Genomic DNA, 72,089 nt, shown 5'->3' with positions numbered 1-72,089 from the left:
GGCCTACACCAGAGCCACAGCAACAAGGGATCCGAGCCGCATCTGCAACCTACACCACAGTTCACAGCAACAACGGATCCTTAATCCACTGAACAAGTCCAGGGACCTAAACCACAACCTCATGGTTCCTAGTCGGATTTGTTAACCACTGAGTCACAACAGGAACTCCTCACCACTACTCTTCAACATAGTTTTGGAAGTCCTAGCCACAGCATTCAGAGAGGTAAAAGAAATAAAAGGAATCCAAATTGGAAAGGAAGAAGTAAAACTATCACCATTTGCAGATGACATGATACTATACCTAGAAAATCCAAAAGGCTCTACCAGAAAACTGTTAGAGCTCATCCATGAATTTGGCAAAGTCGCAGGATACAAAATTAATACACAGAAATCGATGGCATTTCTATACACTAACAATGAAAGGGCAGAAAGAGAAATTAGGGAACAATCCCATTTGTCACCACATCCAAAAGAATAAAATACCTAGGAGTAAACCTACCTAAAGAGACAAAAGACCTGTACTCTGAAAACTATAAGATGCTGATGAAAGAAATCAAAGATGACACAAATAGATGGAAAGATATACCATGCTTGTGGATTGGAAGAGTTAATATTATCACAATGACTATACTACCTAAGGCAATCTACAGATTCAATGCAATCCCTGTCAAATTACCAAGGACCTTTTTCACAGAACTCAAACAAAATATTTTAAAGCTTGTTTGGAAGCACAGAAGACCCAGAATAGCCAAAGACATCCTGAAAAAGCAAAATGGAGCTTGAGAAATCAGGCTCCCATGCTTCAGATGATACTACAAAGCAACAGTCATCAAAACTATATGGTACTGGCACAAAGACAGAAATATAGATCAGTGGAACAGGATAGAAAGCCCAGAATTAAACCCATGCACCTACAGCCAACTAATCTATGACAAAGGAGGCAAGAATATACTATGGAGAAAAGACAGCTCTGTCAATAAGTGGTGCTGGGAAAACTGGACAGCCACATGGAAAAGAATGAAATGAGAACACTTCCGAACACCATACACAAAAATAAATTCAAAATGGATTAAAGACCTATGTATAAGATCAGACACTATAAAACTCTTAGAGGAAAACATAGGCCAAACACTCTCCGACATAAACGACAGCAACATCTTCTCAGATCCACCTCTTAGAGTGATGACGGTAAAAACAAAAATAAACAAATGGGACCTGATCAAATTGAAAAGTTTCTGCACAGCAAAGGAAACCCCAAACAAAACGAAAAGATAACCCACAGAATGGGAGAAAATCTTTGCAAGTGAATTCACTGACAAGGGATTCATCTCCAAAATTTATAAACACCTTCTGCAGCTCCATACCAAAAAAACAAACAACCCATCCAAAAATGGGCAGAAAATCTAAACAGACAGTTCTCCAAAGAACACATACAGATGGCCAAAAAACACATGAAAGGATGTTCAACATCACTCATTATTAGAGAGATGCAACTCAAAACCACTCTGAAAAAGCAGAATACACATTCTTCTCAAATGCTCATGGAACATTCTCAAGAATCGACCACATATTGGGACATAAAGCGAATCTCAATAAATTTAGGAGCATAGAAATTATCTCAAGTATCTTCTCTGACCACAATGCCATGAAATTAGAAATCAACCATGGGAAAAGCAAAGAGAAAAAACCTACTACATGGAGACTAAACAACATGCTACTAAAAAACCAATGGGTCAATGAGGAAATCAAGAAGGAAATTAAAAACTACCTTGAAACAAATGATAATGAAGACACAACCTCTCAAAATATATGGGATGCTGCGAAAGCAGTGCTCAGAGGGAAATTCATAGCAATACAGGCCTTTCTCAAAAAAGAAGAAAGATCCCAAATGGACAACTTAACCCTCCACCTAAATGACTTAGAAAAAGAAGAACAAGAAAGACCCAAAGTCAGCAGAAGGAAGGAAATTATAAAGATCAAAGAGGAAATCAATAAAATAGAGACTCAAAAAACAATAGAGAAAATTAATAAAACCAAGAGCTGGTTCTTTGAAAAGGTCAACAAAATTGATAAACCCATGGCCAGACTCACTAAGAAGAGGAGAGAAAGAACCCAAATAACCAAAATTAGAAATGAAAAAGGAGAAATCACAACAGATACAGCAGAAATACAAAAAACCATAAGAGAATACTATGAACAACTATACGGCAACAAGTTTGACAATCTGGAAGAAATGGACAATTTTCTAGAATCTACAGCCTGCCAAAACTGAATCAAGCAGAAACAGACCAACTGAACAGACCGATCACTAGAAATGAAATTGAAGAGGTCATAAAATCACTCCCTACAAATAAAAGTCCAGGACCAGATGGCTTCACAGGTGAATTCTATCAAACATATAAAGAGGAATTGGTGCCCATCCTCCTTAAACTCTTTCAAAAGGTTGAAGAAGAAGGAATACTCCCAAAGACATTCTATGAGGCCACCCTCACCCTCATTCCAAAACCAGACAGAGATACCACCAAAAAAGAAAACTATCGCCCAATATCATTGATGAATATAGATGCAAAAATTCTCAACAAAATCTTAGCCAACCGAATCCAACAACATATCAAAAAAATTATACACCATGACCAGGTTGGGTTCATCCCAGGTTCACAAGGATGGTTCAACATACGCAAATCAATCAGCATCATACACCACATTAACAAAAAAAAAAGTCAAAAATCATATGATCATCTCAATAGACGCAGAAAAAGCATTTGACAAAGTTCAACATCCATTCATGATCGAGACCCTCGCCAAACTGGGTATAGAGGGAACATTCCTGAATAGAATCAAAGCCATTTATGATAAACCCACAGCAGATATAATCCTCAATGGGGAAAAACTGAAAGCCTTCTCACTCAAATCTGGAACAAGACAGGGATGCCCACTCTCACCACTGCTCTTCAACATCGTTTTGGAAGTCTTAGCCACAGCAATTAGACAAACAAAAGAAATCAAAGGCATCCATATAGGAAGAGAAGAGATCAAACTGTCACTGTATGCAGATGACATGATTCTATACCTAGAAAACCCTAAGGACTCAACCCCAAAACTCCTTGAACTGATTAATAAATTCAGCAAAGTGGCAGGATATAAGATTAACATTCAGAAGTCAGTTGCATTTCTGTATACCAGCAATGAAACATTAGAAGAGGAATACAAAAATACGATACCTTTTCAAATTGTACCACACAAAATCAATTACCTCGGAATACACCTGACCAAAGAGGTAAAGGACCTCTATGCCGAGAACTATAAAACCTTAATCAAAGAAATCAAAGAAGATGTAAAGAAATGGAAAGACAGTCCATGTTCATGGATTGGAAAAATCAATATTGTGAAAATGGCCATCCTACCCAAAGCAATCTACAGATTCAATGCAATCCCTATCAAATTACCCAGGACATTTTTCACAGAACTAGAACAAACAATCCAAACATTTATATGGAACAACAAAAGACCCAGAATCGCCAAAGCAATCTTGAGAAACAAAAACCAAGCAGGAGGCACAACTCTCCCAGGCTTCAAGAAATACTACAAAGCCACAGTCATCAAAAGAGTGTGGTACTGGTATCAAAACAGACAGACAGACCAATGGAGCAGAATAGAGAATCCGGAAATAAACCCTGACACCTATGGTCAATTAATCTTTGACAAGGGAGGCAAGAACATCAAATGGGAAAAGGAAAGTCTATTCAGCAAGCATTGCTGCGAAACCTGGACAGCTGCATGCAAAGCAACGAAACTAGAACAAACCCTCACACCATGCACAAAAATAAACTCCAAATGGCTGAAAGACTTAAATAGACGACAGGACACCATCAAACTCCTAGAAGAAAACATAGGCAAAACACTCTCTGACATCAACATCATGAATATTTTCTCCGGGCAGTCTCCCAAAGCCATAGAAATTAGAGCAAAAATAAACCCATGGGACCTCATCAAACTGAAAAGCTTTTGCACAGCAAAGGAAACCAAAAAGAAAACAAAAAGACAACTTTCAGAATGGGAGAAAATAGTTTCAAATGATGCAACTGACAAGGGCTTAATCTCTAGAATATATAAGCAACTTATACAACTCAACAGCAAAAGAACCAATCAATCAATGGAAAAATGGGCAAAAGACCTGAATAGACATTTCTCCAAAGAAGATATACAGATGGCCATCAAACACATGAAAAAATGCTCAACATCGCTGATTATAAGAGAAATGCAAATCAAAACTACCATGAGATACCACCTCACACCAGTCAGAATGGCCATCATTAATAAATCCACAAATAACAAGTGCTGGAGGGGCTGTGGAGAAAAGGGAACCCTCCTGCACTGCTGGTGGGAATGTAAACTGGTACAGCCACTATGGAGGACAGTTTGGAGATACCTTAGAAATCTATACATAGACCTTCCATATGACCCTGCAATCCCACTCTTGGGCATCTATCCGGACAAAGCTCTACTTAAAAGAGACACATGCACCCGCATGTTCATTGCAGCACTATTCACAATAGCCAGGACATGGAAACAATCCAAATGTCCATCGACAGAGGATTGGATTCGGAAGAGGTGGTATATATACACAATGGAATACTCCTCAGCCATAAAAAAGGATGACATAATGCCATTTGCAGCAACATGGATGGAACTAGAGAATCTCATCCTGAGTGAAATGAGCCAGAAAGACAAAGACAAATACCATATGATATCACTTATAACTGGAATCTAATATCCAGCACAAATGAACATCTCCTCAGAAAAGAAAATCATGGACTTGGAGAAGAGACTTGTGGTTGCCTGATGGAGGGGGAGGGAGTGGGAGGGATCGGGAGCTTGGGCTTATCAGACACAACCTAGAATAGATTTACAAGGAGATCCCGCTGAATAGCAATGAGAACTATGTCTAGATACTCATGTTGCAACAGAAGAAATGGTGGGGGAAAAACTGTAATTGTAATGTATACATGTAAGGATAACCTGACCCCCTTGCTGTACAGTGGGAAAATAAAATAAAAAAAAAAAAAACCACTCTGAGGTACCACCTTACACCAGCCAGAATGGCCATCATCCAAGAGTCTACAAACAATAAGTGCTGGAGAGGGTGTGGAGAAAAAGGAACCCTCTTACACTGTTGGTGGGATTGTAAATTGGTGCAACCACTGTGGAAAGCAGTATGGAGATGCCTCAGAAAACTCAACATAGAACTACCATTTGACCCAGCAATCCCACTCCTGGGCATCTACCCAGAGAAAACCATGACTCGCAAAGACACATGTACTCCAATGTTCATTGAAGCACTATTTACAATAGCCAAGACATGGAAACAACCTACATGTCCATCGACAGAGGAGTGGGTCCGGAAGATGTGGTACATATACACAATGGAATATTACTCAGCCATCAAAAAGAACGAAATACCAGCATTTTTAGCAACATGGATGGACCTAGAAACTATCATGCTAAGTGAAGTCAGGCATACAATGAGACGCCAACATCAAATGCTTTCACTTACATGTGGAATCTGAAAAAAGGACAGACTGAACTTCTTTACAGAACAGATGCTGACTCAGAGACATTGAAAAACTTATGGTCTCCAGAGGAGACAGTTTGGGGGGTGGGGGGATGTGCTTGGGCTGTGGGACAGAAATCTTGTGAAATCACATTGTTATGACCACTATGCAACTACAGATGTCATAAACTCATTTGAGTAATAAAAAAAAAAGAAACATGATTCCTTGAGACCAAGGCCCTTTCTGGTCCCTCTGGCACCAGGCACCCACACCTGCCACTTTCAAGACTGCCAGGCCAGGGATGGGGGAATGCCAAGGTCAGGAAGAATGCCCACAGCCCTCATGCCGAGCATGAGCTGCCTTTTTATTGATTAAGCATTCATTCTGTTCCTTTAAAAAATCTTTGACTATTTTCCCAGTTTTTCTTTTTTCTTTTTATGGCCACACTTGTGGCATTTGGGAGTTCCCAGGATAGTGGCCAAATTGGAGTTACACCTGCCAGCCTACACCACAGTCACAGCAATGCCAGATCAGAGCCACTTCTGCAACCTACACTGAAGCTCAAGGCAATGCCAGATCCTTGACTCACTGAGCTAGGGCAGGGATCGAACCCGAGTGCTCATGGATACTAGTCAAGTTCATTACCACTGAGCCACAATATGAACTGCCAATAAAGTTATTTATGATAATCTATTTTGAGTTTATATTTTTGTATGGTGTTAGGAAGTGTTCTAATTTCATTCTTTTACATGTGGCTGTCCAGTTTTAGCAACATGGATGGACCTAGAAATTGTCATGTTAAGTGAAGTCAGCCATACAATGAGACACCAACATCAAATGCTTTCACTGACATGTGGAATCTGAAAAAAGGACAGACTGAACTTCTTTGCAGAACAGATGCTGACTCACAGACATTGAAAAACTTATGGACTCTGGAGGAGACAGATTGGGGGGCTGGGATATGTGCTTGGGTTGTGGGATGTAAATCCTGTGAAATTGGATTGTGATGATCATTATACAGCTACAGATGTGATAAATTCATTGAGTAATAAATGAAGTTCATCAACAAAAAAATTAAAAATTAAAAAACTAAAAATAAAACAACTAAAAAAAAGAAAAGAAATGAAGGAAACCTTAGAAAAGAGCAATGAAACTAAGTGCTGGTTCTTTGAAACGATCAACAAAATTGCTAAACCTTTAGCCAGCCCCATCAAGAAAAAAAGAGGGAGGACTCAGATCAGTAAAATTAGATATGAAAAAGGAGAAATTAAAACAAACATCACAGAAATACAAAGGATAATAAGAGACTACTACAAGCAACTATATGCCAATATAGCAGGGAACCTAGAAGAAATGGACAAATTCTTAGAAAAGCACAATCTTCCAAGACTAAACCACGATAAAATAGAAAAGATGAATGGACCAATCACAAGTACTGAAATTGAAACTATGATTTAAAAACTTCCAACAGATGAATGTCCAGCACCAGATGGCTTCACAGGCAAATTCTATCAAAGGTTTAGAGAAGAGTTAACACATATCCTTCTGAAACTATTCCAAAAAAAAATTACGGAGGAAGGAATACTACCAAACTTATTCTATGAGGCCACCATCATCCTGATTCCAAAATCAGACAAAGATGCAAGAAAGAAAGAAAGAAAGAAAAAGAAAGAAAGAAAGAAAGAAAGAAAGAAAGAAAGAAAGAAAGAAAGAAAGAAAGAAAGAAAGAAAGAAAGAAAGAAAGAAAGAAAGGGAAAGGAAAGGAAAGGAAAGGAAAGGAAAGGAAAGGAAAGGAAAGGAAAGGAAAGGAAAGGAAAGGAAAGGAAAGGAAGAAAGAAAGAAAGAAAGAAAGAAAGAAAGAAAGAAAGAAAGAAAGAAAGAAAGAAAGAAAGAAAGAAAGAAAGAAAGAAAAAGAAAGAAAGAAAGAAAGAAAGAAAGAAAAAGAAAATTACAGGCCAGTATTACCGATGAACATAGATGCAGAAATCCTCAACAAAATACTTGAAAACCAAATCCAAGAATACATTAAAAAGATTGTACATCATGATCAAGTGGGATTTATCCCAGGGATTCAAGGATTCAATAACTTCAAATTGATTAGTGTGATACACTACAATAACAATCTGAAGAATAAAACTATATGATCCTCTCAATAGATGCGGAAAATGTCTTGACAAAATCCAACACCCATATCTGATAATAAAAAAAATTGCTTAAGAAAATGGGCATAGAGCAAGCCTACTTCAACATAATAAAGCTCATACACGACAAGCCCACAATTAACATCATTCTCAATGGTGAAAAGCTGAAAGACTTCTCATTGAGATCAGGAATAAGACAAGGATGTCCACCCTCGCCACTCTTATTCAACATATATTTGGAAGTCCTAGCCATGGCAATCAGAGAAGAAAAAGAAATAAGAATAATCCAAATTGGAAAGGAAGAAGCAAAACTATCACTGTTTTCAGATGACATGATACTATACCTAGAGAATCCTAAAGACGCTAACAGAAAACTGTTAGAACTCATCCATGAATTTGTCAAAGTGGCAGGAGACAAAATTAATACAAAGAAACGACCACATTTCTATATACTAACAAAGAAACAGCAGAAAGAGAAATTAGGGAAACAACCCCACTGAGCATTGCATCCAAAAGAATAAATTACTTAGTAATAAACCTACCTAAAGAGACAAAAGACCTATACTCTGAAAACAGTAAGATGCTGATGAAAGAAATCAAAAATGCCACAAACAGATGAAAAGACATACCACGCTCTTGGATTGGAAGAATCAATATTATCAAAATGACTATACTGCCAAAGGCAATCTGCAGATTCAATGAAATCCCTATCAAATTACCAAGGACATTTTTCACAGAACTAGAACAAAAAAAAATTTTTTTTTTTTTTTTTTGCGTTTTTGCTTTTTCTAACACTGCACCCGTGGTATATGGAGGTTCCCAGGCTAGGGATCTAATCAGAGCTGTAGCCGCCCACCTACACCAGAGCCATAGCAATGCCAGATCCAAGCCACGTCTGCAACCTACACCACAGCTCATGGCAACACCAGATCCTTAACCTACTGAGCGAGGCCAGGGATTGAACCCGTGACCTCATGGTTCCTAGTCAGATTCACTAACCACTGAGCCACGAAGAAAACTCCTAGAACAAAATATTTTAAAGTTTGTTTGGAAGCAAAAAAGACCCAAAATAGCCAAAGCCATCCTGAGAAAGAAAAATGGAGCTAGAGGAATCAGGCTACCTGACTTCAGACGATATCACAAAGCTACAGTCATCAAAACCGTATGGTACTGGCAAAAAAAAAAAAAAGAGAGAGAGAGAGAGAGAGAAATATAGATCAGTGGACCAGGATATAGAGCCAAGAATTAAATCCAGGCATCTACAGTCAACTAATCTATGACAAAGAAGGCAAGAATATACAAAGAAGAAGAGACAGTCCCTTCAATAACTGGTACTGGGAAAACTGGACAGCCACATGGAAAAGAATGAAATTAGAACACTTCTTAACACCATTAACAAAAATAAACTCAAAATGGATTAAAGACCTAAATATAAGACCAGATACTATAAAACTCTTAGAGGAAAACACTCTGACATAAACCACAACAATAATATCTTCTCAGACCCACCACCTAGAGTAATGACAATAAAAACAAAAATAAACAAATGGGACTTAATTAAACTTAAAAGTTTCTGCACAGCAAAGGAAACCCTAAACAAAATGAAAAGACAGCCCAGAGAATGGGAGAAAATACTTGCAAATAAAGGGACTGATAAGGGATTAATCTCCAAACTTTATGAACATCTCTTGCAGCTCAATACCAAAAAAACAAACAACCCCATCAAAAAATGGGCAGAAGATCTAAACAGACAATTCTCCAAAGACATACAGATGGCCAAAAAACACATGAAAATATGTTCAGCAACATTAATTATTAGAGAAATGCAAATCAAAACCTGCCAGAATGGCTATTATCAAAATGTCTATAAACAATAAATGTTGGATAGGGTGTGGAAAAAAGGGAACCCTTTTACACTGATGGTGGGAATGTAAATTGGTGCAACCACTGTGGAAAACAGTATGGAGATTCCTCAGAAAACTAAAAATAGAATTACCACTTGATCCAGCAATCCCTCTCCTGGGCATCTATCCAGAAAAAACCATGGCTTGAAAAGATACATATACCCCAATGTTCATTGCAGCACTATATACAATAGCCTAGACATGGAAACAACCTAAATGCCCATCAACAGAGGAGTGGATAAAGAAGATGTGATACATACAAACAATGGAATATTACTCAGCCATTAAAAGAAAAGAAAATCGCATTTGCAGCAACATGGATGAATCTAGAAACTATTATGCTAAGTGAAGTTAGACAGTGAGACACCAAATCATATGATATCACTTACATGTCTAATCAAAAAAAAAGGACACAATGGGGAGTTCCCAACATGGCACAACAGAAAAGAATCTATCATCCATGAGGACGAAGGTTTAATCCCTGGCTTTCTCAGTGGATTAAGGATCTGGTGTTGCAGTGAACTGTGGTGTAGGTCACAGACATAGCTCGAATCTAGCATTGTTGTGACTGTGGCTGTGGCTGGCAGCTGTAGCTCCAATCGGACCCCTAGCCTGGAAACTTCCATATGTCCCCAGTGCAGCCCTAAAAAGACAAAAAAAAAAGGGAAGAACAAAATAGAGTTCTGGAGTTCCTGTTGTGGTGCAGCAGAAACAAATATGATGAGTATCCATGAGGATGTGGGTTTGAGCCCTGGCCTCACTCAGTGGGTTAAGGAAATAGAGTTCAAAAATAAAAATAAACCAGTGGGACCTAGTCAAACTTGCAAGTTTTTGCACAATAAAGGAAACCATAAAAAAAAAGACAACCTACGAATGGGAGAAAAGTTTCAAAGGATATAACCGACAAGCACGTGATCTCTAAAATATACAAACAACTCATACAACTCAACAGCAAAAAAACAAACTAATTGAAAAATGGGCAAAAGACCTGAATAGACATTACTCCAAAAAAGATATATAGATGGCCAAAAGTCACAAGAAAAAATGGTCAACATTATTAGAGAAATGCAAATCAAAACTACAATGAGGTACCACTTCACACCGGTCAGAATGGCCATTATTAGTAAGGCTAAAAATAACAAATGCTGGAGAAGGTGTGGAGAAAAGGCAGCACCTTCCTTCACTGTTGGTGGAAAACAGTTTGGAGGTACCTTAGAAAACTTAATACAGAACTAACATATTATCTAGTAATCCCACTCCTGTGCATATATCTGGACAAAACTTTCCTTGAAAAAGATATATGCACCCCTATGGTCATTGCAGCACTATTCACGATAGCCAATACATGGAAATAACCCAAATGTCCATTGATAGATGAATGGATTAAGAAGATGTGGTACATATACACAATTCAATACAACTCCGCCATAAAAAAGAATAATGCCATTTGCAGCAATACAGATGGAACTAGTGACCCTCATTAAAGTGAAGTAAGTCAGAAAGAGAAAGACCAAGACCATATGATATCATTTATATCTGGAATCTAAAAATATTGCACAAATGAACCTTTCTACAGAACAGAAACAAATTCATGGACTTGGAGAACAGACTTGTGGTTGCCAAGAGGTGGGGGGAGGGAGTGAGATAGACTGGGAGTTTAAGGTTAGTCGATGCAAACTATTGCATTGGGACTGGATAAGCAATGAAATCCTGCTGTGTGGCACGGGGAACTATATTTAGTCACCTGTGATGGAACACGCAGAGGAAAGAGGGTGACATTTTATTCATACCCTTGAGTTTTGTACCATGTGTTCGTATTGCCTTTTCAGAAATACATATAAAAGTACTACTGAAAATAAAAGATGAGATATGTTTTCTACTTATCCACACTTAGTAAAGTATATTTTCCTTTAAAAAAATTATGAATTCCCCAAGACGTGTAGAACCTTTTTTTTCATTTCCTTCTTACCTATCCTAACACTCAGAACAGGACACTGCTTCCAAATATATCTGCATATTGAACAAAACCTACCAGTTCATGGAGGCAATGATCATTTCTAACTCTGTCGTCTTGCTACCTTCCACACATCTGTGCTAGGTGAGAAGTGGTGTAAGTGGTGAAATTTTTTTTTTGTCTTTTTGCCTTTTCTAGGGCTACACCCACAGCACATGGAGGTTCCCAGGCTAGTGGTCTAATTGGAGCTATAGCCGCCAGCCTACTCCAGAGCCACAGCAATGCCAGATTCGAGCCATGTCTTCGACCTACACCACAGCTCACAGCAACGCCAGATCCTTAACCCACTGAGCAAGGCCAGGGACCGAACCCTGGACCTCATGGTTCCTCGCCAGATTCGTTAACCACTGAGCCACAACGGGAACTCCCAAGTGGTGATAAATATAATTTGAGGTGATATATATTTTGTCCTTCTTTTCCTTCTACTTTGGTAAAGCTTTTCTATTTCAAATATTTCTTTTGTTTCTTATTTCTTGACTAACCTCCTTCCTAAGATCATTCATCTTTTTATACATTTTTTTGCTTTTTTTTTCGGGCTACAGGAGCATGGAAGTTCCCAGGCTAGGGGTCGAATTGGAGCTATAGGTACAGCAACACAGAATCCAAGGTACATCTGCAACTTCCACCACAGCTCACAGCAACATCAGATCCCTGACCCACTGAGCGAGGCCAGGGATCTAAACCATATCCTCATGGATACTGGTCGGATTCATTTCCACTGGGCCACAATGGGAACTCCTCATCTTTTTATATTGATTAGAGTTTATTAAGACAGACTGAGACCTGAGTAATTATTTAAATTCATTTTAGTCCATCATTGGCTGTGACATTTCACTTATTATAAAATCATTCTAATTCTCTATTAGTTTTAAAAATATAATTTCAAAATTCACCAAAAAACTGGAAATCCATTGTTTCTTTCATATTCAATTTGCTTTGACAGAAATTCTTTACTTGGTTTGTCAATTAGGTCTCGAGAGAACAGATTGACTCCAGGAATGAAATAATTGGCCAGTTGTTCTGTCTTGAGGCACTGCAGAAAATATGCCACACAGTTATCAAAGCAGCACTCAAGGTTCTTGAGGTGCCACTGATTGTCATGAGGGTCCTGGGTACAGACGTGAAAGAAGGCAGTTTTCACGTGATAAGAACAGAACTTAGCCAGTTCCCTTCGGTTTCCAAACTTTTTTTTCAGTTGTTCTAAAAGGTATTTCATTAGTTTTAAACACTCTTTCCTGTTGAATAAAAAAGAAAATCATTTATTTTTACTTATTTATAACTTATTTCATTCCACAAAGAACTTTAGGTATCTTACAGAAAAAAAAAAAAAACATAAAGATATAACCAACAATACAGATAATACATACAAAATACAAAAAATAACATATATATAAATAATATGATTATACAGTCGTTCTAAAACCAAATTAATTTTTCAAATACATGCTTTAAATTTCAAAAACATATTTTTCCCTTCCCTCTTCCCCATTCCTAGCTTAAATATTTTATTCTATCAGGATTAATTCAACCATATGAAACTGGGAGATATTTATATTATTCATCCAGTTATTTAATACCTAGAAAAATCTTTAGTTTTCATAAAATGAATTTATTTTGACTATATCATCCAGTTATTTAGTAGTTGACAAAATGTTATGTTTATGAAATTATTAAGTATGGTCGACAATATATTTTTCTTAATGCTTACTTCAAAGCTGCATATGACTCCTTAAAGAACTCCCTGCACACACTGGGCATTCTTGCTTTAACTTTTTAAATTTTGTGACCCTTATTCCAGAGAACTTTAGAAACTCAAATGAATGATTCCTTTTCAAGTTCAGTTCTTATGGTATATATGCTACTAAGAAAAATAATTGCCCATCTCACTGTTGTTTCAAGTTTGGCTAGTCAGTCCTGGCCTTCAACACAGCCAAACTATCTCAAAGCAAGCACCACTGTGCAATAAGAGCAGTCCTTTGCTGTCCTCGCATTATGCGACACTAATATTCATTGCCTAGAAGCTACCACAGTACTAAGACAATTGTCGTGGGTTAGTCATGACTAGAGTTCACACCCCTCACTCTGTCCTTCTTTCTTGCATCCATATAACCCAGACTCAGGACTATGCTCTCTGGCACTGCCTTCCAACAAGACTCCTGCCCTGGTTCCTCAGACTTGGCTTCCTTGGTCTCATGCCTACACTATTATACTCCAGGCCAATCTAGCCATGTGCCCACTGACTCCAGGACTCAACCCAGCAATGATCATCTTCAGGCTTGACCTATGGAGCCAACAAATAATTAAGCATTCCAGGAGTTCCCATAGTGGCTCAGCAGTAACCAGCCTGACTCATATCCATGAGGACGCAGGTTCAATCCCTGGCCTTGCTCAGTGGGTTAAGGATCTGGTGTTGCCATGAGCTGTGGTGTACGTCACAGACACAGCTCAGATCCCACATTGCCATGGCTGTGGTATAGGCCGGCAGCTACAGCTCCAATTCAACCCCTAGCCTGGGAACCTCCATATGCCACAGGCGAGGCCCTAAAAAGACAAATGATAATAATAATTAAGCATTCCACTGATAATCTGTCATTTCAAAAAGTAGGGAACTTACCTGCAACATTTCACTCCATCAATTTCACAGCATGTTTTAGACTGTCCATGATTTTTCAAAATGTCCTTTTCAATGTGAGAGAAGGAAAGCCTCCATGTTTCTTCTTAATTTCCAAAAGAAAAACAGAGAAGCACTTAACCAAAAACGTTCATATATAAACAGCACAATATTTAAGTGATCTCCTTCATTAAAATAACATTCTGAAAAGTTTCTAGGGAGAGACAGACCAAAAGTAAACAGATAAATAATGTGATTACATACTTGAAAAACAACTGATGCAAATAAGCAAACAATGGGCTGAGTTAGAAAAAAATTAGGGAGCAGAAGTCAGAGTTTAATAGAGTTAGCCATGGTATTATATACTCCTAAATTCAGTTTGTTAATGTTTTCTTTTAATAATAATTTGAATCAATTAATTGAAACTTTTTGTTTATTCTTTTATACTATCCTTGCATGTTTTGGTATTAATGTAAAATGAACCAGGGAATACAACCTTTTTTTATATGCCTTTTTATGTAAGACTAGAATGATTTCCTTATTCTCCACAAGTTTTACCATGGCTAGCTCTTTTAATATTTGACTATCCTATCACCTACCTGGATTTAATACCAGGAATGCACAACTGGTTTATAATTTTAAAAATCAACCAATATAATTTGTCACATTAACAGATCAGAGAAGAAACATTTGATCATCTCAATAGAAGCAGAAAATGTAGCTAATAAAACTTAACATTCATTCATCATTAAAAGAAAACACCTCTTAGTAATTTAAATGGGAATGGAAATTTGATCTGATGAAAGGTAGGCTATAAAAAAAACCTAGCAACATGATAACCTAAGGTAAAAAGATGACGTTTTTCCTTTGAAATCAGGAAGGCAGGCTGTCTGCTATCCCCATTTCTGTTCAACATGCACTGGCTATCCTGGGCAGCACAGTAAGAGAAGAAAAAAATAGGGCTATAACATTGGAAAGAGAGAAACAAAGCTCTCATTATTGACAGATAATATAACTGTACATGCAGAAAATACAAAAGAGGCTGGGTGACAGATGTGTGTGAGTTCAATATATTCCACTTTTCCATCGGTTTAAATTTTTTCATAATAAAAAGTTATAGGAGTTTCTGCTATGGTGCAGCAGAAATGAATCCGACTAGTATCCATGAGGATGTGGGTTCAATCCCTGGCGTCACTCAGTGGGTTAAAGATCTGGTGTTGTTGTGAGCTGTATTAATGTTGTAGATATGGCTCAGATTCCATGTTGCTGAGACTGTGGTGCAGGCCAGCAGCCACAGCTCCAATTTGACCCCTATGCCATGGGCGAGGCCCTAAATAAAGCCCAAAAAATGAATAATAATAAAAAATAATTTAGAAGATCAAGGGATCTCAGGAAATAATTCAGACTATGAAAAGGGACTGTAACTGTATTATGAATGTAGAACACAACCTTCCTGAAGGGGGTGGGGACAAAAGGTGCCGAGCTCAGTTACTCTGGGGTCTGGGGTCTGTAAAACCGAAGGCAAAAGGAACTGTACATACACACTGTGCTCAGAGGGGAATGGTTTACAATTCTGAAGCATCCACACCTGTGGACTGAATCCAACAAGGAATAGGTGGGTGGCAGACAGCAGGAGCCAGGCTTCTCACTGATGGAGAGAGAGGGTACAGACAGCAAGAGAAGGACCCATGTGGTAATGGACTATGGTTGGAGGCATCAGGATGAACTCAAGTAGCACTGAATACAAACACAGGTGGGTACAGATATAAATACCAATCCAGTCGGTATATATTCTGTAGTTAGTATACATAAATAGATCCTTGATCCTCCAGCTGAGAGTCCCTCAGAGGCAAAGCACATACAGCACCCAGATCTTGGTTTCTAGTGTACTCTCCAGTAAAAGGATCCATGGCTCCTTGGAAAAATGGCTGGTTCTAGGACTGAAGCAGGAAATATACAAGATGAGCCTTAGAGCATCTTGGAGTGCCAGAAAATGACTTAGTGCTTAAAACCAAAAAAATATCCCACAATTATGGGACAAATATCAAAAGAGCACAGAAACCAACTGAAAGAGATCCTAAAGGCCAAAGCTGGAATAATTTAAGCAACAAAATGAAAGTAGTATTGGATTGTAGCCTAAAATATGAGACAAATACCCATGAGTCCATACTGATATGATTTAGGTAAAAATATAAATAAATGGGGATAAGAGATAAATCTCTCATGAAGAAGAGTTCCAAATAATTTGTGTATAGACTCTGCTCTTAAAGAGGTTAGCTTAAGCATGAGCTGTGCACAGTGACTTCCTTCCAAATAGCACAGGATGGAAGGGAGGAAGAGAGGGACACACGAGAGGAGAAACCTGACAAACTCTCCCTCAGCCATGTGATCAAGGTCATCACTAGCAGGGCTAAGTTCTGCTCATGCCCTTGATGTCATGTGATGAGAAGGCACTTCACCTCTTCAGTTCTCCACCCCTAAACCCAGACTCCAGGGTAATCACAAGAAAAACCTGAGACACATGCCAAACAAGGGATATTCTACAAAGCAGCTAGCCAGTACTCCTCAAAACCATCAAGGTCATCAAAAACAAGGAAAGTCTGAGAAACTATTACAGTCAAGATGAGGTCAAGGGGACACAACAATGAAATGCAATGTGGTGTCCTACATGGGATTTTGGAAGAGAAAAAGGACATCAGATAAAAACTAAGGAAGTCTGAATAAACTGTGGACTTCAGTTAACAAGACTATATCAATATTGGTTCATTATTTGTGACAACTGTGTCATATTAATGTAAGATGGGGTATACAGGAACTCTACATTATCTTGGGGCTTCTGTGAATCTTAAACTATTCTAAAATTAAAGTTTATTTTCAACAACTACATTGTGATAGTATTTTCTGTTTTGGAAGAATGGTAAAAATTCTAAAGTTTAATGAGTTGTGCTGATAAAACTGAGAGTGAAAGGTGTAGTCGCTATACACAACAGCGGGAAAGCAAATTGGTGAATTCCACATGGAAATGTGCTGGCAATGCTAGCAAGATTAGATATGGATTCACTACATCTTGGCCAGCTATAAAAACAGACTGTAAAAGAAATGGGTGCTCAAAACAAACAAACAACAAAAAAGCGAATTCAAAAAAATGTATGCACCCAATGTTCACAGCAGCATTATTCACAATTGCCAAGATATGGAAGCAACCTAAGAGTCCATCAACAGATGAATGGATAAAGAAGACATGGTACATATATAATTAAGTAAAACTCAGCCATAAAAAAGAATAAATTTTGCCACTTGTAGCAATATGGAAGGACTTGGAGGGTATTACACTAACTGAAAAAAGTCAGACAGAGAAAGACAAATACTGTAAAATATCACTTACATGTGGAATCACAAAAATACAACAAACTAGTGAATATAACAAAAAAGCAGACTCTCAGACACTGGGAGGTAAAAGCTACTGGGTGTAAGACAGGCTACAAGGATGGAATGTAGCCAATATTTTTTAATAACTACAATGGAAAGTAACTTTTAAAAACAGCATAAAAATTTTTTAAAAATTTAAAGGAATGAATGCTATCTCTATAAAGAACTATGGGATGACATCCAAGATATCTTACTAAATGAAAACAGAAATGTATACATTTTATTTTTTAAAAGGAGGGTTGCATGTGTGTGTATATATATATATATATTTGTATTTTTAAAAAATGACAGGTAAACCAAAAACAATTAAAGGGTTTCTAATCAAGGAAGGAGAGAAGAGTGCAAAGGGAACATGAAGGTAAACTTTTTCTGTAGCTTTGGCTTTGGAAACATGTGAATGTTTTATAAACTTATGAAACAAAACTAAATCAGGATTTAAAATCCAGGAGTTCCATGGTGGCCTAGTGGGTTAAGGACCTGGTTTTTCACTGTCCTTTTATTTTTTAATTAAAGTATAGTTGATTTACAAAGTTATGTCAATGTCCGCTGTATAGCAAAGTGACTCGGTCATACATATACATACATTCTTTTTCTCATATTATCTTCTATCATGTTCTGTCACAAATAATTGGATATAGTTCCTCATTGCTTATCCATTCTAAATGTAACCTTTTATCTTAAGAACAAAAAGAACTGCAAAGAAAGCTTATACAAATAATTACACTCTTGGTAATAATATGATATTCTTTGGCATAGGTAGGTAGAAGATTATAAAAATTTGAAAATTTTAATTAAAAATCAAATTGTAACCCTCACACCTACATTCAACTAATCTATGACAAAGGAGGCAAGAATATGCAATAGAGAAAAGACAGTCCCTTCAATAAGAGGTGCTGGGCAAACTGGAGAGCTACAAATAAGAGAATGTAATTAGAATAATCCCTCACACCATACACAAAAATAAACTCAAAATGGATTAAAAACCTATAAGACTGGATACTATAGACCTCTTAGAGGAAAACAGGCAGAACACTCTCTGACATAAACGACACCAATATCTTATCAGACCCACCTCCTAGAGTAATGACAATAAAAACAAAAATAAACAAATGGGACTTAGTTAAACTTAAAAGTTTTTTCACAGAAAAGGGAGCCCTAAACAAAATGAAAGACAACCCACAGAATGGGGAAAAATATTGGCAAATGAAGTGACTGACAAGGGATTAATCTCCAAAATATGTAAACACTTCCTGTGGTTCAATATTAAAAAAACAGAGAACACCATCAAAAAGAAGCAGAAGATCTAAAAAGACAAGTCTCCAAAGAAGACCTAACATACATATGGCAAAAAAACAAAAAGAAAAGATGTTCAACATCACTAATTATTAGAGGAATGAAAATCAAAACTACTACAACACCTTACACCAGTCAGAGTGGCCATCAAAAAGTCTACAAACAATAAATGCTGGAGAGGGTGTGGAGAAAAGGGAACCCTCTTACACTGTTGGTGGGAATGTAAATTGGTGCAACCACTGTGGAAAACAGTTTGGATATTCCTCAGAAAACTAAAAATAGAACCACCATTTGATCCAGCAATCCCACTCCTGGGCATCTATCCAGAGAAAACCATGACTTGAAAAGACACATGTACTCCGATGTTCACTGCAGCACTATTTTCAATAGCCAAGACATGGAAACAACCTAAATGTCCATCGACGGAGGAGTGGAAAAGCAGATATGGTACGTATACACAATAGAATGTTACTCAGTCATTAAAAGGAATGAAATACTGGGATTTTAAGCAACATGGATGGACCTAGAAATTATCATGCTAAGTGAAGTTAACCAGACAGTGAGACACAAAGTCACAGGCTATCACATGTGGAATCTAAAAAAAGGATACAATGAACTTCTTTGCAGAACAGATCCTGACTCACAGTTTGAAAAACTTACCATTTCCAAAGGAGACAGGTTGTTGAGGGGAGGGATGGGCTAGGGGTCTGGGATGGAAATGCTATAAAATTGGGTTGTTGATGATCATTGTACAATTATAAATATAATAAAATTCACTGAGTTAAAATAAAAGCCCAAAAAGAAATCAAATTGTATTTTTAAAAAGATAAAAAGATAGCTTGTGACAGCAGGAAATGTATAATAAAATGTTTGGAAAAGAGAAAAGTTAAAATTGGTGTTATGTAGTCAGGTAGTGCAGTGGGTTAAGGAGCCAGAGTTGTCGCTCCAGCAGGCACAGGTTCATCCCCAGCCCTGGAACTTGCACATGCCTCAGGCAAAGTGCCTCCAACCTAGTACAAGTATTTTCACTGCTAAAATACGCTTCTGTTCAATCACTTGGATGTGCATGTGTGTGAGCACACACACACACACGCATGCACACACACAAGGTTTTGCCTTCTCACAGATAATCAGAAATGACAGGAGATGGAAAACAACCAAGGGTAACAGAGCAGAGGTGAGCTAAGCACCTGACGCCTGCACGGTCATCTTCTGCAAGGATAAGGAACTACCCAAACACTGGCCTCTGTACAGCCCCAGGGTCCCTGAAGGGCTCTTCCTCATCCCCAGGCTGATGGGCCTCCCCCGCTTCCCCCAAGTCACTGGCATTATGGGTCCTCCTGCGATTTCCATATCATATACAGCGAGGGTTTCTTGGGGCGGCCCTTCTAGAAATTGCTCAGGACTGCCACCTCTGCAAAAAGCTGGGGTTTTTTTAAACAAAATTATGAAAAATGATATATGTAATTCCCTCTTCTAAACAACTTTTCTTGCAGAAAATGACTCATATATATGTAACATAATGTTATGACATGTGTCCACAAAACAAGCCAGCAAGCTAAGCATGGCTGAGGATTTCTGAGATTTGTTCAGCAATGCTCATTTATAACTTGGCTTCATTTGTTTCCTGGTCTCCTCTAGTTTCCTTGGAGTTCATCAGCAGTAAGTACCAAAAGTTCTTATGTAATTTATAAGAGAAAACGAAAATAATCATAAAATTTTTTCTACCACTTGAGAAAATGTCACCATTGTTCAGTTTTATCTGTAAACTAACTCAGCCCAGTTTCCACAATTTGAATGTCACCTAAGAGCACCCCTGAAAACCCATCCTAACCCAGGAGGCTGGGGCACACAGGTGAGGAGACCTAGCCACTGGCCCAATGGCAGCTGAGACTGCGAAGGTTTGCCAGCTGCATGGGAGCAGTGGAGGGAGATGAAGGAGAGAGAAATACAACTGAGATGACAGTGCAGGCTTTGGGGACAACATCAATAACATAAAACTGCCATGAACTGAACCAGGGATCCTACACACATTGCCTCATTTTCATCTCCACAGAATCTTTCAAGTAGCTTTGATTAACCAACATATGCAGATAAGCACATAGGTTTAGAGAGGTTTGATAACTAGCCCAAGGTCACACAGCTAAAAGGGAAGAAGCCTTAGGATTCAGATCCAGGGCAGTCTAACTCCAAGGTTGGTACTGCCTTTCTGTATTCTAAACAAACAAAAACAACATTTAAGTGTGGGTCAGTAGACATTTTAAAGCTAAGTATTTTATATTACTATTACAATTATGCCCTTTTCAATTCTCTCTCTCACCATCTTATAGCCTACTTAGCCTGAGGGCTCTTGAAATACCAACAGCACTGGCTGATCTTTCACTGCCCCAGTAAGTAACACTGACAACTCTTTTACAGGGATGTCTTTAAGTTAACCTTCACAGTCAAGATACCTTGAAAACCACTTCCTTCCTTGGCATGCTTGGGTACCAGGTAAAATGGCTGTCGTTTCAGATTGTTTTTAACTTTTGCTCCAAGCCACTGACTGATGGGCAGGCCTTTCTGGGTGCTAGCAGGCCAGCTGCTTTTAGATTCCAAAGCCAGGATTATATCCACAGATATTTCTTTAGGTTTGCTAATCAGAAGTGTTACTGCAGGGCTCCCTCTCCTCTTCCTCTCCACAGTGACACCTGTATGTTTAAATATATAAAAAGGAAGAAAGGGCTTATCAGTCCAATTTTCTCTGAAAATACAATAAAAATAACATACCTACAATTGGAGATCCATAAAGTGCTAAGTATAAGATGAAAATTAGGGAGTTTCATCATGGCTCAGTGGTAACAAACTGGACTAGCTTCCTTGAGAACGTGGGTTCGATCCCTGGCCTCACTCACTGGGTTAAGGATCCAGCGTTGCTGTGAGCTGTGGTGTAGGTCGCAGACATGGCTTGGATCTGGCGTTGCTGTGGCTGTGGTGTAGGCCAGCAGCTGCAGTTCCAATTCAACCCCTAGCCTGGGAAACTCCATATGCAGCAGGTGCAGCCCTAAAAAGAAAAGGGAAAAAAAAAAAAAAGAGGAAGCCATCTGAGCAGTAGGAGGAGAGAAGCAACTGAGACCACAGTGACAGCAGAAAGGGTGGCCTGTGGTGCACTGTGCACAACAGCCAAGACACAGAGACAACCAGGGTAGCATCTGAGAGATGAATGGGCAATGGGATCGCAGCATCTAGAGACACTGGAGTATTGTTGAGCCTTAACAGGGAAGGAAATCCTGTCTCTTGTGACAACATGGATGAACTTGAAGGTCATCATGCTCCCTACACATTCACTTCAGCCTATCACAGGAATCACTAACTTAACCTATCCAAAGGCAAACTCTCAACTCATATCCCAAAATATGTTCTTCTCTTGTCACTCCTAACTTAGAAAATGGCAGGATCAATCCACACAGATGCTCAACCCAGACACCTGGGAGCCTTCTTTACCTCTGCCCTCCATCAGCACCCACTCAACCCAGAAGCAAGCACTGCTACAGCCTGGATGTGTGTGCTTCTCTCCATCCCCAGCACCCACCCCACTCCCATTCAGTCACCACCACCTTCACCTCATTTGCCTTCTTAGATTATCTTCTTCACAGAAACCAGAGAACATTTTTTAAAATACAAAGCTTCTCAATGAATGTGGCATAAAATCAGAACTTCTCTCCAGGTCCTCCCAGAATCTGGCCTCTGGTTTCTTCTTCAGCTTCATCTCATGTCACTCTTCGCCTTGTTCACAGGACTTCTTTTTGCTCTTTGAACTTATCAAGCTCTTTTTTCCCTCTGGGCCTTTCTCCGCCACCCAGCCCGAAAGGTCACCACTTCTCCCACCTCACTCCCTTCACAGCATGCACTACAATCTCTGTTTATGAGCTTCAAGCTGCAAGAGGGGATCTCACCAATTTTATTCAACCACCACTCAATTTTATTTGGCGAGGACTTAGTGGAGACCAAAACAGAGCCAATAACTATTTAGGAAGAATACCAAAAAATCTAGTAAGCTAAAATCAAGAGCAAAGAGCTGTTTCTAGAAGACAGTAGTTAACAGTTTGCTAAGAGAGATCGAGAAATATCAAGAGAGAAGTGGACATTAACAATCAAAAGTCAAAAATTTGGAGTTCCCGTTGTGGCACAGTGGTTAACGAATCAGACTAGGAACCATGAGGTTGCTGGTTGGATCCCTGGCCTTGCTCAGTGGGTTAAGGATCCAGTGTTGCCATGAGCTGTGGTGTGGGTCGCAGACATGGCTCAGATCCCGAGTTGCTGTGGCTCTGGCGTAGGCCAGTGGTTAACACCTCCAATTGGACCCCTAGCCTAGGAACCTCCATATGCTGTGGGAAGCAGCCCAAGAAATAGCAAAAAGACAAAAAAAAAAGTCAAAAATCTTACCTTCTATATTTTTAATTTCTTCCTTAATAATTTTCCTAAACTTGGACAGCATCTTAGAAGCTGATAATATTTCCTTTTCTAAGAACTGTTCCAGAGGATTTCCTCCAGGATTTCTTTTGAACTTGACAAAATAATGAGCACCACTGTTGCAATATTCTTCTAGCTGAATTCGGGGAACTTCCAGTTTGAACATAACATCAAATTCATTGGGAGCAGAAATCTAAGAAACAGTAAAAACAGCACTGAAATATTTGCCTATGAGCATTTCCCAAGCAACTACAATTTTTTCCTTAAAATTTCCACTTAAAATCCTACTTTGAAAAGCAGGATTCCTAAAATTTATACTCTCTGAGAGTGAGACTAATGGTGCTGAAAGAATATTATTGATTTCAGTGTGTAGATCCTATGCTTATTTTTTTAATTTCATTAGCATATAGGGGACTTAGGATTTTGTTTTAGTTTCAGGTATATAGCAAAGGAAATCAGTTATACATATACCTGTGTTCATTCCTTTTCAGGTTCCTTTCCCATATAGGTTATTACACAGTAGTGAGTATATTTATTTCCCTGTACTATACAATAGGTCCTTGTTACCCATCCATTCTTGTTTCCCATCCATTCCATACATTGTAGATAGTAGTGTGTATGTGTTAATCCTAACCTCCAATTTTAGGTTCTCCTTTATAGGTTCTATACTCATTTTTTAAAACCAATTTAAAATAATATGTAAGCTTTAAAAACCTAACCAGTTTTTTCAGGAGTTTAAAGACTGATAAAATTAAAGATCTTAAAGGTGCTACCTTTTGTCACAAGCTACACACTGAGCCACCCTCCTGTCTCTGGTCTCAAAAATTTGTGGGGTCACCTCCTGGCTAGTTAAGCAAGGGCTTTCTCTTTATAGCTGCCAGTCACCCATATGAGTATGAGCTCTAAGTTATGCACGAACTACCTTAGTGTCTTTGAACCACAGCATTTAAAGAGCTTCACAGAATCTTCTTTATCACAACGGCAGCAATTATAATAAATGCTTGTTTTTCCTATATTAAAAATGCATAAGAAGTTCCCTAGTGGCTCAGCAGGTTAAAAGATCCATCACTGTTATTGCTGGGCCTCTGGTTACTACTGTGGCATGGGTTTGATCCCTACCCCAGGAACTTCCACACATTGCAGGTGCAGCCAAAAAAAAAAAAAATTTGACAAGTCTTTCACTCATTGGGGGTATGTTTCATGTAGAGCCCTTAGACTGTACTACTCAACATTGTACCTGGTAACCCACTGTCTTTTGACCATGTGGATGTAGCTCGTCCAAAATGAGACATACTGTGCTGTGTATTCAACTGTGTCCTCTCAAAATTCCTAAAAACTGGGCCCTAAGCCTCAGTATGACTATACTTGGAGACAGGGTCTTTCGGAGGTGAGGAAGTTTAAATGAGATCATGAGGGTAGGTCCTAGCTGACAGCATCAGTGGATTTATGAGATTGATTGCTTTCTCTGCACACATGCACTGAGGAGCACAGTGAGGACACAGGAAGAAGGTGGCTTTCTGAAAACCAAGATGAGCACCCTTACCAGAACCTAGCTGTTTTGGCACCCTGATCAAGGACTACCAGCCTCCAGAACTGTGAGAAAATAAATGTCTGTTGTTCACGCCTCTCAGTCTGTGATATTTTGTTATGACAGCCCAAGGACAGTGGGTTAAGGAACCAGCATTGCCGTGAGCTGTGGTGTAGGTCACAGATGCGACTCGGATCTGGGGCATTGCTGTGACTGTGGTGTCAGCTGGCAGCTGCAGCTCCAATTCAACCCCTAGCCCAGGAACTTCCGTATGCTGTGGGCACAGCCATAAAAAGAAATAAATAAAATTAAAAAATAAATTGCCCCATTCCCATATCCAGAAGCATTCCCACTTCTAATTAGAAACCCTCCATCAAGAGTAGCCACTCTTCTGTGGCACAGGCCTGCACTGTAGCTCCAATTAGGCCCCTAACCTGGGAATCTCCATATGCCTCGGGAGTGACCTTGAAAAAAAAAAGAAAGAAAGAAAGAATAGCCACTCTTCTGACTTCTAACACCATAGGTTAGGTTTGCCTGCCTGGGAACATCATATAAACTGAATCAAATAGTAGTGTCTCTTTATATCTGGCTTCTTGCATTCAACATTGTTTGTAGGATTCATCCATGTCATTATGTCCATTGGCAGTGTGTTCTTTTGTAGTATTCCACTGAATTAATGGAATATACAAAAATATATTTACTTATTCTGTTGTTGAGTATTTGGGTTGTTTCCAGTTTTTAACCACTGCAAACAGTTCTGAGGTGAACTATTACAAAGCTATTCTGAGCATTCTTACATACATATTTAAGTGACCATGAGCACTCATTTCTATTGGACAAACACCCAGGAGTAGGACTGGTGGACCACAGAACAAGCACATCTTTAACTTTAGTACCAATTTATCCTCCCATCATCCATGTAGAGGAGTTTCAGTTGCTCCACATCTTCTCCAAACTGTCATGTCAAGTCTTTTAAAGTTCTAGCTCTTGTGTCACAAGCCACAAAAGAACTGGAGCAAAAATCAGTTTATTTGCACAAGAGGAAGAGTGACATGAAATGAAACTGAAGAAATAGCCAGAGGCCAAATTCGGGGAGGACTTGTGGGTCCTAGAAAGGGATTCAGATTTTATGCCATGTTCACTGAGAAGACAAGTTTTAATGAGAGAGTAATGACTGGCTTTGTTTTTGTTTTTGTTTTTTAATCTACTCTGGTTTCTGTGAAAAAGCTATTGTAAGAAAGCAAATAAGGAGATTGGAATGGCAATAGTTCAGGTGAAATACAGTGGTGGCTTAGATGGGGGTGGCAGTGAGGTGCTGGGGATGGACAGAAAGAACATTATGGTCAGGCAATTTCAAAAGGACTGTCTACAAGAAAATTTCTAGATTTTCACCTACAATGTGATCATATCACAATAAAACACATGCACGGAAATGGGTCAATATGAATCCAAGTAAAAAAGTTACTTAGGAGTTCCCATTGTGGCTCAGTGGTTAACGAATCCTACTAGTAACCATGAGGTTTCGGGTTAGATCCCTGGCCTTGCTCAGTAGGTTAAGGATCCGGTGTTGCCGTGAGCTGTGGTGTAGGTCGCAGACGCGGCTCGGATCCCTCATTGCTGTGGCTCTGGCGTAGGCCGGTGGCTACAGCTCCGATTAGACCCCTGGCCTGGGAACCTCCATATGCCGTGGGAGCAGCCCAAGAAAATGGCAAAAAGAAAAAAAAAAGTTACTGAGAAGTGTTTTTTCACCAATTATAAAGTTTGGAATCCAATTTTGAAATACAAGTGTATGCAGAGCAGAAGAAAATACAACAAAATAACTGTGAATAAAATAAACAGGGATAATTCTTCTATGTGCTTTTCTGAAATCCAGAGACATCAACAAGGAACAAGGGCAAAGACTGGAGATGCTGAGGAAGGAGGTAAGAAGGGGTGGTTCTGTTGTGCTAAAGGAGCCTGCTGGAGGGCAGGCAAATGAAATGACTCCACAATGAACAAGTAGGCCTTTCATAACCAGTTCTTTAAAATCAATACATATTTTAGATAAAACAACTTTCATTTTCTTGCCATCAATGTGATTTTAAAAAGAAGAGTGGTTCTGGGGGTTCGCATTGTGGCTCAACAGTAACAAACTCAACTTGAATCCATGAGGATGCGGGTTCCATCCCTAACCTCACTCAGTGGGTTAAGCATCTGGTGTTGCCCAGAGCTGTGAAGTAGGTCGCAGAGGAGGCTGGAAGCTCCCAAGTTGCTGTCAATGTGGCATAGGTCGGCTGCTGCAGCTTGGATTTGGCCCCTAGCCTAAGAACTTCTATACACCACAAGCGCAGCCCTAAAACGCCAAAAAAAAAAAAGCTTCTAATTGGAGACATTTCTCTATTTCTTTCTTTTTTTTTTTTTTTTTTTTAATGGTTTATTGAGCTGATCCTTAGTACAGGTGCTGGCATTTGCCCCTGGAGCTCTTAATGTACAAAGCTCAGACGTTCTGCCAATTTTTCTTGAGCAATGACACCAGGAAGTTGACAGCAAAAAGGATGTTATACACAAGCTCATCATCTGTCGTCTTCACGTGGCCAATAGCCACTTCGAGACACAGCACCTTCTTCATCTGGAACTTGATCGTGGACTTCACTTCATCAACTTTGGCCACCATATTCTCATTGTGGGTCAGCAAGGAAGGGAACTTGCCAGCCTTATTCAGGCCAGGGCCCAGGATTCATGGAATCTGCTTGATTAGAGACTCTGAAGCCAAAAAGGCATCATACTTCTTGGCCAGCTTCTTGACCAGTTTCTTATTCTTGTTGAGTTTCTTCAGTGCCTCGATGTCCATGTGTGGGATATCCACAGCCTTGGCCTCATCACAATGCTGCTGGTCTCCCAGAATACAAACGGAGAACTTGGGGCGGGGAGTAGACTTAGGCCTGAGGTGCCCGAGAAGCGTCTGTGGGTCATAGTTCTTCAGGCTGATTTGAAGCTCCACCATCTCCAAAAACTTCCTGCGCTTGTGCTGGTTCCGTGCAGGACTTCCTGCACCGCCTTGTAGAGGGTGTCCTGAGAGACTTTGCTGCTCATGACGCCTGGCGCAGCGATAACCAGAAAAGAGCGTTCTCTATTTCTAACTAGTAACTTTCTCTTTCGTTTGGACACTTTATACAATAGAACTGATTGATACTTAGGTAATATGCTCAAGATATACAGATAGTCCAATGAAAGTTTTGTTCACTTGGTTTTCAAGATGCCTTAGAATTATATGAGTGTTCTTCTTTGCAGAACAGATGTTGACTCACAGACATTGAAAAACTTACGGTCTCCGGAGGAGACAGTTTGGGGGGTGGGGGGGATGTGCTTGGGCTGTGGGATGGAAATCCTGTGAAATCAGATTGTTATGATCATTATACAACTACAGATGTGATAAATTCATTTGAGTAATAAAAAAATTTTTAAAAATAAAATAAAGAATTATATGAGTGATCGTCAGTGCTAAAAGAGTTTAAGATCCAAAAACCAACACACACAAGGTCTTCCTACAATAAACAAACATCACTGAGTCCACATCAGTAAAATGAGCAGCTGTACAGTGTTCAAAGTTTCTTAAAACATTCTGTGACAAGGAGGCTTACAATCCAGATGGGAAGCCAAAACAAAACAGCGGTTTGTTTTTTAATTTACTTTAATTAAAGAATTGTTGGTTTACAACGTTGTGTCAATTTACGAAACAGCGTTTTAATTAGAAATACGTCACAAGCCACAAAAGAACAAATCTAAGTTACTTCCCCAGTACCCCTGGGAGGTTGGGTGTTGGGGGTGGGGGGCGGACCGCAGGGGTGTAGGGAAACTCACCTTCACTCGCTCATAGTAGCTCCCGGTGCGCAGCAGGGCAACGCCTTTGAACTCGGACTCTCCGCCCTGCAGCCTCCGCAGCAGGTGCTCCACGACCCAGTTCACCACCTCCGCCGCTTCTGAGATTTCGTGGCGGCTCAGCCTCACCTTCTCCAGCACCGTCTGGAGCTTCCAGGCGCCGGGGGGTGCCTCCATCCGCGCGGGGGCTGCGAGCTCTGTGGCCCCGGCCTGGGGTCTCAGTTCCCGCGCCGAGCGCGCCTCTCTCGCGCGGCAAGATCCAGCCCTGAGAAGGGAAGCCCCCTGGGCCGAAGGAGGCTCTACCCTTTCGGAGGGAGCCGATGGGCCCTCCGCCTGGTCCTCGGCGCGGGCCGTCCTCGTGCGTACCTGCGGCTTCTCCCGGGGGTCCGGGCCGCTCTTCTCCCGTCGGCATCCCGACGCCCTGGAGGGGCCGTTCCTCCGTGCGCCAGGCCGGGCGGCCTCGGGCACCGTTGGAGCGCCATTTACACTCCGCGCTGAGGCCCTGGGGCCAGCGGCTCCCACCTCTGAAGCTGTCCGCGTGGACTTTCCCCGCCGGGCCGCCATGGCTGGCGCTCTCTGCAACCCAGTGGGAGACCGGCTTCTGGCAAAGCCACGGCCGGAGGAACCAGCAGACACCTCAGGAAATGAAACTTAAAAACTCAGCGGGAAGGAAGCAGCAGTAGGGCTCGCAGGGTAAGGGCGCGCGGAAGCCCGCGCTCAGGGGGCCACGCCCCTTCCCCGCCTTGCCCGCTTTCTCAGCTTCGGGGTGTGCGGTACCTGGGCGGGGACCAGGCAAAACCTAACCCAGCGAAGCACAAAACAGCTTTGGGAGCTTGGAAAGGGAGATGCCTTTGCTGGCCTGTTACCTAAACGCTTTCTAGAAAACTCTAGACCTTCTCGCACATTGAAATTGCCGGAGAACCTTTTTCAATGTAAGTTTAAATAAAGGGTTTCTTTAATTAGTGGGAAATAGAAATTGTTCAGTTTTTACCAAATGGAATGAGATGTCAATTGACTGTAATTGGAATAGTTCTAATTATTTGACTTTTTAAAAGCATGTATAGTCTTGGAGTTCCCATTGTGGCACAGTGGTAACGATCCTGACTAGTATCCATGAGGAGGAGAGTTCAATCCCTGGCCTCTCTTAGTGGGTTAAAGATCCAGCAGTTGCTATGGTGTGTAGGTCACATACACAGCTTGGATCCTGTGGCCTAGGCCAGCAGCTGTAGCTCAGATTGGACCCCCTAGCCTGGGAACTTCCATATGCTGTGGGTGCAGCCCTAAAAAGACAAAAATAAATAAATAAATAATAAAATATAGTAAAAGCATGAACAATCTTAAACTGTAGTTGGGTTTTTTTCGGTGTTTGTCTTTGGCCTGCACCTTTGGCATATGGAAGGTCCCAGGCTAGGGGCTGAGCTGGAGCTGCAGCTGCAGGCCTACGCCACAGCCACGCTGGACCCTGCAGCATCTGCATCCTACCCCACAGCTTGCAGCAACACTAGATCCTTAACCCACTGAGTGAGGCCAGGGATCTAACGGCATCCTTACAAAGACTATGTTGGGTTCCTAACTTGCTGTACCACAAGAGGAACTCCTTAGAAATGTTTTGGTTTTTTTTTTTTTTTTAATATTTGACTGCACCTGTGGCATGTGTAAATTCCCTGGAACCTGAGCCACAGCGGTGACTATGCCAAATCCTTATCCATTAGGCCACCAGGGAACTCCTTAACTGTAAGTTTTTATAGGGGAGGTTTATCCATTGGTTCTCAAAAACCTGTCTAAAAATGGCACTTATATTTTAAATAATCCAAACTACTTCCACCGTTATGATTTCAGAGTATCTCAGTACAGGCTTCAAGCATCTAATTCTAAAACCAACTTCTTTACAAAAATACATCTTAAATAGGAACTGTCTGGCTTAGCATGCCTTGGTTCTTTTTTTTTAACCATCCTACCCATTGCTAAGTGTAAATGTTACAGTGACAGTAAATACATTCACATTGTTGTGAAACCATCACCACCATCCATCTCAGAATTCTTCATCTTGCAAAACCGAAACTACCCATTACACCATAACAGCCCATCCCCCTGGTCTCTCTGGCTTCTGGTAACCACCATTCTACATTCTGTCTCTTTGAACCTGACTACTCCAGGTATCTCATGTGAGTGGAATCATACAGTATTAGCCCTTTTGTGATGGGCTTATTCCCTAAAGATAATGTCTTCAAGGTTTATCTATGTACATTGCAGAATGTATCAGCCTTCCTTTTTAAGGATGAATAATTTCATTGTATGTATGTACCATATTTTGTTTATCCATTCATTCATCTGTCAGTGGACAAAAATGCCTTGATTACTCTTTCAAAAGGTTTCTCTGAAATCAGTTTTTTGTTTTGGTTTTTTTGTGGGGTTTTTGCCACACCCATTGCATATGGAAGTTCCTGGGCCAGGTATCAAACTGAGCCACAGCTGCCACCTACACTCTGTGGCAACACCAGATCCTTAATCCACTGTGCCACAGTGTGAGCTCCTGAAACCAGTATTTTGATCTTCTCTTTGAATTGTGATGTAAGAGATATTTTTCTTTTGCAAACTGGAAGGAGGACTATTGTGTCATTAGGCTTGTTCTCAAGTAGACCAATTTCAGGGAAGAGTGAAATGGAAGTTGAAATGTAGAAAGCCATTTCCTTAGAACTCTGGGTGCCCTTGGCCATCTTCCAGGCTGTATAGGAGTATGCCTGTTCCATTCTGAAGACCTCTGCTCTGTAGTTCTGTTTTTGCCTTCCACGGGCTCCAGTGCTTGTCATGGAATCCTGTAAATGACTCTACAGCTGGCTTAATGCTGGATTCCAGTTATTTCCAGACTCTTCTAAAGTGCACTGGTGTTAGCTTAACCAAAAACGTGCAAGCAATAGTCCTCCGGGCCAGAATCAAATACCTCATCTCCTGACCTGTCACAGGAGAAAAGTTTGTACCTTGCTCAATCTTGCAGTAGCAATTAGTGTGCAGATCATAAAAGGAATGACTGTTTAGTTGGATCTTGATATGGGATTTGGACTTTAGTAGGAAAAAACAAGAGGTTTGTATATATTTTATATCTTATGATTTATGTCTCATGTTTGTCTCAGTAATTCACTTAGTCACTTTAACAGATATTTGGGACAAATACTATGTGCAAAGTTCAATTCTAGACTCCTGGTATATATTGATAAACAAAGATATTTGCCTTCCTGGAGCTTACATTCTGGCAAGGAGAAACAAATAGTAAGCATAATACATAGATAAGTTATCCCATATAGTAAAAAATGATAAGCTGTATTTTAAAAAAATAGTGCAGGAGGCATCAGGAATGAGGAATGGTATAATACTAAAATAGTGGGAGAGTGACATTTGAGCAAAGATTTCAAGGAGAAGATACCCAGAGGAAGAGTGTTCCAGAAGAAGGAAAAGTTAACGCAAGGACCTAAGGTGGGACTATGCCTAGTTGTTCAAACAACAGCCAGTGTGGCTGGAGCTTGTGGACTTTGAGGTGATAGGTGGCTCCAAACACAGACTTCAGGAAATGCTTTCTGATAAAAACAGAATTCTTTTAAGCAAGTCTCTTTTAAAATGCCCGCCTTGGTAACTTTTCTCAGTAGGAGTTGCTGGAGGAGCACTGCAAGAGCAGGAGGTTTCCTGTAATTTCCAACATAGTAGAGTGAGTTGAAGGGGGCTGTCAGAGAAAAGGTCAGACTCATGAGTGTAAGGACATCTGGTAAAGCCAACCTTGGCCACAGGCCAAGATGAGTCTTCTTGCAGCCTTGGCCTGGCCACAACCTGTCTACAGCTCTGAAGACAGGGAATCCAAGATGCCCACCTGGCCTGCATTTACAGGGTCACATGCCAGTCATTGATCCTGCTGCAAGCCCTATATATTGTAGAGCCCATGCCTCTAAAGGCCTCCAGCCCTTGAGATCTGAGTATTTTCTGAGTTTATTCTTCTTTAGGTATTTTCCCCCAGCCCTAGGGTACCATATATAGTTTCTTTATACCTTATAGTTATGCTTCTAACTACAAGTTAAGGAGTTCCCGTCGTGGCGCAGTGGTTAACGAATCCGACTAGGAACCATGAGGTTGTGGGTTCGGTCCCTGCCCCTGCTCAGTGGGTTAACGATCCGGCGTTGCCGTGAGCTGTGGTGTAGGTTGCAGACGCAGCTCGGATCCCGCATTGCAGTGGCTCTGGCGTAGGCCAGTGGCTACAGCTCCGATTCGACCCCTAGCCTGGGAACCTCCATATGCCGTGGGAGTGGCCCAAAGAAATGGCAAAAAGACAAAAAAATAATAATAATAATAACTACAAGTTAATAGTTATAAGCATAAAGTTATAAACTTATAGTTAATATGCTTATAACTTATCGTGATGGTAAATATCTCCTGTTTAATCTATTTTGTGATTTCTGTCTCCTGATTGGACTTAGACTGCTACAGAATTGGAATTGGGAATGGTTCCAGGAGATAATTCCCTGAGATGGGGTCTGGGGATTGGTTTGGTTATGACTTTGCACTTGAGTGAAGCGCTCAAGGAGGGAGAACCAGAAAAATATACTGAGAAGGAGGAGCCAGAAAAATAGGAGGAAAAACCAGAAAATCTTGATGTCTTAGAAGACAAGTAAAGAAAGTTTATCAAGAAATGGCTGTAGGAGTTCCTGTCGTGGCTCAGAGGTAACGAACCTGACCAGTATCCATGAGGACGAAGGTTTGATCCCTGGCCTCGCTCAGTGGGTTAAGGATCCAGCATTGCCATGGGCTGTGGTATAGGTCACAGACACAACTCAGATCCTGTGTTGCTGTAGCTGTGGTGTAGGGTGGCAGCTGCAGCTCTGATTTGACCCCTAGCCTGGGAACTTCTATAAGCTGCAGGGGCAGTTCTAAAAAAGCAAAAAAAAAATATATATATATATATATATATATAATATATATATTTATGTATAGCTGAGTCACTGCTGTACAGCAGAAATTGGCACAACATTGGAAATCAATTATACTTTAATTTTTAAAAAAGAAATGGCTATAAAGAAGTACCATATGATCTAACCATTCTACTTCTGGGTATTTATCTAAAGGATATGAAACCACTAATTTGGAAAGATACATGCACCCCTATGTTCATCACAGTATTGTGTACAATAGCCAGGATAAAGAAAAAACCTAAATGCCTATTAACAGATGAATGAATAAAGAAGATTTAGTCTGTATATACAATGGAATACTACTCAGCCAAAAAAAATGAAATCTTGCCATTTGTAACAACATGGATGGAACTTAAGGATATTATGCTAAATAAGTCAGATGGAAAGACAAGTGCAATCTGATTTTACTCATATGTGGAATTTTTAAAACAAAATAAATGAACACGCCAAAACAAACAAAAACAAACACATTGACACAAAGAACAGAGTATTGGGAGTTCCCACCACGGCTCAGTGGTTAACGGACCTGACTAGTATCCATGAGGACGTAGGTTCGATCCTTGGCCTCACTCAGTGGGTTAAGGATAGGGCACTGCTGTGAGCTGTGGTGTAGGCTGGCAGCTGTAGCTCCGATTGAACCCCTAGCCTGGGAACCTCCATGTGCAGGGGGTGAGGCCCTAAAAAGACAAAAAACAAAACAAAACAAAAAATAGTGTATTGGTTACCAGCAGGAAAGGGGAATGGGGGAGGGTACAATGAGTAAAGGGGTCAGCTACATGGGATGGAAACTAAACTTTTGGTGGTGAGCACCCTTGTGTAATGTATTCGGAAGAAGAAATATAACTTCACTGTACAGCAGAAATTGACAGAACATTGTAAATCCATTATACTTCAATGAAAACATTTTTTTTTAATGGGGAGGCAAGTAAGCAGGTACAGGTGAATTATCAAGTTCTTTTCTCCCAGAGGGGGAGGACACACCCTGTCTCCCTCATGTTTGGCTGAAAGAAAACACAGGACAGATTTTAGGCCCAGGGCCCTGGCAAAAAGGCTATAGGTGTGGCAGTTCTGCCTGCAGTTCTGTGTTCTCAGCACGTCTGGTAAGGACTTCACTTGCTGTTACCCAGTTTAAGACCCCTGTTCCCATTGTGGCTCAGCAGTAACAACTGATATCCATGAGGACACAGGTTCAATCCCTGGCCTCACTCAGTCGGTTAAAGGATCCAGCGTTGCCATGAGCTGTGGTGTAGATTGCAGATGAGGCTCGGGTCTGGTGTTGGTGTGGCTGTGGGTGTAGGCCACCAGCTGTAGCTCTGATTCAACCCCTAGCCTGGAAACCTCCATATGCCTTGGGTGCGACCCTAAAAAAAAATAAAGATCCCTGTGAAGAGATTTGAGTTGCTGCCTCTTCCTGAGCCCTCTCCCCCTCAGCTACACACTTACCACACATAATGACAGTGCAATAATGACTTGCTGCCACTATAGATTTGAAGGTTATACCACTTTCTCAGACAGTGACTCATTTATTTAAAAAAGAAATGTTTTTAGAATAACAGTGTTTTGGAGTTCTCATCATGGATCAGTGGTAACAAATCTGACTAGCATCCAAGAGGACTCAGGTTCGATCCCTGGCCTCGCTCAGTGGATTAAGGATCCAGCATTGCCATGAGTTGTGGTGTAGGTTGCAGATGCAGCTCGGATCCTGCCTTGCTGTAGCTGTGGTGTAGGCCAGCAGCTATAGCTCTGACTCACCCCCTAGCCTGGAAATTTCCATATGCCACAGGTGTGGCCCTGAAAAGACAGAAAAAAAAGGCGGGGCGGGGGGAGAATAACAGTGTTTTCACCCAATGATATATGGTACAGGAAGTTATATTTTCTTTTCTTTTTTTTTTCTTCTTAGGGCCTCACCTGCTGCATATGGAGGTTCTCAGGCTTGGGGTCAAATTGGAGCTTCAGCTGCCAGCCTATGCCACAGCCACAGCAATGCAAGATCCAAGCCACGTCTTCGACCTACACCACAGGTTATGGCAACACCAGATCCTTAAGCCACTGAGCAAGGCCAGGGATCAAACCTGCAACCTCATGGTTCCTAGTCAGATTCGTTTCTGCTGTACCATGATGGGAACTCCGGAAGTAATATTTTGACTTTATGGTTTTATGACAGACAGCAGTTTCTAGTTGGAGAATGTCATATGGAACAATCAGGAACTGTTTGCCACATAGGAATGAATCCAAAATGTGTTGCCATGTGAGGCAAATTAAGATGCTGTATCTCTTGTAACTCTTTAGTGGACTGTGCCCATGCATGTTTTTTTTTGTTTTGAAGCATTTGTGTACTTCTTTCTATTTTGCTCTAGTAGTATTTTCTGTGATTGGATTTTATGTATAGTGCAGTTTGAATGCAAGACTACCAAGAACCCCTAAAACACTGAAATATCATTGAAGAAAATAGGTCAGAAGCAAGATTGCACTTTGCAAAGAATCCCTTCCCCACCAGCCCCACCCCCATAAAGTCTTCCTTCCATAAGTACTGTAAACTTTATTATGTTACATTTTACATGGAAACGCAATTCAATTACTTTCTAAGTGACGTTTGTTACACTAGCTTGTTTTAATTGCTCAGTTAACACAGTTTTCTCTCTGTGAATATGCTGTTTAGGGTCAGGATGAAATGTATCCTAATTTTTCCTATTAAAATCGATAGAAAAAAAAAGAAATAGAATGTGGTACATGGGAAAAATATAATGTTATAAACCAGTGTTACCTCACCAAAAAAAAAAAAAGGAATTACTACTGTGGTGCAGTGAGTTAAGAATCTGACTGCAGTGGCTCAGGTCACTGTGGAGGTGTGGGTTTGATCCCTGGCCCCGTGCAGTGGGTTAAAGGATCCCACATTGCCATGGCTGTGGCATAGGTTGCAGCTGCAGCTTGGATTCAGTGCCTGGCCTGGGAACTTCCACATGCCACAGGTGGAGCCATAAAAAAGAAAGAAAGAAAAGAAATGGCTGTGAAGGGAAAAAACATTACCATATAAAATGTCCATCTTCTTGCCTATGTGTAACTTCCTTTTGTGTTGAATGAGTCTTTCTTTCTTTTAGCTTTTCAGGGCCGTGGCAAATAGAAGTTCCCAGGCTAGGGGATGAATTCAAGCTGTAGCTGCTGGCCTACACCACAGCCACAGCAATGCCAGATCCTTAACCCACTAAGCAAGGCCAGGGATTGAACCCGCATCCTCATGAATCCTAGTCAGGTTCGTTAACCGCTGAGCCATGAAGGGAACTCCACATTCTTCTCTTTTGAAGCATGAAATGACATAAAGGGAAGGAGGAAAAAGGTCTTCCAGTCTGAGGGAAGAGCAAATGCAAAAGATTAAGGAAGGTTTTTGGAGGCCAGATAATAAGGACTCTTCAATCACTTTTCTTTCCTATTATGATTTACTTCAAGTCTATTTCATAAATCAATTGTTTTAAGAAGCAAGCAGGAGTTCCCGTTGTGTCTCAGTGGGTTAAGAACCTGACTAGTATCCATGAGGATTTCGAGTTCAATCCCTGACCTCGCTCCGTGGATTAAGAATCTGGCATTGCCACAAGCTGCGGCATAAGTCACAGATGCGGCTTGGATCTTATGTTCCTGTGGCTGTGGCGTAGGCCCCAGCTGCAGGTCTGATTGCCTGGGAACTTCCATATGCTGGGAGGTCCAGCCACAAAAAGAAAAAGGTAAAAGAAGAAGCAAGCAATCATTCCCTACCATCTGCCATGGACAGGATCACTCCCTCTCCACTCCCTGTAATTGCTCTCACTGTGGCTTTACTGTAGGACTCAATGCATTGTCTCATAACTGCACATGCCAGTCAGTAGTATGGGAATTCTTTAAAGACAAAGACTGAGATTTTTCATTTCTGTAAATCCAGCCTTACTCCAAAATGGAAGTAAAATTGATCAATTTGTAATTGACCACCATTTTCTTCAATTGCTTATACCCTACTTAAATTTTCCCATGAAATTATGTGCTTCTCAAAAGAAAAGATTTGAGTTCTTGTTGTGGTGCAGCAGAAACAAATCTGACTAGTAACCATGACGTTGGGGGTTCAATCCCTGATTTCGCTCAGTGGGTTAAGGATCCGACATTGCTGTCTGCTGTGGTGTAGCTTGCAGTGGGTTAAAGATCCAGCATTACTGTGAGCTGTGGTGCAGGTTGCAGACACGGCTTGGATCCTGAGTTGCTGTGGCTGTGGTGTAGGCTGGCAGCTACAGCTCTGAGTGATTCAACCCCTAGCCTGGGAACCTCCATATGCTGCAGGTATGGCCCTAAAAAGCAAGAAAAAAAAGGAAAGATCTGATTTTCTACTTTTCAAATTATTCAACAACTAGAAGATCTGAAACTAAGTAGAGTAGTAGGAAATTCATTAACAATTAAATTATCTGGTTTTTTTTTAAATATTATTGGAAGGCTGAAATATTTTCTGGTGACATGTACTTTATTCTTCTTAATTCTCTTTTCTATAATCATGCTAATAAACGGGGGGGGGTCTTTTACAATCTAGGGACCTTGATACTGTGTCAGGGATTTGGCAGCCCAGGTTCAATCCTGATCTGGGAACTGAGGTCCCACCTCAAGCCACTGCATGCCACAGAAAGAAAAAAAACAAAAAACAAAAAACAAACCTGAGGTAAAAAAATATAAAGAATACGAAACAAACAGTCCAAAGATCAGTAAGGATTCCCTTAACTCTTACACAGGGTGTACAATAAAGGATTAACTCCACAGACTTTAGGTGTTCAAACTCTGCACATCCCAAAGAAAAGACTGGCTCCTGACAGGTTCGTGGGAGATAACTTCTAATTCTACAGAATATTCTGCCTGATAGAGACCTGGGGTTTTGGACCATGCAGGACAGTTTATGTTAACAGGGTGATTGGCGGTGGGCCCCTGGACCATGCTGTATCAGTTATGCCTCTGGAAGCGCTGGAGACTAAGTAACTAGGTCAGTCATGAAGGCCCAGCATTATGAAACTCCCAATAAAAGCCCTAGATACCAAGGTGTGGGTTAGGTTCCTTGGTTGGCTATACTTTGCATTGTTACAAATCGTTGCTAAGAAAACTAAACAGTGTTCATATGACTCCAGTGGGAGAGACAGCTAGAAGCTTGTGCCTGTTGTCTTCTGGACTCTGCCCTGTATGCTTTTTGCCTTTGATGAATTTAACCTATATATTTCACTGTAACAAAACATAAATGTGAACATAACAGCTTTTTTGAGTCCTGTGAGTCCTTCTAACTTATCACTAAACCTGAAGGATCCCCAATACAAGAGGTAGCAGACTAAGTTCAGCAGAAATATTCTCTTACAACAGAAATCTAGTTAATCTATCCCTACTTAAACACCTTGTTTTGGGGGCTGTAATTTATATCTCTATGGGAAAGAGAAAGCGCCCAATTTAAATATACAAAGGGAAGAGTGAAATTGAAAACACAGCCCTGTGATCTCTAATCAAAGGCTCAAGGAGTTCCCACTGTGGCTCAGTGGGTTAAGGATCCAGCATTGCTGCAGGTTTGCTGTTAAGTCACTTAACTCTAGCCACCTTTTGAGAATAAAGCATATGCAGTCAAATTTAGCAGTTGCTAAGTGGGACCCAGCATTTCTTCCAAATAAGTGGGAATAGGTCACAGATATAGCTCCAGGAACTTCCAAATGCCTCAGCCTTAAAAAAGAAAAAAAAAAACTTCAAGTTACTGATTTTAAAATACTCATTAATGGCGTTCCCACCGTGGCACAGAGGGTTAAGAATCTGACTGCAGCCTCTTGGGTTGCTGCAGAGGTGCAGTGCATTAAAGGATCCAGTATTGCTGCAGTTGCAACATAGGTTGCAGCTGCACCTCAGATTCAATCCCTGGCCCAGGAAATTCCATATGCCAGGAGTGCAGCCATAAAATTAAAATTAATTAATTAATTACTCATTAATAAAACACTTTGTGTGGCCTTTGAAAATGACATAAATCTGTATTTGTTGGTGTAAAAAAATACCTGTGATGAACTAAAAAGTATATTACAAAACAGTATGATATCAATTCCAGGGAATTCCCTCTTGGCTCAATGTGGTTAAGGCTCACATACAGTCACTCCTGCAGCTCTGGTTAAGCAGAAAAAAAAAAAAAATTCAATTCAAAAAAGGCTGGACCTTCGACAGTTGGATTCCCCTAATTAGCCATCATTATTCTTTCATCCACAAATAAATTTGAACTCCTTTTCCAATCTATTCATATTGAGATTCTAGGTTTTTATAAACGAATGTCAAGACGACAGTGTACCAGAAATTTCAAAGAATCTGATAAAGCAAAGTAATCAAACTTGGTTGTAGGTGGCCACCTGGCAACTGGGGCATCAATTCCCTAAAAAGGACAAAAGATGACTGAGTAGGAATCCCTCCAATCCAGAGCCGTAAGTAATCAACTAACCTAGTCAACCAAGAAACAATGTACGTATCCCCAGGACCACCTGCACAACTACCCGCTTTGCCAGAAAAGTCGAGCCCAACTGCCAATCAGCGGCGACGCTGGACGTAGACGTTATACGCCGTGACGTCATAGAAAGATGGCTGCGCCCTGAAGATTTCTTATTTTAAATTTCTGTCCGTCGCTAGTATCCGGTTCTGAGTTTAGACTCTGACTGTTTCCAACCATGTTCTCCCTCCGAGGTTGTGGCCGCCGGGTTGCGGCTTTCCTCATCAAACAGCACCTCCCCTCGGCCGGGTTCAGCGGTGATGGCGCGGCGCCCAGGACTCCTCACTTCGACGTGGTAGTCATTGGTGGAGGACATGCGGGAACCGAGGCCGCCGCCGCGGCCGCTCGGTGCGGCTCCCGGACCCTGCTGCTCACACACCGCGTGGATACGATCGGTGAGTCTTGCGGTGTGGGGCTTACCCTCGGATGCGAGCTGCCAGTGTCCTCCTCCCCCTCCCAGAGCCCGATGTGGGCAGCCTTTACCCTCTCAAGGCTGGTGAAAATCCTACCGTCTGTGGTTTCAGCCTGATTTGTGTTTCGCAGATCCGGAGGGTCCGGGCCAGAATTCTGCACTAGGCTATTCTGTGCACCACGATTGTGCTGTGCTCACAGTAGTAGTTCGTTGGGGGAGGTTGGGGATCGAGGTGCCCAGAGAAAGGGACTAACTATAAGAACACAAGCTGATACCTTATTTCATTGTTGTCATTTGCCCTTAACTAGCCTGTTGCTTTGGTTAAAGAGTGAATTAACATTATTAGTACTTGTTTATGAAATGACTGTTGTGTTATTCTCGAGGTTTTGTGAAGCCCTTTTGGAAAACGATGCTTTTTTTTTTTTTTTTTCTTTTAATGTCTTTTTCTATGGCCGCAGCAGCGGCATGTGGAGATTCCCAGGCTAGGCGTCTAATCGGAGCCATAGCTGCTGGTCTAGGCCACAGCCACAGCCACAGCAACGTGGGATCCCAGCCGCGTCTGCAGCCTTCACCACAGCTCAGGGCAACGCTGGATCCTTAACCCTCTGAGCAAGGCCAGGGATCTAACCCACCACCTCATGGTTCCTAGTCGGATTCCTTAACCACTAAGCCACGACAGGAACTACATGAGGAATGATGCTTTTTTTTTTTTTTTAATTGCATCCACATTCCTAGTGTATGTTTATTCTCCAATTTTGTGCGTAGGACGGTGCTTTTTTTGCGCTTAGCAGGCAATGGCTGGATGGCCCTAAATTAAAGCAGACTCCTCTCTAGCATCATCAGAAATAGCAGTTAAGATATCATGTCTTTACGCATTTTGCTTAAGAGTGAGCAGCGATTGAAGGGTTTGTTAATTATGCTTTATAAAAACTGTTAATAAATCACATACTTGTGTACTGAAATACTTTTTTTTTTTTTTTTTTTTTTTTTGTCTTTTATCTTTTTAGGGCCGCACCCACGAGGCATATGGAAGTTCCCAGCTAGGGGTCAGATCGGAGCTACAGCTGCCAGCCTATGCCATAGCCACAGCAACTCCGGATCAAGCAGCATCTAAGACCTACACCACAGCTCATGGCAACGCTGGATCCTTAACCTACTGAGCAAGGCCAGGGATCGAACTGTGTCCTCATTGATACTAGTCAGGTTCATTAACCGCTGAGACAGGAAGGGAACTCTTGAAATACCTTTTTTAAAACAGCCATTAAGTTTTTTCATTCATTCATTCTTTTGGTGCAGTGAGTTAATGAGTCAGTGTTGTCACTACTGTGGTGTAGGTTGGATCCCTGGCCCAGGAATTTCCACAAACCTGGGGCATGGCCAAAAAAAAAAAATTCAGCTCATAACTGTGGAGAAATACACAGCAATTCTTTTGGAGAAAGGCTGTATGATTACCTGAAAGATTACACCTTGCTCATTATACTTGTTAAAACAAAAACTAGGTACTACCTTTTAATAATAATAATTTTAAAGATCGAATGAACCAAAAAAAAAGTGCTGTTGAATGAAGATGATCATTAAATAGTGTAAGTAATGTAGTTTTGTCAAGGATAAGGGATTCCCATCAAAACCCATATTCATATTTTTTCCTTGGCTGTATTCACAGCATGTGGAAGTTCCCAGGCCAGGAATCAAACCCAAGCTGCTGCAGTCACAATGCCAGATACTTAACCTGCTGAGCCACACAGGAAGTCCAAAACCCACATTCATATTCTCATATCAATACAGTATAATGTAAGTTTTCTTTTTGTTGTTTTTCTTTTTTGGCCCCCCAGAGGCATGTGTAGTTCCTGGGCCAGGGATTAGATCCAAGCTGCAGCTGCAGCAAAACCAGATCCCCAAACCACTCTGCTGGGCCAGGGATCGAACCTGGGTCCCACTGCTCCCAAAACACCACAGATCCCATTGAGCCACAGTAGAATCTCTCTAAGTTTTGTTTTTTGTTTTTTTTTTTTTTTAAATAGGGCCGCACCTGCAGCATATGGAAGTTCCCAGGCTAGGTGTCCTATTGGAGCTGCAGCTGTTGGCTTTTGCCACAGCAACGTAGGATCCACATCTGTGACTTACACTGCAGCTCATAGCAACACTGGATTCGTAATCCACTGAGCGAGGCCAGTGATCGAACCTTCATCCTCATGGATACTAGTTGGGTTCTTAACTCACTGAGCCACAACAGGAACTCCACTAAGTTTTCTATTTAAATGAATAGATATTTCAGAGATATTTTAATAATTCTTAGAAATGAGCTTAGTGAATTACAGTTCTACCTTAAGTCTCATTTTTTTATGGTTATTTGATATAGTGGAGCATCAAGTGTTTCTGCTTTTTCTCAGAAAAATAAGATAGCTTTGGCTTAGAAGGTCAAACTTCCATAAAAATACAGAAAAAAAAATTAATCCTGTTTCAGTTCAGTCATATCATCTGCCAATAATGAAATCAGAGGCAGAAAATCTATTGTTTTATGCTAACCTGGAAAATAATGCCTTTTTGACAGACTTTTTTTTTTTTTTTTTTTTTCATGACAAAAGAGAAAAGTCTAAACCAGACACTGGCAAGTAGGAACAGGAATACCGTGATTACTTGAGAACAATAAAGATTTACCCCTATACTGAGTTTAGGTCACACTCCCCAAACACAAAGCCTCATAGAGAAGCCTATTTACCTAAGTCAATAGTGGATGTATCAGAGGGAGGATTCTTTATCAAAGGAAGGATGGAAATAATCTACCATAGCTGTCATCCTGTTTTTACAATAGGGACACTGAGGTACAGAATATTAGATAACTTGCCAAAAGCACATGGAACTTACAAGTGGTGAACTGATCCAGATCTCTTTTACTCACTCCTGGCCCATGCTTCTAATCACAGCACCATCCAGCCTCTCTCTGGAGACCATTAAAACTTTTGTATGGCTAGATGCCACAGCAGATCCACAGATTGTTGTCACAGCTTTCCCATGCTATGATACCTCCCATAAAAACCTTTGAGGAGTTCCCGTCGTGGCGCAGTGGTTAACGAATCCGACTAGGAACCATGAGGTTGCGGGTTCGGTCCCTGCCCTTGCTCAGTGGGTTAACGATCCGGCGTTGCCGTGAGCTGTGGTGTAGGTCGCAGACGCGGCTCGGATCCCGCGTTGCTGTGGCTCTGGCGTAGGCCGGTGGCTACAGCTCCGATTCAACCCCTAGCCTGGGAACCTCCATATGCCGCGGGAGCGGCCCAAGAAATAGCAACAACAGCAACAACAACAACAACAGACAAAAAGACAAAAGACAAAAAAAAAAAAAAAAAAAAAAAACCTTTGAGGTAACTGCCCAAGTTTAGATGTCAAATAAGATGAGAGGAATTTAAAGAAAAGGTATAAAATGTGAATTCTACATTCAGAAAGCTTATAATTTAATTATTTCTGCAACATAAACATAAAGAAAATAGCAGATGGCATTTATGGAAAACATAATTGATTATGACAGTGAACCACTGCAAAGGCACTTCTTAAAATTATGCTTAATTTGGGAGTTACCATTGTGGTTCAGTGGACTAAGGACCCAACATTGCCTCTGTGCGGATGCAGGTTCAATCCCCATTCTGGCACAGTGGGTTAAGGATCCATTGTTTCCATGGCTACAGTATAGGTCATAGCTGCAGCTCCAATTTGATCCCTGGCCTGGGAATTTCCATATGCCACAGGTACAGCCATAAAAAGAAGAAAAATTAGCTTAATTTGGGAAGGTTTCATAAGGTAAGGAGTTCAAAATCACATTGAAAAGGAAAAGACGACCTAACAAAGAAGTGAAAATGCACAAGGAAAAGTTTCAAAAGAAACTACCAGCAATGGTTTGTCTTCCAGGATGCCCTAAGTAACTCTTGCAGCCCATTGGGAACTCAGCATTTAGTCTTTAGTGTTTGCTTCCAGTTTTTTAATTTTTTATCCCGTGATTCTAGTCACTTGTATAGACATTTCCCTTTCAAGCACCCAAAATGTACAAGATGCTTATATTTATTTTGCTTACGTCTATTCTCTTTAGGTCAGATGTCCTGTAATCCTTCCTTTGGCGGCATCGGAAAGGGGCATTTAATGAGGGAAGTTGATGCCTTGGATGGTCTGTGTTCTCGCATCTGTGACCAGTCTGGTGTACATTACAAAGTATTAAACCGGCGTAAGGGACCAGCTGTTTGGGGTCTGAGAGCTCAAATTGATAGGAATCTCTATAAACAGAACATGCAGGTAAGAACAGGGCACAAAAACAGAAAAGACTAGTGATTTTGGTTTAAGCGTGGGTTTTTTGTTTTTTGGGTTTTTTGGTTGTTTTTTTTTCCCCTGTCTTTTTAGGGCCACACCAGAGGCATATGGAAGTTCCCCTGGCTAGGGGTTGAATCGGAGCTGCAGCTTCCAGCCTACACCACAGCTCACAGCAATGCTGGATCCTTAACTCACTGAGTAAGGCCAGGGCTCCAACCCACATCCTCATGGATACTATTTGGATTTGTTACCACTGAGGCACAACAGGAATTCCCATGATTGTTTAACTTAATGTTTCAACTTGCATTCTCCTTCAACAGAAAGAAATCCTAAATACACCACTGCTTACTGTCCAGGAGGGGGCTGTAGAAGATCTCATTCTCACAGAACCTGAGCCTGAGCGCACCGGGAAATACCGTGTCTGTGGTGTTGTTTTGGGTATGTCCTATTTATAGGTGATAATAATATCACACTTCATATGAGAAATTGACTTTGAGCTGAGTATGGAGATGTTTTGCATATTTTAGGAAAATGTGTTTTCTCTTCATGGATGGGGGAAGCTATATTAAAAACCATATTTCTCCTTTTTTTTTAGGGCCACACCCACAGCATATGGAAGTTCCCAGACTAAGGGTCAAATCAGAGTCACAGCTGCTGGTCTACACCACAGCTCACAGCAACGCCAGGTCCTTAACCCACTGAACAAGGCCAGGGATCAAACCTTCCTCCTCATGGATGCTAGTCAGGTTCATTTCTGCTGAGCCATGATGGGAACTCCCCAATACCGGACTTTATAGCCTGCATAATTTTGTATTTTCCTCCTGGTAATTCTGTGGTAATTTTATTTTCCTTAGTTCTGACTTTAAATATTTTTAATTCAGGAGTTCCCGTGGTGGCGCAGTGGTTAACGAATCCGACTAGGAACCATGAGGTTGCGGGTTCAGTCCCTGCCCTTGCTCAGTGGGTTAATGATCCGGCGTTGCTGTGAGCTGTGGTGTAGGTTGCAGACGCGGCTCAGATCCCGAGTTGCTGTGGCTCTGGCGTAGGCCAGTGGCTACAGCTCCGATTCGACCCCTAGCCTGGGAACCTCCATATGCCGCGGGAGCAGCCCAAGAAATAGCAAAAAGACAAAAAATATGTATATATTTTTAATTCATATTTTTACAAGATTATTAAGTATGTATTTTACTTGAGTATTCAGTATTATGTATTAATTTTTAAATCAAAATAACACAGGCAAGTAATTTTTACACAAGTAGAATTTAAGTTTGTTCAGAAAAACAATTTATCTCTATTCTCTCCCTCTACAGACTTAACCACTTGAGCTTTTTCACTTTCACTGAAAACTCTGATTGGAGGATTTGTGTGTGGATGGTTAATTTTATTGCTTGACCAACTCTATAGTCTGGTGATTAAGGATTGAACTAGGCTTTTTGTTGGGGAACATCACAAACATTGATGTCTCTTAGTCCTCCGGAGAAAAATTTATCTTCTGGCAGGGACTTTTGGCTGCCTGCTAGCATTCTGGGAACATCATGGTAGGAGGGCTGTGCTAGAGAATCTCAGCATTTAAAATACAGATCTTGGGAGTCCCCATTATAGCTCACTGGTAACGAACCAGACTAGTATCCATGAGGATGTGGGTGTGATCCCTGGCCTCAGTGGGTTGAGGATTCAGCATTGCCGTGAGCTGTGGTGAAGGTCTCAGACACAGCTTGGATCCTGCGTTGCTGTGGTTGTGGTGCAGGCCAGCAGCTGTAGCTCTAATTGGACCCCTAGCCTGGGAACTTCATATGCCACAGGCGTGGCCCTAAAGACAAAACATAAAATAAAATACAAACCTTGATGCTGAGACCAGCTCAGCAGGTGAGGGCTGAAGAACAGGTGCGAAACTTAAGAAAAAGTTAACTTAAAACAAGACACAGAGACATTCACCTTAATTAAAGGTGGGAACAGGGGAGACTCAAGGTCTCAGGGACCAAGAGCCCCGCCTCAAGAAACCACGCTGCTTTTATTGTGCTCTTTAGGTTTACATCAAGTGAGGAGGGGGCTGTAGGTGCAGGATATAGTTCTTTTATTATTTTAAAAGTCACATAGGAGTTCCCGTCATGGTTCAGTGGTTAATGAATCTGACTAGAAACCGTGAGATTTCAGGTTCGATCCCTGGCCTCGCTCGGTGGGTTAAGAATCATCATTGTGCTTCCAGCAGTGTGCCTATCTGCAGCCAGGTTGCCTAGGTTTGCACCTCGTTCTCCTTGCTGGTACCTATCCCACTAAGGACTCCTCATAAACCCCCTGGGGCCATGAGGCTCCTCTTTCTCTTATTCTAATAGGACATATCATGCTGTGCAAATGGCGTGCCTATCTGCACTGGTCCGGCATGCCTAGACCAACGCATCATGTCCTCATTCAGCTGACCATATGAATAACCTATGCCTTTTGGTCTTTGTTCGTAAGCTTAAGTTATTTACCAGCACTGCAGTGGTTTTTCAAGCAGGAATTTAGGGTAAAGGTAAAGCAGAACAAGATGGAGTTTTCAACATAGAAAACAGAAGCAGAGAGGCTAAGGAAAGATTGTAGAAACATGTCTCCCAACACTTTGACTTCTTTTCCATGTTTTAAATTACCTTTTTATAGATTTACAAGGTTTTTCAAATGGGGACTATATATACAGGGTAAACAGTTTCAAGGGCATGAAAGAAGGTAGAGTAACAGGTGATCACGCTCTCATCTTGTACCCCAGGCAGCCAGTTTCCTTCTTCAGGAGCATTTCTAGTCTCTGGTGTGGTCTTTCTGTCTGTGCATTGATATGGATCTTCATGCGTAAGTATATCTCCATCATAAATATATATATATATAATATATTTCCCACAAACACACATAGCATGTTGTACATACTGTTCTGTACTATACTTTTTTTACCCCAACCACTTAATCTGTGTTTGCTTTGCTTTAGAGAACTGTGTTTCTTTCTTTTTTTCATCTTTTTTTTTTGCTATGTTTCTTTCTTAAAAGTTTATGGTTTTGTTCTGTGATTACCTTGATAACTATGATTCTTGTGTAATATACTTAATCTTCTCTTTTTTCTGTCAGTGTTTACTGACTTCCCTATGTGAATAGTTACTAGCTTTATTTTCCTTTTCCTTGCCTCCTCTCCGGATTTGATAATTACATTGCTTTATTAGTGGAGATTTTTATACTTTTAAATTATTTGTACTTCTCTTACTTAATTTTGTATCCTCAAATGCTATTCTTTAGACCCTGTCTATTTTATGGGCCCAACAATACAATTTTTTAATTAAATTTTTTCATTCAAGTATAGTTGATTTACGTTTCGGGCATACAACAAAGTGATTCAGTTATACATGCACACATACACATTCTTTTTCAGAATCTTTTCCATTATAGATAACTAACAATGCAGTTTTTTATTGTAAAATGTACATAACATAAAATTTGCCATTTTAGCCTTTTTTTTTTTTTTTTTTTTTGCTTTTTAGGGCTGCACCCAAGGCATATGGAGGTTCCTAGGCTAGGGGTCCAATAGAGCTACAGCTGCCAGCCTACAGCACAGCCACAGCAACACAGGATCCAAACCACGTCTGCGACTTACACCACAGCTCATGGCAATGCCAGATCCATAACCCACCAAGTGAGGCCAGGGATTGAACCCACAACCTCATGGTTCCTGGTCCCATTTGTTTCCACTGCGCCATGACGGGAACTCCTAGCCAGTGGGTTTTTTTTTTTTTTTTTTTTTTTTTTTTTACAGCCACACCTGCAGGATATGGAAGTTCTCAAGCCAAGGGTCTAATCAGAGCTGTGGCTGGGGTCTACACCGCAGCCATGGCAACACCAGATCTGAGGCACATCTGCGACCTACACCATAGCTTACTGCAACACCAGATCCTTAACCCACTGAATGAGGCCAAGGACCGAACCCACATCCTCACAGAGACAATATTGGGTCCTTAACCCACTGAACCACAATGGAAACTCCCATTTTAGCTGCTTTTGGTTTGGTTTGGTTTGGTTTTGCTTTTTAGGGCTGCACCTACAGCATGTGGAAGTTCCCAGGCTGGGGATCGAATCAGAGCTACAGCTGCTGCCCTGCAGTATGGCCACAGCAACACGGGATCCGAGCTGTGTCTGTGACCTACCTGGCATTTTAGCTATTTTTAAGTGTACAATTCAGCACCAGTAAGTACATTCACAGTGCTGTGCAGCTGTCACCACGCTCCATTTCCAGAACTTTTGCATCATCTTAAATTGAAATTTTGTACCCATTAAACAGTAACTCCCTCTTACCCAAAGAATTAGCCTACATTTTCTTATAAGGTAGATCTGTCTGCAGACAGACCTTTATATGCAGATTTCAACTCTTTCTCTCTCTTTCTCTCAGTGAAGCCCACAGTTCATTCCTCCATTCTTTACATTTAGTCCTCTAGCTTCTGAGCCTTCGCAGAGCAGGTCACTTCACTCTCAGCAGGTTCTTGATTTACAGCCTCCTCTCTGCTAGAACATTTATCACTCTTAAAAACACTTTCTGTCTCGAAAATATTTTGAAATCTGTCATTTTTGACAAGTTCTTTCCCATTACTTGTCCCTGTGATTTTATGTCTTTTTTGTCCCTTTATTTCATTTTCTTGGAGTTTCAGGAGAGAGGAGAAATCAGAGGAGGTAGTCTGTCATATTTAACCGGAAGTCTAAAATTAATTAATTTAAAAAATTAACTGAGGAGTTCCCGTTGTGGCTCAGAGGTTAATAAACCTGACTAGCATCCATGAGGATGCAGGTTTGGTCCTTGACCTCACTCAGTGGGTTAAGGATCCGGCATTGCCGTGAACTGTGGTATAGGTCACAGATGCGGCTCACATCCTGAGTTGCTGTGGCTCTGGTGTAGGTCAGCGGCTACAGCTCTGATTCATCCCCTAGCCTGGGAACCTCCATATGCCATGGGTGTGGCCCTAAAAAGACAAAAGACAAAAAATAATAATAACTGAGACTAATTCAGTGCTAACAGATTTTAGGACCATGTGTATTAGTGATAACATTATGCTCTCCATCCTAGCTTTCTGGGAGTCTTGAGATTGAGAATATATAGCCTTCCTACTAATTCAAAATCTTTTTCAAGTTTCTAAAGATGAAATTTTTCTATAGTTCTACTACAGAATTGTCGCATTCCAGTTTGATCAATGGTAACAATTCGAATGTGTACTTTATTTTCTTTCCTGTCCTGCAGTGGATGGAAACACAGTGTATGCAGACAGCGTGGTTCTTACTACAGGCACATTTCTGAGAGGTGTGATTGTCATAGGATTGGAGACGCATCCAGCAGGACGTTTAGGAGATCAGCCTTCCGTAGGGTTGGCTCAGACTCTGGAGAAGTTGGGGTTTGTGGTGGGAAGACTGAAGACTGGGACTCCACCCCGAATTGCCAAAGAGTCCATTAATTTCAGCATTCTAAACAAGCAGACACCTGATAATCCATCCATACCATTCAGCTTTATGAATGAGACAGTATGGATTAAGGTGAGATAATTTATGGAAATTTGGCTATGAACAGAGGATATAGACTAAGAGTAAGTTTCAGAGATCACAACCCTTTACCTCTGAATACTTCAGTCTGTAGCACAAAGACAGCATGTAGAAGTTCCCAGGCCAGAGAACAAACCTGCACTACAGCATTCACAACACTGGATCCTTAACCCACTGAGCCACAAGGGAACTCCAGTGGTTATTTCTCTTTAATCTGAAATGGAGACAAAAAGACCAAAAAAAAAAATATACATATATATATAAAATATATCTTTTGACTTTTTTTTTTTTTTTTTTTTGCTTTTTAGGGCCACACTTGAGGCATATGGAGGTTCCCAGGCTAGGGGTCAAATTGGAGCTACAGCCACCAGCCTACACCACAGCCATAGCAACGCCAGATCCACGTCATGTCTGCGGCCCACACCAGAGTTCACTGCAACGCCACATCCTTAACCCACTGAGCGAGGCCAGGGATCAAACTCACAACCTTATGGTTCCTAGTCGGATTCGTTTCCACTGCACCACAACAGGAACTCCCCTTTTCACATTCTTGTTTCATGTTTCCGCAAAGCTTTGTTCTTGCTAAGTTTTAAAGCCACGGTCCCAGACATCACATGTCATTCAGAAATACTTTGGTGTTTGTCTTTAATAGAGAAGAATTTTATTTGTTTATTTATTCTGGCCATGCCCACGGCATATGGAAGTTCCTGGGCCAAGGATGTACCCATGTCACAGCATTGGCAACACCAGGTCCTTAACCTGCTGCACCACCTTGGAACTCCCAGAAAAGAGCTTTGTAAAAATCAACCATGGGTAGTTCCTGCTGTGGCACAGTGGGTTAAGGATGTGAGTTGTTGCTGTGGTAGCGCGGGTTCGATACGTGGCCCAGAATAGTGGGTTATGGATCTGGCATTGCTGCACCTATAGGCAGGTAGCAGCTACAGTTGGGATTCACTCCCTGGCTGGGGAGCTTCCACATGTTGTGGTTCAGCCACAAGAAAACAGCAACCACAACCACAATACTGTTATGCCTAGCAAAACATAATTTCTTCTTTTTTTTTTTGTTTTTTTTTTGTCTTTTTAGGGCCACACCAGAAGCACATGGAGGTTCCCAGGCTAGGGGTTGAATCGGATCGGACTGTAGCTGCCTGCCTACACCACAGCTGCAGCAATGCAGGATCTGAGCCACATCTGTGTCCTACACCATAGCTCACGGCAACGCTGGATCTTTAACCCACTGGGCAAGGCCAGGAATCAAACTTGCATCCTCCTGGATGCTAGTCAAATTCATTTCAGCTGAGCTACGATGGGAACTCCCTACAGTTGTTTTTAAATATTTATTTTAAACAGTTTTTACATTTGTTTTATTTGAGCTACGGCTTGAATGAGGCGCACACATTGCCTTGGATAATAGGTCTCATTATATATTCTCCTTTTTAAAAAACTTTGGAAGAAGTGGAGTCGTTTCTTATATGGATTTTCTACATTCTTTGTCTGATTTCTGCCCCTTTGGTTTCTTTTTTTTTTTTTTTTTTTTTTTGTCTTTTTGCTATTTCTTGGGCTGCTCCCACGGCATATGGAGGTTCCCAGGCTAGGGGTTGAATCGGAGCTGTAGCTACTGGCCTACGCCAGAGCCACAGCAACGTGGGATCCGAGCCACGTCTGCAACCTACACCACAGCTCACAGCAACGCCGGATCATTAACCCACTGAGCAAGGGCAGGGACCGAACCCACAACCTCATGGTTCCTAGTCGGATTCGTTAACCACTGCGCCACGACGGGAACTCCCCCTTTGGTTTCTTAAACATGTTCCTGCATCCCACATGTTCCCTATTAACTGTTCATCTGGAGGCTTGCTTAAATTTAGGTTCATCTTTTGGGGTTTTTTTAGCAATGATACTTCACCATTAGTATTCAGCATTGTGCATACATTTAATGTCTGTAAAAGTAACTTAATATCATGTTTGGAATTTATTTGAACAAGAGGCAAACTAATAGAGAACCAAAGCAGTGTTGTACCTGATCTTATGTTGTAGCCAGAAGATCAGCTGCCATGTCACTTGACTCACACCAACCCTCGTGTGGATGAGATTGTCCTCGAGAACCTTCACCTTAACTGTCACGTTAAGGAGACTACAAGAGGACCCAGGTAGGGACAAAATATCAGTGCCCTTACTGTGGGGAATAAGCCCAACTCTCTTTTCTTTGTTTCATTGAGTTTTAAATTCCAATGTCCTATTCTAGATACTGTCCCTCCATTGAATCCAAGGTTTTGCGTTTTCCAAACCGTCTGCATCAGGTTTGGTTGGAACCTGAAGGCATGGATTCTGACCTCATCTACCCCCAAGGGTTATCTGTGACACTGCCTGCTGAATTACAAGAGAAAATGATCACTTGCATCCGAGGCTTGGAGAAAGCTAAAATGATTCAGCCAGGTAAAGAAAATGCCAGCTGTCATTCACTCAGCTCAGCATTGCTTAGCAGACAGCAAGATCTTAGCTACAGTTAGATTGTCAGGAGTCTCAGAAGACAAAGTCAAGTGCATTTAAAATGATCTGTTTTTGTAGTTTGTGCTGTGGCTAAGAATCCAACTGCAGTGGATCCGGTCACTGTGAAGATGCTAGTTCAATTCTCGGTGGGCACAGTAGGTTAAGGATCTGGCTTTGCTGCAACTGTGGTGTTGGAACTTTATTTGCCATGGGTATGGCCATAATGTATATTTTTTTTAAAGTCTTCATTTTGGAAGTTTTCTGTTTGTTTTTTGGTTTTTCTGGCTGTACCCGCAGCGTGCAGAAATTTCCAGGCCAGGGATCAAACCTGCATCACAGCAGTGACACCAGGTCCTTAACCGGCTGAGTCACCAGGGAACTCCTAGATGAGCATTTAATGATGATCTTTGCATCTCTACCTCAAAGCAAATCCCGAGCTGTTTTACTTATTTTGCACCATTTTTTCTTTGGCCAGGCTATGGTGTTCAGTATGATTATTTAGATCCCCGTCAGATCACTCCATCTCTCGAGACGCACTTGGTGCAGCGCCTCTTCTTTGCTGGACAGATAAATGGCACTACTGGTTATGAGGAAGCTGCAGCTCAAGTAAGAGGTCATTCAGATGTTACCATAAATAAACAAGCATTATTTAACTTGTATCCCTCCCCTTGACATCTGTTAGAACCAGATATGTTATGATAACTAGATATAGAGCTTGGATACAGCTCATAATGACTTCCATTTCAGAATATATGGGAGTGGCTACTGTATACAACAGGATTTTGAAAACACTGTGCCTTTATTGCTCTTTTCTGAGCTCTAATCTTATAGCATATTTGAAGGTTTGTTGTATTGCTTCTGAAATTTAAACAAAAGAAAATATAGTTCTTTTTCCTTTTGGAGGCTGCACCTGTGGCATATGGATATCCCTGAGCCAGGGACTGAACCTATGCCACAGCAGCAACCCACGCCACAGCAGTGACAATGCTGGATCCTTAACCCTCTGCACTAGCAGAGAAGTCTGAAAATTTAGTTCTTTTAACCTAACTTTATTGAAATTTACCCCATTATTCCATTTTCTTAAAAAAAATTATTTACTTAAGATTTTTATTTTTTCTGTTACAGTTGATTTACAATGTTATGTCAATTTCTGCTGTACAGCAAAGTATTCCTTTTTAAGCTATGTTATGTTTAAGGAAGTTACGTTATTTTTACTTATAAGTGGGAGAAGTCTAGAAAAGTCTTACAGGTGGATTTTTTTAGAAGATTAGTCACCTAGTCTTATCAGGAATATTAGATATTTTGAAAACAATGAATCACAGGATTCTAAAGTGATACATTAACCATATTTGGTTTCTGAGTATGGACCAATGTTTTCTGTCTCTGTTCCAGACCTTCCAGTCAGTGCTTGCTTTCCTTACCTCCATGCCATCTTTCCCAAGTAGTGTCTGATTAGGTGGCTTTGTTCTGTTCAGAATAGCCTTTTAAACACCTCAGTCCTCTTGTAGGGCATCATGGCTGGAATCAATGCAAGTCTTCGGGTCAGATGCAAGCCTCCTTTTGTCATTAGCCGCACAGAAGGCTACATAGGAGTTTTGATTGACGACCTCACAACACTGGGCACCAATGAACCTTACCGCATGTTTACCAGCAGAGCTGAGTTCCGCTTGTCGCTGCGCCCTGATAACGCTGACAACAGGCTCACATTCCGAGGTAACTTCCCCAAGTCCTGCAGCCAGTTTTCTTCTCTTTTAAAACCTCTTTCAGAGTTCCTTTGTGGTTCAGCAGGTTACGAACCTGACTAGTATCCATGAGAATGTGGGTTTGATCCCTGGCCTCACTCAGTGGGTTAAGGATCCAGTGTTGCCATGAGCTGTGGCCTCTGTTGCAGACATGGCTTGGATCCTGCATTGCTGTGGCCGTGGCGTAGGCCAGCAGCTACAGCCCCAATTCGACTCCTAGCCTGGGAACTTACATGTGCTATGGGTGCAGCACTAAAAACCAAAAAATAAATAAATAAAACCTCTTTCATTATAGCATCTCTTTCTTCCTTCTAGGGTATAAGGAAGCTGGCTGTGTGTCCCAACAACGATATGAGAGAGCTTCTTGGATGAAGTCTTCTTTAGAAGAAGGCATTTCTGTGCTAAAATCTATTGAGTTTTCAAGTTCCAAATGGAAAAACTTAATCCCAGAGGCTTCTATAAGTATTGGTAAAAGTGTACCTCTCAGGTATGCATTTTTAATTAAAACCTCTCTTACTTTTCCGCACTTATGGCCATACCCATGGCATACGGAAGTCTGTGGACCAGGGACTGAGACCAAGCTTTGGCCTACACTGGATCCTTTGATCCCTGGCCTCAAAAAGTTTTGCATGCTGCAATTGCAGCCAAAAAAAAAAAAGCTTTTCAAAAATGACGGCTATTTTATGGAGTGCCTGCCGTGGCTCAGTGGAAACAAATCTGATTAGTATCCATGAGGACACAGGTTCAATGCCCGGCCTCACTCAGTGGGTTAAGGATCCAGCATTGCTGTGAGCTGTGGTGCAGGTCACAGACGCTGCTTGGATCTGATGTTACTGTGGCTGTGGTGTAGGCCAGCAGCTGCAGCTCCAATTCAACTGCTTAGCCTGGGAACCTCCATATGCCAGGGGTGTGGCCCTAAAAAGACAAAAAAAAAATGAGTTTTTTATACACACACACACACACACACATATATATATACACACACACACACATACACACACACATACATTAATATGCATATATCATGGCCACACCCATGGCATATGGAAGTTCCCAAGCCAGGTATTGAATCCCAGCCAAAGCTGCAACTTCCGCAGCAACTCAAGCAGCTACTGTTGGATTATTAACCCACTGTACAACAAGGGGAACTCCAAAACCTTTCTTACTTTTTACAGCAAAGTGAAATCATTTTAGAGACATTACCTCTAGATCTCCTACTTGGACATTTTAAATGAATGTAGCTGTTGTGTTTGGCTTCTTTTCAAAGTCCTCTAGATGTAACTTATCTTTTTATTCACTCTTAAAAATATATATGATTCTAAAATACTATTTTTATTTTTTATTTAGTTTTCCTGTGTTAATGAAACCTTCTTATCTCCTCAGAGCTCTTGATGTTCTGAAGTACGAGGAAGTTGACATGAAGTCATTGGCCAAGGCTGTTCCAGAGCCCTTGAAGAAGTACAGCAAGTGTAGAGAGCTAGCCGAAAGACTGAAAATAGAAGGTAGAAAATACCGTTTTACTTTAGGGTGTCGGTCTGCTCTTTTCTATTTGTGCAAACTGAATGGATGGCACGCCCATGAAGAGCTCTGTGTCAAAAGGAGCCACTATTACTATAGGACCAGAGTAAGATATAAGCTCTGATCACTCAGACTAGGGTCCCCAGCTGGCAGCATATTACAGCCATGGGAGCCAGGTGGGTTCGCAGAATCTCAGGCTCCAGCCTAGACCCACTGAGTGAGCATCTGCCTTTTAGCACAATCCCTAGGTGATTTGTCTGTGTAGTTCGTGTTTGGGAAGTGGTACCGTAGAGCTCTCCTTTAAAACGAGGAAAAAAAAAAAAAAAAGTGGAGTTCCTATTGTGGCTCAGCAGTTAGCCAACCCAACTAGCATCCATGAGGACTCAGGTTCAATCCCTGGCCTCGCTCAGTGGGTTAAGGATCTGACGTTGCCATGAGCTGTGGTGTAGGTCACAGATGCAACTTGGATCTGGCATTGCTGTGGCTGTGGTTTAGGCTGACAGTTATAGCTCCAGTTCAACCCCTAGCCTGGGACCTTGAATGCTGTGGATGCAGCCCTTAAGAAGAAGAAAAAAAATCTTTTTTTTTTTTTTGGCTGCACCCTCAACATTCTGAAGTTCCTAGGCCAGGGATGGAACCCACACCACAGCAGTGACATTAGCCACTGCGGTGACACCAGTTCCTTAACTCGCTGTGCTACAAAGGAACTCCCAAACTTTCTTTTTCTTCCATATAGTGTTCTAATAATGAGAAAAATAATCTTGTCTTTTGCTTTGACATATATTAGAATATTCTTCCATGAACAAGTACTTTATTTTGTATCTGGCAAAGAAATTCATAGTCTGCCCCTGTACATTATAACACATAGTGTGCTCTCATACTCTTGGTCAGTATATTGACCATCAAAGCCACATGTGACTTTTGGAATTGCATTGCATTTTTATTTAAGTTTTTCTTAAATAAAACTTAAATAAACCTGACTAGTATCCATGAGGACATAGATTCAATCTCTGACCTCCCTCAGTGGGTTAAGGATCCAGTGTTGCTGTGAGCTGTGTGTAGGCCAGTAGTTCTAGCTCCACTTTGACCCCTAACCTGGGAACTTCCATATCCTGCTGATGTGGCCCTAAAAAGCAAAAAAAAAAAAAAAAAAAAAAGTCAAACATAAACGAAAATACTGAGAATAACACCAGCTTCTGCATTGTGATAATTTTTCCTCAGATGGAAAATTATGTGGAAAAAAAGGCAGAGAACAGAATGAGATGAGGGAGAAGGGTAGGAAAAGCAGGATAATAATGGACTGTTCAAATAGGAAGGAACTTTAAGCTCCTCGGGGACCAGCGAAGATGGTAAGAATGCTGCATTTCTTCCAGCAGTGGCATTTTCTTTCAGATTCATAGAGGTCTGTCACTTTGCTTTGGCTGCATGTATAGGGTGACCCATCCTTCTTCCAAATGACCAAATATTGTTCTTTGCTAATAGATTTTATTTTTTTTTTTTTCTTTTAGGGCTGCACCTGTGGCATATGGAGGTTCCCAGGCTGGGGGTCAAATCAGAGCTATAGCTGCTGGCCTACACCACAGCCACAGCAACACGAGAGCCAAGCTGCATCTGCAACCTACACCACAGCTCACGGCAGTGCTGCGTCTTTAACCCCTTGCACCCCAAGGGAACTTCCTTAAATTCTATATTTTAAACTTGGTTTACAGTTTTACTTTGCCCAATAGAACATCCAAAATAGTTATTTTTAACTTGTTTATAGGAAACCCTGACTCTAGCCATGGAATAGCTATTTTGCCTTGTTCTTTAAAAACTCTGTCAATATAAAGTATAAATTTATATCCATGGCTTAATAGAACCCACACTAGGTTAAAATATAACATGTATCAGTGGTTTTCAAATCACTGCCTGGATCCTCCACTAGAGGAGTTTCTGAAGGCAGATGTCATTTTCATATTCTTCTTCATACTGTCTCTCATATTTCACTGCATACTTATTTGAAAGATTACATCTTTAACATATACATTACCTTTTCATTTGTGTTCTGTGATCCCATTAAGGGTCTGTTTATTGGAGTTCCCGTTGTGGCACAATGGTTAACGAATCCGACTAGGAACCATGAGGTTGTGGGTTCAATCCCTGGCCTTGCTCAGTGGGTTAAGGATCTGGCGTTGCTGTGAGCTGTGGTGTAGGTCACAGACGCGGCTCAGATCCCAAGGTGCTGTGGCTGTGGCGCAGGCCAGTGGCTAAAGCTCCGATTCGACCCCTAGCCTGGGAACCTCCATATGCTGCGGGAAGCGGCCCTAGAAAAGGCAAAAAGACAAAAAAAAAAAAAAAGAAAAGAAAAGAGTCTGTTTATGAGTCATAAAATGCCTTTTTTTCTTTTTTCTTTTCCTTTTTAGGCCCGCACCTGCAAGATATGGAAGTTCCCAGGCTAGGGGTCAAATAGGAGCTGCAGCTGTCAGCCTTCACCACAGTCACAGCAATGTGGGATCTACCATGTCTGTGACCTACCCCACAGTTCACAGCAATGCTGGATCCTTAACCTGCTGAGTGAGGCCAGGGATCAAACTCAAGTTCTTATGGATACTAGTCAGGTTCATTACCACTGAGCCATGGCGGGAACTCCAAGTCATAAAATTTCATTACATTTTGTACTCATTTGTTATATATTGTGTTAATCCCTTATATTCATTATTTTGTTTGATATTTAATCCTGTCCTATGAAGGATAGGTTTTGGCATTATGTCTTAATTTTACAGATAAGTGATAACTTGCCCAAGGTGAGTGGCAAACTGAGATTTGAACCTAGCATGTCTGACTACAAAGCCTCTACCCCTCACAACTCTCTTTTGTTGTCATAAAGGCCATCCTAAGCCATCTAGTTCAGCCTTTAACATTTCTAGATAAAGCGGCTGAGTCCCAGAAAGATAATGATAGTCAGAGGGTAATTTATTGGTACAGCCAGGCTTGGAGCTGAGATTTTCTGGTTGCCAGTCAAGTCATGGAAGCAGATGCCACCAAAACCCTTAGAGAAAACTTGCTCCCTTAAACAGGACAGAATGACTGCTTCAGTTTAGGTTTCAAATATATTTTTCTAAGAACAGAAGCTTTGATTACAAAATAATTGCTGAATTATTTAACTTCTCTTCTGAATTATAAAACCTTAGTTAAATTATATGTTATCTGGACATGGAAGGCAGACTTGTTTGCCAGGGGGGAATGGGGAACGAGGGGGACAAACAGGGAGTTTGTCGTAGGTGCAGACTGTTAGAAAGGATGGGAAATGGGTCCTGCTGTATAGCACAGAGAACTGCATCCAATCTCTTGGGTTAGAACCTGATGGAAAATGAAGAAAAAGAAAAAAGAATTTGCGGGAGTTCCCCTCACGGCTCAGCGGTAAACAAACCTGACTAGGATCCATGAGGACGAGGGTTTGATCCCTGGCCTCACTCAGTGGGTTAAGGACCCAGCATTGCCATGAGCTCTGATGCAGATCACAGACACATCCCAGATCCCAAGTTGCTGTGGCTGTGATGTAGGCCAGCAGCTGTAGCTCCATTTGGACCCCCAGCCTGGGTACCTCCATATGCCACAGATGCAGCCCTAAAAAAAAACAAATGTGTGTGTATGGATGGCTGGATCACTTTGCTCTGCCGCAGAAATTGAAGAAACATTGTATGTAAATCAACTACACTCTGTAAAAAAAAAAATTATATGTTATCATCCAAGATCTACTGATCTACTTTTGGGGGGGGGCAGGGGGAGCCACCTGTGGCATGTGGAAGTTCCCAGGCCAGGGATCAAACCTGCACCACAACAGTGACAACGCCAGACCCTTAACCTACTGCGCCACAAGTGAACTCTTAAGAAGATCTGCTTTTTGTATTATAGCTTTGGGGAGTTTCCATTGTGACTCAGAGGGTTAAGAACCCAACTAGGGAGTTCCTGTCGTGGCGCAGTGGTTAACAAATCCGACTAGGAACCATGAGGTTGCGGGTTTGATCCCTGGCCTCGCTCAGTGGGTTAAGAATCCAACGTTGCCGTGAGCTGTGGTGTAGGTTGCAGACTCGGCTTGGATCCCGCATTGCTGTGGCTGTGGCATAGGCCAGCAGCTACAGCTTCAATTAGACCCCTGGCCTGGGAACGTCCATATGCCATGGGAGTGGCCCTAGAAAAGGCAAAAAGACAAAAAAAAAAAAAAAAAAAAACCCCAACTAGTATCCATGAGGATGCAGGTTTGCTCCCTGGCCTCACTCAGTGCGTTAAGGATCTGGTGTTGCCATGAGCTGTGGTGTAGGTCGCAGATGTGGCTCGGATCCCATGTTGCTGTGGCTGTGGTGTAGCTACAGCTCCCAATTCCACCCCTAACCTGGCAACTTCCGTGTGCCTCAGGTGCAGCCCTAATAAGAAAATAAAATTATACCTTTGGAGTTCCTTTGTGGTCCAGCAGTTTAAGGATCTAGTGTTGGCACTGCAGTGGCTTGGGTTGCTGCTGTGGCACCAGTTGTCCCTGGCCTAGGAACTTTTACATGCTGTGGGTGTAGCCAAAAAAAAAAAAAAATTATAGCTTATATGGACATAAATTCAGGAAACTGTTTTCTTGGAGAAACGTCTTATCTTTAGGACTTAAATTCAAACCCACAGCCTATTGAAGGAAATGTTCCATCAGAATTTACACTGAGAAGGAAAGCAGTTTCTCCTTGCACTTTTAATTTTCCAGATTTTTAAAATGAAGAGGATATGGAATAAACTACCAGACAGAATGTTGTAGTTAATATGCAAGATACTCCTTTATTTTAGCTTCAATGTCCTAATCTTTGAAAGGGGACATCTATCCTGCTGTACAGCAGAGGGAACTATATCTAATCACTTGTGATGGAACATGATGGAGGATAATGTGAGAAAAAGAGTTTATGTGTATATGTGTGTGTATGTGTGTGTGTGTGTATGTATGACTGGGTCACTTTGCTGTACAGCAGAAATTGACAGAACATTGTAAAGCAACTATAAGAGAAAATAAAAATCTTACAGAAAAAAAAGGGAACATTTATCCTGACTGTCTTGTGGTATTGAGATCGTGCATGCAGAAGCTCTCTAAATTGTATAAAATTATAAAAATGTAAGTTGTTAATATAATCTGAGTATCGTAACATAATTATATTTGTTCACCAGCCACTTATGAAGCAGTATTGTTCCATCAGCAACAAGAAATGAAGGAAGTTCAGCGAGATGAAGCTCTCCGACTACCAGAGGACCTAGATTATTTGACTCTTAGGGATGTGTCCTTGTCCTATGAAGTTCGAGAGAAATTACATTTCAGTCGGCCACAGACGGTAAGAAAACAGGCAGTGATTGGAACAGATTATAAAGAGCTTATCCATTCTAAATGTTACAGTTTGCATTTATTAACCTCAAACTCCCAGTCAGTGCTTTAATATTTATTTATTATTTATTGTCTTTTTAGGGCGACACCCATGGCATATGGAGCTTCCCAGGCTAGGGGTCCAATCAGAGCTATACCTGCCAACCTACACCACAGCCACAGCAATGCGGGATCCAAGCTGCGTCTGTGACCTACACCACAGCTCATGGCAATGCTGTACCCTGTACTCACTGAGCAAGTGGAGCTAGGCCAAAGATCAAACCTGTGTCCTCATGGATGCTAGTTGGGATCATTAACCACCGAACCACGATGGGAACTCCAGTGCCGTAATTTTTAAAACCTAGATTTACAGTGGTCGTGGAACTGTTTTATTTCATCATAAAAATCTTAACCTCTTCTTTTCATATTCTCTTTGTATGGCAGTTGTCAGTATGTTGTTATGAGAGATGGAAAAGCTTAGTCTAAATAAGTAACTGAAAGTCAAGAATTGGGTTGATTATAATTATTCTCTAGTCCCAACCATGTGATAAATCATCAGTTGTATCTATGCATGACCCAAAAGAAACTTCTTTAGGTTAAAATAGAACACATAGGAGTTCCCTTCGTGGCTCAGTGGTTAATGGATCCTACTAGGAACCATGAGGTTGCGGTTCAATCCCTGGCCTCGCTCAGTGGGTTAAGGATCTGGCGTTGCCGTGAGCTATGGTGTAGGTCACAGATGCGGCTCGGATCCTGTGTTGCTATGGATCTGGTGTAGGCTGGCAGCTACAGCTCTGATTAGACCCCTAGCCTGGGAATTTCCATATGCCCCAAGTGTGGCCCTAGAAAAGACAAAAAAATAATAATAAAATAAAATAGAATACATATCAGTGGTTTTCAAATCACTGCTTGGATCCTTCCCTAGGGGTTCCACAGTCTTACCTTGAAGACACTAGGAGGAATAAGGGAGCCAAAGGTCCCCCACCACATTTTCCCATGTGTGTGTTTCCCAAAAAAAAAAATTGATGATGTATTATAGCTTAATGGGCAGCAGGTTGGGGTTTGGGGCTGTGGAAGTGATTCATAAAATAAAGGGACATTTAACAAATCTATGGTCTGCAAAAATTTTTGAAAAAACAATTTTTTTTTTTTTTCTTGTCTTTTGTCTTTTTAGGGACGTGCAAGTGGCATATGGAGGTTCCCAGGCTAGGGGTCGAATCAGAGCTACAGCTGCTAGCCTACGCCACAGCCACAGCAATGCCAGAACCAAACCCCTTCTACGACCTACACCACAGCTCACAGCAATGCCGGATCCTTAACCCACTGAGCGAGGCCAGGGATCGAACCCTCAACCTCATGGTTCCTAGTCGGATTCATTTCTGCTGCGCCATCATGGGAACTCCCTTTTTATTTATTTATTTTTTTTTTTGAAAAAACAATTTTTTTTTTAAGAAAAGAATGATTTGAATATCACTCAACCATTAAAAGGAAAGAAATAATGGCCTTGGCAGCAACACAGATGGACCTAGAAATTATCATGCTAAGTGAAGTTAGACAGTGAGACACCAACATCATATGTTCTCACATGTGGACTCTTTTAAGAACACAATGAACTTCTTTTCAGAAAAGATACTGACTCACAGACTTTGAAAAACTTATGGTTTCCAAAGGAGAGAGGTTGGGGGGGGGGGAAATAGGCTGGGGGTTTGGGATGGAAAAGCTATAAAATTGGGTTGTGATGATTGTTGTACAACTATAAATGTAATAAAATTCATTGAGTTTAAAGAAAAGGATATGAAAGGTTGTTTTTTTTTTTAGTGGATTTGTGGGAAGTTCCCTTGTGGTACAGTGGATTAAGTATCCAGTGTTTTTACTGAAGCAGCTAGGGCCCCTGCTGGGGTGCAGGTTCGATCCTTGATCTGGGAAACTTATACATGTCACAGGCAGGGCCAAAAAAAAATTTTTTTTTGAGTTCCTGTCATGGCACAGCAGAAATGAATCTAACTAGGATCCATGAGGATATGGGTTTGATCCCTGACCTCACTCAGTGGATTAAGGATCCATCGTTGCCATGAGCTGTGGTGTAGGTTGCAGACGCAGCTCGGATCTGGTGTTGCTGTGGCTGTGGTGTATGCTGGTGGCTACAGCTCTGATTTGACCCCTAGCCTGGAAACCTCTATATGCCACAGGTGTGGCCCTAAAAAGCAAAAATAATAATAATATAATTATATTTTTTAAATAAATTTAATTTTTTTAAATTAAAAAAAGGCATGATTTCATCAGCTTAACATAGTATTTAGTAATAGTCATTGTGGAAGGTGGGCAGAGAGGCCTTATATTTTGTAACTATATATCCTGTTAGGTTTTTGTCAAGAGTCACAGACTGCACTGCCCACCATGAGAGCCATTAGCCAAATGTGGCCATTTACATTAAAAGTAAATAAAATAAAAATTCAACTCTTCAGTCATACTAGCCACATTTCCAATGCTGAGTAGCCACAAAAAGCTATTAGCTACCTTACTGGATTTATACAGTGCAGTTGTCATAGAAAATTATCACAGAAAATTTAATTGCACAGCACTGGTCATTGGAATTCAGCTCTTATCCAAAATTCTAAAATACAAAAAGCTCTGACATCTTTGCTACAGACTCATTTGATGGCAGCACAGACCTGAACTGATAGGAGGCCATTAGTCTTTTTTTTTTTTTTTTAGGACTGCACCTGCAGCATATGGAAGTTCCCAAGCTAGAGGTCAAATCGGAGCTGCAGCTGCCAGCCTACACCACAGCCTCAGCAGTACCAGATTCAAGCCACATTTGCAACCTACACCACAGCTCATGTTAACACAGGATCCTTAACCCACTGAAAGAGGCCGTAGATCAAACCTGTGTCCTCATGGAACCTAGTCAGTTTCTTAACCTGCTCAGCCACAGTGGGAACTCCTGAGGCCGTTTGTCTTAATACTACTTAGAATGAATAATCTATACATTTCACTGTAAAAATATGCCACAGAAATACTACTGAGATTAATTACGAAGTGCTGCCCAACACAATGCTAGTGGTGTTAGATTAGTTTAATGAAAAGAAAAATTACTCTAACATCTGCTAGTTATATAACCTTGGACAAATGTCTTTTTTTTTGGCCATGCCTGAGGCATATGGAAGTTCCTGGGTTAGGGATCAAACCTGCACCACTGCAGTGACAGTGCCAGGTCCTTAACCTGGTGTGCCACAAGGGAACTCCTGGGACAAGTTCTCAAATATTTATGAGCCTCAGTTTCTCCTCCGTAAATGAATATATTAATAATAACCACATTTCCTTTATCTGCTTTCTAGAGTTATTTTGAAAGTATCTTTGAAAGTATCTTTGTAAACTGTAACAAAGTGTTACCAGGAGGAAAATAGATTTACTTATATTTGACCTGGTTCATTTATGTTTCTCTTGTGGTATTAATTCATAGATTGGGGCTGCCAGTCGTATCCCTGGAGTGACACCTGCTGCCATCATCAATCTGCTCCGATTTGTGAAGACCACTCAGCAGAGACAAGCAGCTATGAATAGATCACCCCAAACCGATCAACATTTGTGTGATACAGACAAACTTGAGAGACAGTTATAGCTTCCTGTTCATAGAAGACTTTTAATGAACACAAGTGTATAGATAGAGGATAAGAAGTATTTATACTTAGCACCTCTGAAAATAACCCTATTAGGAAGTTCCTGTTGTGGTGCAGTGGAAACAAATCCAACTAGTATCCATAAAAATGCAGGTTTGATCCCTGGCCTCGCTCAGTGGGTTAAAGATCTGGCATTGCCATGAGCTGTGGTGTAGGCTGGCAGTTACAGCTCTAATTTGACCCCTAGACTGGGAACATCCATATGCCATGGGGGTGGCCCAAAAAAAAGAAAAAGAAAATAACCTTACTAGGTTATTATGGCTTTGTCATTAATTTGTAAAGATATTTATAAAGGATTATAATTGTGCTCTTTTGTGTATCCAAAAAAATAAACTCATAATTTAATACTTTTTCGTGCTCTAATACAGTAAGCCTATTACAAGTTTGGGCAGTCTTCATCAAAGAGAGATATAGTGGAACCTGAAGAAAAAAAAAAATCAGCATTCCCACTGTGGTACAGTGGGTTAAGAATCCAGCTGCAGCAGCTTGGGTTGCTGCAGAGGCTTGGTTCAATCCCCGGCCCAGCATAGTGGGTTAAAGTATCCAGCAGTCCCACAGCTGTAGCATAGGTTGCAGCCTTGGCTCAGATTCAGTCCCTGGCCCTGGAACTCACGTGTGCTGCAAGTGCAGCTATTTAAAAAAAAAAATCTCAGCTTGCAGATTTGCCTGCTCATAAGAACTTTGTGCATTAAAGCTCCCCAATCACAATTCTTATCTTTCAGCTTGTTGTTGAAAGTTAGTAGTCTTCTGCTTGATTATGTTAAGTTAGGAGACAGTTTCAAAGCCCTCAGATTTTAGGGCTAAAATTTTGAAATTATACAAAATCATCCAGAATCATTCAACTGATTTCCAATATTGGAGTGTAGCATGTAGCCTGAAAGTTGGCTGCTGAGATTTCTGTACTTCTGTAGGAAATCCTCACCAGTAACTGGCTTTAAACATAAGCGAAAACCCTATAAAATAGGAAGATTGGAAATCATCATAGTTTCCTGTCTTCCACAATGTAGAAAATTTCAGTAACCTAGTTGAGGGAAAATATAATAAAGGCAGTGATTTTATATCAGAATATTTTCTTATAAAACTGTCAGGGCCATGCTTTCTTAACATTGTGATATTTATCCCAAAGGTTAGAGGGTGGCCAGCTGGGCCTTGGCTGGCCCCTCAGACAGTCTGACCTTTCTTCATTGACCAGAAGGTAAAAGTAGCCAATTGGGCAGGACGGCCCTACTTAACCCCTGGGAACGCCAGCTCAGCTCTCTGGTTTCAGTCTAGGGAGAAGCTCCCGTGTCAGCCTCAAGCCAGAGCAGATTCTTAAGCCAGTTCAAGGGCCCTGGTTACGAGTGTGAGTTTCATATCCTATTGCACAATCATATGTCGCCATTTGGATGTAGCTCAGTTTCCATGGATTTGTTTCCTCTAATTTTTTGCCTTTCCAGAAAGCAGTCAAGATACAGTAGCATATGGGAATTCCTGTTGTGGCTCAGCGGTAACGACCCCAACTAGTAGCCATGAGTGACAGAGGCTCAACAAATTTTCGGGCTCAATGGGTTAAGGATCTTTGCTGCTGTAAGCTATGGTATAGGAAGAGATCAGTAGCACATAAAAAGTATTTGCAATGCTTGATCATTTAGCAAAGATGAAATCTTTTTTTGTCTTTTTAGGGGCACATTGATGGTTCCCAGGCTAGGGGTCAAATTGGACCTGCAGCCCTAAAAAGCAAAAAAAAATAAAAAATAAAAAAATATACTGGAGTTTCCATCGTGGCTCAGTGGTTAACAAACCCAACTAGTATCCATGAGGACAATCGTTCCATCCCTGTCTTCTCTCAGTGGGTGGGGGATTCGGCATTGCCATGAGATGTGGTATAGGTCACAGATGTAACTCGGATCCCGTGTTGCTATGACCATGGTGTAGGCTGGCAGCTGTAGCTCCCATTAGACCCCTAGCCTGGGAACCTCTCCATATGCCATGGGTGTGGCCCTAAAAAGACAAATAAATAAATAACAAAATATGCTAATTTACACATATTATACAAAATTATCTCACTTAAAGGAATATTTCAAAACTGCCTACCTTCTGGTGCCGCAATAGCCAGAAGTGCTACAGAAATGATGCCCTAGGAAAATCAGCTAAAAATGTAATGTTACTCAGTCCAGTTACTTCACAGACCCCCCCACAGTGACAATAGTTAGCTTCCAACAGAAGTTGACCTTGTGATTTCTTCCGCCCACCACAGGCCACACTTCATGGTGGTTAAAAAAGCTAGGTGTACACTAACATTCAGCAGGAAAACAATAAAAGAGGAAATGGCTAGAGAGGCTAAGCATTTGTTAAAATCATTAGTTGAAGGAGGATGAGGATAGGGACATGTGGCAAACTGAAGCATCAGGGCCTTGAATTATGAAATTACCTTAGAGCCAAGAGTTTGAATTTTATTACTGGTTATTTTTAAATATTTCGTCATTATGGAGAGTTCTCTGATGGCCTGGTGGGTTGGACTCCTATGTTCTCACTGCTGTAGCTCTGGTTGCTGATGTGCCACATAGGTTCAATCCCTGGCCCAGGAATTCCCACATACTGCCTGTGCGGCAAAAAAGAAAAAAAAAAAATACAACACTACAAAAAACCCACAAGAGAGAACCTGAAATAAATTTCAACTCTCATTAATAAATAAATATTTTGTCATTTTTGAGTTTCAGCCTCGATTGGAATAGCTATGGCTTTTCCCTTTCAGAAATTTTAACTACAAGGAGAGTTCTCTTTCCAGGAGAAGTGGTGAGAAATACCAGTAGAGTCACCAACAGAGATCAGGGGTTCATTCAGAGCTAGCAAAGTTGTCCACGGCCATACCACCCTGAAAGCACCCAGTCTCATCTAATCTTGGCAGCAAAGCAGGGTCAGGCCTCGTTAGTACTTGGATGGGAGAGCTGGCAGAGCCGCTTATGCTAGAAGATGCACAGAGACAATAAATTGTTCCCTCAGTCTCCCTCTTCACAGTATTCTGGGGTATTGGGGGTAGGGGTGGGGGGGTTGTTGTTTTGTCTTTTTAGGGCCGCACCTGTGTCATGTGGAGGTTCCCAGGCTTAGGGTCCAATTGGAGTTGTAGCCGACAGCCTACGCCACAGCCACAACTCTGAGCTGATCTTAACCCGCTGAGCAAGGCCAGAGATCGAACCCTCATCCTCATGTATACTAGTCCAGTTGGTTAACCAATGAGCCACGATGGGAACTCCCACAGTATTCTGTTGTACTTACATCATCCACCTTAATTTCTACTATCTGTTTTCCCTTAATCAATCAACATATAAACCTCTTGAATGTAGGCAACACCATAGTTTTACAGACACTCAGGACATGCTTTTTGAATGAGTGAATGAATATTACTAAAGGCAAGAGAAAGCAAAACTAAAACCTAACTGAATAATTAAGTGGGATAAAAATATTTATGACATATTAAGAACTGCATACTTTTGAGTTCCTTGGTGGCTCAGCAGTTTAAGGATCCAGCATTGTCACAGGTGTGGCATGGGTTTGATCCTGGCCCAGGAATGTATGCTGCAGGCAGAGCCGAAAAAAAAAAAAGATGTTAAATTTTATACTGTGTGATTTTTTTCTTTTTTCTTCTTTTTAGGGCATCACCTTTGGCCTATGGAAGTTCCCAGGCTAGGGGTCAAATTTTGAATCAGAGCTGCAGCTGCTGGCCTACACCACAGCCACAGGAACTCAGGATCGAAATTGAGTCTGCAACCTACACCACGGCTCACAGCAACACTGTATCCTTAACCTACTGAGTGAAGCCAGGATCAAACCTGCATCCTCATGGATACTAGTCAGGTTCATTTCCACTGAGCCACAACGGGAACTCCTATACTGTGTGATTTTATCACAATTTTTTAAAAAGCCAAATAAATTAACTTGTATATATACCTCAGACTTCAAAACCTGCTGAATTTATTGATAACTTATCCTCTGCTTACTACTAAAAATACAATTGAGAGCTTTTTTTTTGTTTTTTTTCCTGGGGTGGGGGGCACAACCTGCAAAAGGCCAGCAGCTACAGCTCCAATTCAACCCTAGCCTGGGAACCTCCATATGCCATGGGTGCAGCTCTAAAAGCAAATAATAATAATAATAAAGTGTACAATTCAATGATATTTAGTATTCTCACAAAACATCACCATAATCTAATTTTAGAACATATTCATCACCTTAAAGAGGTGCCCTCTTTTTTTTTTTTTTTTTCCTTTCCTTTTTAGGGCTGTACCCTTGGCATATGAAAGTTCCCAGGCTTGGAGTTCCCGTCATGGTGCAGCAGAAACGAATCTGACGGAACCATGAGGCTGTGGGTTCAATCACTGGCCTCGCTCATCGGGTTAAGGATCTGGCACTGCTGTGAGCTGTGGTGTAGATCAGACTCAACTTGGATCTGGCATCACTGTGGCTGTGGCATAGGCCATCAGCTACAACTCTGATTCAACCCCTAGCCTGGGAACCTCCATATGCCACAGGTGCGGCCCTAAAAAGACAAAAAAAAAAAAAGAAAGTTCCCTGGCTAGGGGTCAAATCAGAGCTGCAGCTACTGGCCTACACCACAGCCACAGCAATGAGGGATCTGACCCTAGTCTGCGAACTACACCACAGCTCATGGCAATACCAGATAGATCAAAACCCACTGAGCAAGGCCAGGGGTCAAACCCACATCCTCATGGATACTAGTCAGATTCATTTCCACTGATCAAGGATGTGAAGTCCCTGAATTGTACACTTTAAAAGGGTGAATTTTATAGCATATGACATATCAATAAAGCTGTATTTAAACTCTAAAAAGTATATATGATTGGCAAACCCTTGAGCAATGAATGATATTTTTATTTTTTAATTGAAGTACAGTTGATTTATAATGTGTTACTTCCTGCTGTTCAGTTATACATATAACTATATAAATATGTATTTCTTTTTTATATTATTTTCAGTATGGTTTATCACAGGATATTGAATATGTTTCCCTGTGCTATACAGTAGAACTTTGATGTTTATCCATTCTATATGTAATAGTTTGCATCTGCTAATCCCAAACTCCCAGTCCATCCCTCCCCAACTTTCCATCCCCTTTGGCGATCTGACAGGTCTGTTTTCTATGTCTGTGGGTCTGTTTCTCTTTCATGGATAAGCTATTTGTGTTTCACAGTATTTGTCTTTTTCTTTTGTTTTTTTCTTTTTTACAGCCGCACCTGCAGCACCTTCCTGGGCCAGAAGAATCAGCTACAGCTGAGGCCTAGGCCACAGCTACAGCCACGCCAGATCCAAGCCATATCTGCAACCTACACCACAGCTTGCAGCAATGCCTGATACTTAACCCACTGAGCAAGGCCAGGGCTTGAACCCACATCATCATGAAACTATGTTTGGTTCTTAACCCACTGATCTGAAGTGGGAACTCCTGTCTTTCTTTTTTTTAACTTACTTCATTAGTATAATCATCTCTAAGTCGACCCATGATGCTGCAAATGGCATTATTTCATTCTTCTTTATAGCTGAGTAATGTAGATAATTCCAATGTGTGTGTACATATATATATCTATTGATTTTTTGTGTGTGTCATTTTGGAGACATCCACTTGGCAAATGGAAGTTCCCAGGCTAGGGGTTGAATTGGAGCTACAGCTGTTGGCCTACACTACAGCCACAGCAACGATCAGATCAGAGCCACATCTGAGACCTACACCACAGTTCATGGAAATGCCAGATCCTTAATCCACTGAGCAAGACCAGGGATTGAACCCACATCCTCATGGATACTTCTCAGGTTTGTAACCTCCTGGGCCACGGTGGGCTCTCTCATTGATTTTTTTAATTGTTTTATTATACTTGATTTACATATCTATTCACTCTTTATCCATTCATCTGTTGATGTACATTTAAGTTAAGTTGCTTCCATATCTTGGCTATTGTAAATAGTGCTGCTCTGAACATGAGGGTGCACGTAACTCTTCAAATTATAGTTTTGTCTGGACATGTGCCTGGGAGTGGGATTGCTGGATCATATGGCAACTCTATTTTTTTTTAAGGAACCTCCATGCTGCTCTCCATAATGGCTGTACCAGTTCACATTCCCACCAACAGAGTAGGAGGTTTCCCTTTTCTCCACACCCTCTCCAGCATTTCTTATTTGCAGACTTTGTAATAATGGCCGTTCCAAGAGTTCCCTGGTGGCTCAGCAGGTGGAGTTGTCACTGCTGTGGCTCAGGTTGTAGCTGTGGTGAAGTTTGATCCCTGGCTCAGAAACTTCCACATGCCTCAGGTGTGTCCAAAAAGAATAATAATAGTAATGATATTAATAATAATAATAGTGGCTATTCTGACCTGTGTGAGGTGGCACCTCATTCTAGTTTTGACTTGCATTTCTCTAATAATTAGCAATGTTGAGCATCTTTTCACCTACCTGTTGGCCATCTCTATGTCTTCTTTGGAGAATATTTATTTAGGTCTTCTGCCCATTTTCAGTTGGGTTATTTTGTTGTTGTTGAGTTGTATGAATGAGTAATGAGTAATGATTCTTAAACCTACTTTGGGAGTTCCCTGGTGGTGTCTGGGTTAAGGATCCAGTGTTGTCACTACTGTGGCCCGGGTTCAATCCCTGGCCTGGGAACTTCCACAAGCTGTTGTTGTTGTGGCCAAAAAATACAAATAAACAATCTAGTTGACATCAGAATTCCCAGTAGAGCTTGTAAAAGTAGATGGCCAAGTCTATCACAGCAATTCTGATTCAGTTGGCCTGGAAATGTCCTGGCATCTGTATTTAACAAGTCCCATAGGTTA

At 41.2% G+C, this 72,089-nt stretch overlaps 2 protein-coding genes and 1 pseudogene across 3 annotated transcripts; 1 reads left to right on the top strand and 2 right to left on the bottom strand.

Moving 5' to 3' along the window:
* On the bottom strand, positions 12,400 to 29,523 carry MB21D1 (Mab-21 domain containing 1). The gene is made up of 5 exons (XM_013985148.2): positions 28,765 to 29,523; positions 23,370 to 23,589; positions 21,398 to 21,634; positions 14,226 to 14,328; positions 12,400 to 12,846 (listed from the first exon to the last, which is right to left on the bottom strand). Exons 1-5 carry the CDS (start codon positions 29,344 to 29,346, stop codon positions 12,501 to 12,503), a joined length of 1,488 nt encoding a protein of 495 aa, XP_013840602.1. The 5' UTR covers positions 29,347 to 29,523; the 3' UTR covers positions 12,400 to 12,500.
* Positions 27,338 to 28,011, bottom strand: LOC100515766 (annotated as a pseudogene).
* Positions 40,288 to 65,620, top strand: MTO1 (mitochondrial tRNA translation optimization 1). Of its 2 annotated transcripts, XM_003121409.4 has the most exons (12): positions 40,288 to 40,628; positions 44,724 to 44,923; positions 45,259 to 45,376; positions 50,181 to 50,470; positions 52,514 to 52,626; positions 52,722 to 52,912; positions 53,442 to 53,572; positions 54,475 to 54,679; positions 55,024 to 55,195; positions 56,092 to 56,210; positions 61,402 to 61,562; positions 65,055 to 65,619. In XM_003121409.4, the coding sequence occupies exons 1-12, from the start codon at positions 40,412 to 40,414 to the stop codon at positions 65,211 to 65,213; spliced, it is 2,076 nt and encodes a 691-aa protein (XP_003121457.1). In that variant the 5' UTR covers positions 40,288 to 40,411; the 3' UTR covers positions 65,214 to 65,619. The 2 variants fall into 2 exon arrangements, with proteins under 2 accessions (XP_003121457.1, XP_020948072.1); XM_021092413.1 differs by lacking the exons at positions 45,259 to 45,376; positions 50,181 to 50,470 and having other exon boundaries at positions 40,289 to 40,628; positions 65,055 to 65,620.

The sequence above is a fragment of the Sus scrofa genome, chromosome 1 (assembly GCF_000003025.6).
Source record: "Sus scrofa isolate TJ Tabasco breed Duroc chromosome 1, Sscrofa11.1, whole genome shotgun sequence".
Taxonomy (NCBI): domain Eukaryota; kingdom Metazoa; phylum Chordata; class Mammalia; order Artiodactyla; family Suidae; genus Sus; species Sus scrofa.
This window is presented reverse-complemented; position numbering and strand designations above follow the sequence as displayed.

Bases quoted from the DNA above. Each gene is read 5' to 3' on its own strand.
- MB21D1 (XM_013985148.2), bottom strand. From the start codon at position 29,346: ATGGCGGCCCGGCGGGGAAAGTCCACGCGGACAGCTTCAGAGGTGGGA. The intron at 23,590-28,764 runs GTGAGTTTCCCT...ACTGTTTCTTAG, and splicing joins GCTACTATGAGCGAGTGAAG to ATTTCTGCTCCCAATGAATT. The intron at 14,329-21,397 runs GTATCTTGACTG...TTGGAAATTAAG, and splicing joins GGAAGGAAGTGGTTTTCAAG to AAGAAACATGGAGGCTTTCC.
- MTO1 (XM_003121409.4), top strand. From the start codon at position 40,412: ATGTTCTCCCTCCGAGGTTGTGGCCGCCGGGTTGCGGCTTTCCTCATC. The intron at 45,377-50,180 runs GTATGTCCTATT...CCTGTCCTGCAG, and splicing joins TGTCTGTGGTGTTGTTTTGG to TGGATGGAAACACAGTGTAT. The intron at 61,563-65,054 runs GTAAGAAAACAG...ATTAATTCATAG, and splicing joins ATTTCAGTCGGCCACAGACG to ATTGGGGCTGCCAGTCGTAT.